The sequence below is a fragment of the Neltuma alba genome, unplaced genomic scaffold (assembly GCF_004799145.2).
Source record: "Neltuma alba isolate B1F8T4 unplaced genomic scaffold, ASM479914v2 tig00010645_pilon, whole genome shotgun sequence".
NCBI classification, from domain to species: Eukaryota; Viridiplantae; Streptophyta; class Magnoliopsida; order Fabales; family Fabaceae; genus Neltuma; species Neltuma alba.
In genome coordinates, this window is record NW_021635495.1 from 190,256 (window position 1) to 261,591 (window position 71,336).

A 71,336-nucleotide genomic window follows, 5' to 3' on the forward strand; every position below is an offset into this window, starting at 1 on the left:
ATTCAAATTGATGATGAAGATTACTTTGTGTTCTATGAGCCACATATATCTTGTAGAATCATCAATATTATGACTTATATTCTATCATCATCAATAATAATAATAATAATAATAATAATAATAATAATATTATTATTAATTCATGTCAAACCAATAATAATGTAATTCTAAAAACATTCTCATTGAGCACATCACTTCCATGTCATCAAGCATTGACATTACATTAATAAATCTCTAAAAATATCTCACACAAAGTATATATGAACAAAGCATCGCTTCAGTTTCATCAACCAATAGTGGAATTGAAATCCAACACAACCATCAAATGTCCCCTTTACATCCCATCTCTTCATAGTTCCAGCACCACAACTGCTCATCAATCAGAGGTAGAACAGTAATTAGAGAAATTTGTGGTCCAAAATCACAAGCTGAAGATATTTATGCATAAAAACCTTAATATGTTCTCAGAGATCAAACCAATACTAAGATTAAGTGTACATATTAGAGAAACAAATTTACTGAAGACATTGCTTACATTCAGAATCAGAGGTTACCCAGTTTCCTTTTCCGCAAGTCACGTGCCCAGTGGCTGCAAATGAGGAAGTGATAGGGCCGCTAATTTCTTCATCATCTTTATCAATTTCTTTCACAATTCCTCGCCTTCTGAACTGCAAAAACTGTTCATAATTTGATCAACATTTTTCTGCTATGTTAATTAATCCCTTTAAACTTAGTCTTTATCCAGTTTGCAGGAAGTGATAAGCCCATGTTCAATAAATGAAGGGGATCAAGAATTTACCTTCCGTCCATTGAATTTTCCTCCTTTCTCTGCCCATCTAACAAGTTCTTTCATTCTCGAAACAGGTTTCATTTTATCATATTTGGTTTCTGAATTCAAGAATGATGCCTCAGTGGCGTGCAGAACCTTGTTTCTTACATGTTCATTCGAATCTGCCTTGTTATTACTGATCCCCACTCCTACGGACACTTCTTCTCTCTTCATCTTCATAGGGTACACAAGATGCAGTCTTCTGTTAAAGCTTGCAAGTCTCTTCAAGTTGAGGGTACTGTAAAAGCAAGCCGTTGGAATATCTTTTCTACATATGAAAGCAAATATCTTCATATTCTTGCACCCAAGTTGCCTCTCCTCGTTTTCCTTTGTTCCGTGAGACAACTCGTGATGATCAACTAGAATTATGTCTTTCCCTTCAGCAACTTGATCTTAAAAGGAAAATCATACCATATAATATGATACATACAGAGGATTCTACTTGTTTGAACTGGCGGATACAATAACGGAACAGTTGGGAAAATAATTTCTTACCATTGAACTCTTCAGTCCTTGCGGTGCTCTTTCTTTCTTGTTCGTATGGTCTTTTACAGAGACCTCGAAGAATCTGCTGTGACACATCAAAACAGATATCTATGGGGTTAAATGTGCAAGATTATGCACTGCAAAATAATTTTCCAATATATGTACATACCTTCTTCATATCTAGTATTGATACTTTGATCACTTTTTTACTTTCGTTTTGGGATTGTGGATCTGCGTGATGATTTTAAGCCTGAGATTTGAATCTATACGTTTCTGTGTGATGTCTTTGGGTGAGATGAAGATAAAGAAAAATGAAGTATCAAATAGGGAAAGAATTGGCCTATGATTTTTGGCGACGTGGGGGGATTATTATACATAAGATGGTCCAGTGGTATGTTAATTGATATTTTCATTAAATGAAATATCTTCAAGCCTCCGTGGCATCGTTTTTGACCATACACGTGCATGCTTGAGATTGTTCAGACCTCATGAATCATATTTAATGGATGAAACAAATAAAGCTCCTATGGGTAAAACTAGTCGATTAAATCATTCTACTTAAGATCTATTGTTTTGTTGGTAATGCGATCCACAGAAGAATGAGAATAAGGAAATGCTTGCTCTAAACTAAATCAGAAAGAATTGAAGTGTCTAAACAAAGGGAGGGACTGAATTTGTTTGCATTTAATGCTTGAGCTGCAAATATGTTAGTGAAAGGGATAGAGGTAAGGGGGTACCCCCAGGCCCCCTCGCATTTTAAACGTCGAATTAAGTAGGCCATAGGAGTTTTGGTCGCCCACCCCCACAATCTCATCCCAATATCCAAGTAGTAATGAAGAATGGTAATAAAGTTGATGTATATATTCAGGTATTAAGATAGAGTCATATAGGTTTGAATCTTATAGCCAATGTCAGGAGTATATAAGCACTTTGGAAGCCTAAAGTCAGTCCAATTCCTGATAAAACCACGTCTCTTTGTTTTACTTTTTTTTTTTTTTAGTATAACTCAAAGTATTATCAAATCATGTTGGACTTGAAACGAATCTCTGTTAGGTTGAAAGCGTTAAAGTTAAAGTCCTCCCAATAAGTGTGCTTCTCAAGATTTGAACTTGTTTTCTCTTTCTTACGGAGATGAGACCCCTTACCATCTCAACCAATAGTGTATTGGTTTCTTTATTTTGCTTTATTAGCCTACCAGTATTGCTTTATATATTCTAAAAGAAATAATCTCTATTGGATCTTTCCCTTAGGGGGTTGCACGGTTGAACATGTCGATGGGGTGGGAAGTATATATGAGAATTAATGGCAGAAGATATTTGGGAAGTGTGGAAGAAAGTGGGTGAAAATAAGGGAACTATCAATGTCATCACATGCCGCTGCTGAAATGGACACAAGAATGTTCCTGGAAAATGTTTGTAGTGATTCGGGCATACCTAGAGTGTATAATAAATTCAAATAGCCAGGCGCAGAAGTCCGGTCATTGTGATGGAGTCAGACTGTGCTTCACAACAAATGTACAAGGGAGAGAGGGAAAAGCCAAAAAGAAAAAGACTTTTTTTTTTTTTGCGAACTGAGGGAGGAAAGCTAGAAAATATTTAACATCTTAAGTTTATACCAATTAACTTGCCTTGCGGAAGCATTTGGAATCACTTTTTGAGACTATAAGCTATGAAAAATCAAGTTTGAAAATTTTCTTTTGCGGATTACTATTCATTGTAATCCAAAAATGTGGCAAATTTCGAAAATTCATAACTAATTATAGAAAAATCAAAATCAAGTGATTCCAAGTTCTATAGAAAGCTCTTTGGATAAAATTTTGAGGAAAAATAGTTTCTGGACTGATTGCCTTAAAATTCGAGCCCAGTTTTTCTTGAAAAAGTTATTGTTCATATGGTCACTTTTCTATTTTTCACTTATTTTAGCCCAATTTTAGAAGGGTATAACTTCTTGTGTGATTATCAGATTCATGTGAACCAACTCTCATCTTAAAGAGAAAAATCCCATCTATTTGCTCACCTAATCTCATAACCTAATTCACTCGATTGCTTAATTTGACTTTGGTCAAAGTTTAAGTCCATAATGTTAACTTTTATCCCCCTTGGAAGGATGAATTGTCTTACTTGACCAATTACTTGCATACTAATTCTCCTACCATATAATCATGCATATTGGACAACACTAGCATGCTTTCACATATTAACACATAAGCTAGGATATATCCATAACTTAAAACCTTAAAGCATATTCTTAATTACATTCATCCAACATAAAGTTTTTCTTCATTCTTCTTCTTCTTCTTGAGGCAAACTTAACTCTCCACTATAGCCACTTCTTTTCCTTTGCTCTTGGAGGTTAAAGGCCCTAGGGTTTGTTTAAATATTGGGATAAGATTCTTAGGGAATCTTAGTAGCAACTGCATAAATTATCAAGGTCACACAATACATTGTAAATCAAGCTACATGCATGCATACTTTAACGTTATGTTCATGCAATAGCAAGGATAAATCATCATAAACATTCATAGCACTCAACATAACATAAGCCAAGGCATAAATTGCATGGAGGCAACATCATATAACATAACATTCTCATCTACCTCATAGCATAACAATTTAGCAAAACAGATAGCCATAATCATACAAAGTAAAGTGACACTCTAATATAATGGATTGCAAAGCTACCTTGAATACTTTTCTTCCTCTTGAACTCTTTCCTCTTGACTAGATTTTTGCCCCTTTGTTGTGTATAGCCTATTAGGCAAGCAATGACACAACTTTAAGTATTATGACAATTCCATAACTTAACCCCTTAAACCCCTTTTTTCTTGATTTTTAGGGTTTATTTTTCTGGCTTTGATTCTTTAACTTTCTTGGGCCTTTCCTACATAGTTTTCATGTAGAAATCAAATATCATATTAGTTTTATGAAAATCAAATCCCTTCCAATTGAACCTGACTTGGCCGAACACTATATATAATCATGGGGAAAGGGATTTTCAACAAAACTAACATGTAATCACTTAATCCTTAACCTTTAACCATGCCTAAACTTAATCATACATAATCTAAACCCTTCTTATCTATTTTGATGAAATTTGGGCAGTACTTCCCCCTAGGGAAATGACTTTCCATCATCATCAAAATAGCATAAAACCAACATATAACCATTATAACTTGAAATAGAAGAGTTGTAGAAGCTTAACTTGCTTCCAAGTGACTTCCTCTCACTAGAACTCTTCTCTTTCTCTCTCTAAATGAAATTTTGCAAGAGTTTTCCTATTTGAATGGCCTTGCATGAAATGAACATGTGGGGGCATATCTATAGGCTTTCTATTTTCATTAATTCCACACATGCCCTTCTTGCATAAGACTTGATCTTGGCTTTCCAATTTTTACCTCTTTCCAAATGTACAAATCTTAAGCTATGTGGCCTAATATGTTGACACTTGGATGGTGAGTCATTAGGGCTTATGTCATCTCTTCTTATCTATTAAGATTAATTAGGCTTTGATCAAGGTTAACTCTCTTAATTCCTTGATTAACTTGACTAATTACCCTTCTAGAAGCTTTTGACTTTTCAAAGATAGATGATTGAATCCTAGCCATCTAATGAACCATGTTTGCCATGTGTCACGATCTTATGAAAGAAGACTTAATCATAATCATCTTACTTAACCTTAATTAGATTTTAATCTAACTTGATTTATTATTTTCTTTTTCTTTTTCTTTTTCTTTTTATTTTCTTTTTTCCCTTTCTTAGCCAATTTAGCCATGACATGTGTCGTTGACATTTTGTCAGAAATTTTTACCACCCCGGTTGTCCTGACAGTCCACTGAGTCTTAATATAATATTGGTTTATTTTATCTGATAGCTAAAAAATTCTAGTATCTCAAAATTCTTATATCAGATCACCATTAATTATATCTCAATAAAGGAAACTTTCCTTATTAATTTTATAATTTTTCTCCCCATATAACCTTTTAAATTGCCATATCTGTAAAAACAGACAATCTACCGATATTAATTTAGTTTTAAATTCAATTAAAGCTAACCTCCTCATCATTTAGGTTTGCAAATAATTTTATAAATCTCCATAATTCTTGAATGAATTTCTTTTAATTTTTCATAATTTTTTGAGATCTCTAGGTATTTTTAATAATGGATATTGTTCAATAAAAGCACATAGATAGCGCCACCTTAGAGGAGCAGAGGGGAAAAAAATAGTCAACACTATTGCCCAATTAGTCAACCTTATTGAGTCACATAATAGAGATTTTGCTCTACTGGGTAGATAGGAAACTATCTGACACCTACCCGTATTGCATTCTAATTTTTCTACTGCCCATAAAATATCTTTTGGTGACTTATATGATGACTCATCACCCTCATAAATAAAGAACATGGGAAAGAAGAAGAGAATTCAAGTTGAACTTGTCTTCCTCAAAATATCCGAGATATTTTCTAGCTTTGTCTCCTAATTAAAGGGCATTAATTTTGACTAGAGCATTTTATCCAATCCTGAACTCCAAAAATTCATCTATTTATACCATAAAATTCGTTTAATTCTGTAGAAAATATATGAATTTTCTCAGATCATAACTCAGACCATAAGTATTTCTTTTTAAATTTCCCATAACAAACCCATAAACTGCAATTCTGGACTTAAAAAAATGTTCAAGCCATTCTGCTGGCCTTCTAGGGTTAAAACTAATTTTATAAATTCTCTAGCCTCTTAGATCATACATCTCTATTTTACCATAATTTTTTGAGGTTTTCTTATGACTCAAACAATTAAGTCTACCTTTACATCTCAAATTGAGTCATAAACTTATAAATTCCTTTTAAGTCAACTCAAAGGCATTTTCGTCAGGCCTTAAAATGTCATTTTTTATTTTTTGGAATTTTCTAGAATTTTTGGATATTAATTTCATTTTTACCCATTCCTAGCCCGAAACCTTCCAAAATTTTGGTTTTGCCACTAGTCAAGTAAACCTCATAAATCACCCTATTATGGCCTCTATCACAACCTTTGGTTTAAACTAACCTCTTTTCTCATTTTTGGGCCTTAAAACTTCACTGGAGCCTCTAACTTTTTTTACATTTTAGTCCCTAGAACTTTCTCTATTTATAGTTTAGTCCCTGAAACCCTTCAACCTTCCTTTTACATTTCTGGAACTCCTGCTCATAGGGATTTGGTGGCCTACCTATCTTAGGCTAATCCATGTATTCTTAGGCCCAAAATTTGGGGTGACAAAATGTGCAGCGATTTTTGTAACATCCCAAATTTTAGTTCAAATACAAGTAATAGTACAAGGAAAGGATGATTACTAAGTCCAATGCAATGAAAGTCCCAGAGATCCCTCAGAAGGAAAAAGAGATTTTCCAAGGGCAAATATGTAAAACAATAGTGTTCAGGGACTAAAGAATGACGAACTGGAAACAACTAAGGGCCAGAGGTTATGCCAGAAACTTGGAAGAGATGGTTCCGAAGGTTAGGCCTAAGGAGGGACCAAATTGCAAAGAAAAGATTTCTAGGCCAAGTAGGGACCTAATTGTAAATAATAAAAGTTCTGGTTGGCTAATGCTCAGAATTAGCAAAAAAGGCCCAAATGACTTAGAAAAATTCTAGAAAAATGGGAATAAGATCCCAGAGCCGATATAAGGCTAGAAATGACGGAAATGCCCTGAAGTCATTCCAGGGTTTTGAGCAATTTGAGATAGTAACTTAAATTGAATTATTTAAGCTATGAGACGGCCTCAAATAATCAGAAAAAAATGGGGAACAGTAATTGAGGAATTTATACAGATTGTAAAATTAATTCCGTCCCAAGAAAATGACAAGGTTAGCTTTAATTAGATTTAAAGCCTATTTATACCCTATCAGAGAAAAGTCAAAATAGCTGTCTACAGTTTGACTTTTGACCCAAGAAAAAGTAGAGGAATTTCCCGTGATGAAAGGGAAAAAATGAAACCCAGAGACAGATCAAAGGGGTTGCAAGCTTATAGAAAGAATTCGGAGAAGATAACCCTGATTAAGTATTATTTAATAATATTTCTGGGAAAAAGAGAAAGAAAAGATCTAAAGACCATCATGACAGTGCTGAGTCAGCATGCTGAGTCACCAAATGCAATCATGACACCTACGAGTTATCATGTTGAGTCACCAAATGTAATCATGACCCCTACGAGTCATCATGCTAAGTCAGCAGAAGATATTTATGGACAGCATAAAAATTAGAACGCAGTACGGGAATATTTTAGACAGTCCTTTGTCTACCCGTTATAATGAAATTTCTACTGCGTGATTCAGTAAGGTTAAATAGCCTGTCAATAGAGCTAATTATTTTTATTTATACTCCTCTAAGATGGTGCCATATATGTACTTAATTAAGATGAGAAAATGGTGCCAGAACATGTCTCAGTGGTACCAAGTTAGTCAGGACTCAAAAAAGTACCCGATATGGTGTAGAATGACAAAATAGGTAGAGGAATACCTAAGGGCTATATTTTGCACGAATTTTATATTAATTTCCTCCCTATTTTAATGCCAAAATGATGAAGAAATATGGAAGAGACAAGTGTACGGTTAGATGGGAAAAGAAGGTATTACGTGTACGGTCGGATGCAAGACACGTGTACAGTTGGATGCAAGACACGTGTGCGGTTGGATTAAAGACATATGGCTTGATGATGTAAGCATGATGTCATCAATATGAGGTAAGCATAATGTCATAGGACACGTGTCATCACAAGATAAAAAGAGAAAATGGACAGTCTAGATCAAGCCATGTATTTTTAAGATCAACGGCCGAGATTCGGTCTTGTTTTCTATAAATACCCTTCCCCTCCCTCTCATTTCGCCCTAAGCCATGGAAACCTTGGGAAAGCTCTTGCAAAATGGTTTCTAGATAGAGAAAGAAGAGGGAGAAAGAAAGGCCAAGTGGTTCTAAGCCAGATCAAGTTCTAAAACAAGGTATGTGTGTTATTTTTGATGTAGTTTCTACCTCCCTTGTTATTTTTGAGCGGGTGGATGGTTTGATTGGATTTTTTATGATTAAAATCCTATAGGGAGGTGCTGCACGAAATTTATTAGAATAGGAGAAGATGAAATAGATGTTAGAAACATGTTTAAAGGCTTGGAAACAATAAGAATCAAGTAGTTCTGTGTTGATTTTGCAAGAAATCCAACTTTCCCTTAGTTTGTGATTCTGTTCGACCTTGACTGTTCTGAATGGTTAGGATTGGATTTTGATTGTTTTGAGCTTGGAAATGGATTCTACATGCAAAATTATGTGGGAATTGCATGTGGAAATAATTTTAGAAAGGTTGGAGTTGAAACTCAAAAATTAGAGTTCAAGTATGTTCAAGAAAGAATCAAGTAGAGATAAGTTGATGACTTGATTCTAATAATTATTTTGCATCATGTATTGATGTGTTTAGGACCTTGGAACATCCAAGAGGATATTTAATGGTGTTGACTGAAAATCATAGTGTTGGAAAGACAAGGGAATCAAAGAAAAAGCAAGAGGAAAGCTATGTTACAAGGTAGTGAACTTACCTATATTGTGTGCTTGATATGTATGCTTGCATGATGTGGTTGTGTTGCCATGATGTGACTAAGCTATGATAAAATGTTTGCAATTTTATGTTTGCAAGTTTATGTTATGTTTTGCCTTGGCAATATGTTATGAAAGCATGAAATGTTTTAGCTTACTTTCCATGGCATTCATGTGTTAATGTTATAACATATCATGCATGTGCATTATGTCTTGCATGCTTATGGGTAGTGTTTGCTACTGAGATTCTCCTAAATCTCACCCCTCCTTAACAAACCATTTAGGTCAATCAATGGTGGGCAATAATGGCATGAGAGACAAGGAGAAGAAAGTGGAGAATTATTGACGTTAATGAATGATGTTATTATTCAATATGTAATTCTCCTATTATGTAATTTATATTATGGATGTCATTGATGCCATGTATTTAATTACAATGTTTATGGGATGGATAGAAATATATGAGTATGATTGAGAAAGTGTAAACCCAATTTATGTATGTCAAAGAAATAGAAGGAATTAAAGTAAAAAGGAGGTTAAGGGATAAAACGTAGGTCCTAAAGTACTGAGTTTATAGCTCCAGTTTGACCTATCAAATGAATGAGTTAAGCCATGAAATTTGGTAGAGTTATAGTACACATCCCAGGCTTTAAAATGAGTGCTAGATCACATTAATTGGATATGTACACAAGGAGATATGATTTTTATGGAATTACGTATGATTTTTCAAAATTAGACCTGAAATCTGAATTTAAACAGTAAAAGTAATCCGAGTAGTTATGCTAGAATTTTAATTCACAAGCTTGTACTTTGACCTGCTTGAACCATAACGCTTACTAATGCGCACTCTGAGGGATTAAAGGTAGGATGTTTCAGTTTTCTCATTTAACTACCTCCACTTATCCCATTCTTGTAACCGTTCCCGCCTCAGTTTAAATCAAGAAAAGGAGTATATCGTAGTTCCGACCCACATGTTATGTTTATTTACACTAGAACCCCAAAGTAAATGGGTTTGGGTCCAATCCACCAAGGGTAGACTGGTCCATTTTTTTACATCTCCCACTCACATTCGGTGGATTAGATGTCATGGGTCTAGTCTCTTTCTCTCCCTTTAATTTCATACTTTGTGCTTTACCGTAACCACGTGGGCATGACGTTTTCACTCAGGTGCCTATACTAAAAATCCCTTTTAAAGGACCAGCACAAGTCAACCTCTCTTTTGTGTAGTTTGAATTTTAAAATTATGCGTCATATGTCCTAGATTTACCCATATACACTTTTTCATGGCAAATATAATCGCTCTTGAGTCAATATTTGACTTAGATTACCTTCCTTGTATGTCTAGTATCCACACTTACAACAACAAAATGTCATAAGGGACATGTCACAGACACTAGCATAGGTGTATATATTGTAGTTAATCTTGCTTTTGCCTAAATATCACTTTGATATGAATCAGTCGCTTTCCTAGCATAATACCTTAGATCGCATCTTTCATGACCGTAGAAAATATATTAAAGTAGCAGTCACTGAAACTGTAACATCCCAAAATTTGAAACCCTAGTAATGGGAATCTAAGAAATGAGATATGATTGATAAGCATAAGGTATGAGTAAAGCATGGAAACCCAAAATGGACAAAACTGACTTTATCGGGTCCCTAGGGGCAAAACAGTAGTTTGAGAAAAGTTCTCAAAATTCCCTAAAAATAGAAAATGGTGGAATTAGGGGTTTTTAAATCACCTATGATGTTTTGGGAGTGAGAATGGCCCAAAATAAAGTTTGGTGAAAATTCCCAGAAAAATGATAATTTTTGGGAAAATAGGGAAAAATAAAAGGGGATTTAAAGTGATATAATTATTTTAATTACCTAAGGACTCCAAAAATTCAAGGAAAAATATGGATACACTCCATAGGAATATTTATGAATTTATAAAATTGTTTCCAAGCATTGGAAATTCAAGAAATAATTTATGGGAAATTTACTCCCGAATTCTTATTGGTTAAGACCCGATTTCGAAGGAAATGTGAAAAAAATACCTAGAGGTCTTGAAAAATTCCTGAAACTTCCAGATCACACTTTTGGAATAAATAGGGATTTATCATGAAAATAAATGGAATTTTGGAAGCCCTTAGCTATTTTTCTCTAATAGGGGGCAAGAAATGGCGTATTATGTGACGAAATAATTTTTAAAATTACCCTAACCAATTCCATTGCTTCCTAATTAGTTTTTACCATTTAGTTAGCATCCAACAAGGCCCAAATTAGTGCTCATCATGATCAGAACAGCTGGCTTGTGTTCTGGGCAAATTTTTAACCATTGGATCAACTCTCTTGAAACTTGAGTCAAAGGATGTGTGGCTAAGATTACTCCCTCATTTTGGCTGACTTACACACTTAATTTTGGGGCAGAAATAGCTGCCCAAGGGCAGGTTTTGGGGTAGCAAATGAGGTCTATAAATACCCCCATAATTCAGCCAAAATTCGTGCAAAAATCTGGAAAAATAGGGGAGGTTCTGCACAAATTTTTCTAGACTTCCAAACACCCTTCAAATCACTTCCAATCCAAGGCTAATCATCAAGCTTTAATCCAAGACTCCTTAAGATATGTTTAGGCTTTAATTTGATGCATTTTAAATGGCCAAATAGTGACTTAATTTGAGGGTGAAGTGCTGTTCCATTTCTGTTATGCTGGAAGTGCTAGGAAAGGATAGCAAATTGAGTATGAGCTTATGTTGTTGATGTTTGGTGCGGTTTTGAATGGGTTATGGAAATTACCCTAGGACCTATGACTTTTTAGTTTGGCCAACTCAAGAACTCAAGGGTAGGAATTGTTTCAATAAGTTTTAATGGTTCCAATGGATTTAAAATGTGATTTTGTGTAGGATTATGCTGTGGAAGTATGTTTAAATTCATTGGAATCAAATGTGGAAATTTATGAACCTAAGGGGAGGTGTTCGGCAATCTAGAATTCATGGACTTATGATGGTTTTTATGCTTCCATTGAATTCCTTGGGCATTTTTGTGTAGGGTTATGCGGAGGAATTGAATTTGGAAGCATTAAAAATCAAAGTTGGAAATTTTGACATCTTCCCTTGTAAAAATTCATTTCTGTTTTGACCAGAACTTAAGGAAGGGATTTGATTTTGTAAAATTTGATTTGATATTTGAATTCTACATTAAAAACCATGTAGGAATGGCCAAAGAGGTTTCTTGAATCAAAGGGAAAACAATTAGGCCAAAACTCCCAAGAAAAAGGGTTTAATGTTTAAGTAATGGAGAATGTGTTTGAATAATTGTTGAATGATTGGCATTGGTGTTGGTTTGATAGGTACCTTGCCAAATCCTCAAGAAAACATCTTGAACTTAAAGGAAATCAAGGACCAAGTACCAAAAGGTAGGATTGAATTACATTTGATTGCTTTCTTGCTTACATTGATGTGTTAATGTGTATGTGTGCAATGTGTGCCATGATGTGACTAAGCTTTATTGCAAATGTTGATTGCAATATTTGAATTATGTTGCCTTGGCATTATGTCCATTGAATATGTGTATTATAGCTTACTTCCCATGGCATAAAAGCATGAACACATAAACAAGATAAATGCACAAAAGCATTGCACATAGTGTTTGCAGGAATGCATGATAATTGTGATTTTGTGCTACTGGGATTTCTCTAAAATCTCACTCTTATGTTTAACACCACCTAGGAGGGAGTTCAAGCAAGGGCAAACGCAAAGAAATTATCCTGGAGGCTTAATAAACAATTAATGTACCCTAGTGTAAATTTCGGAACTTGTTATGTAATATTATGACTTTGGAAATGTTTGTTGGATAATAGCTCCTAAGGGGAGCCAAGCATGTATGTCTATATTTAAACATGTGAAAATATAGTAGAATGTATGTTCAAGCTTGTGTTAGGCCCCAAATGATTAAGGATGGGTAAAAGGTTAAGAAAGAGCCAAAACAAAGGTAATTAGGGGATAACCTTTGACTAAAAAGGACCAAACTTGGTACATATGAAATAAATAGCAAATGTTCGAATCTGAATTTGAAATTTGGCAAATTTGTAGATCATATTTTTAGCTTTAAGTCAAGTGGTAGATAATTAAATTTGGAAATTTGTGGAAAGAGTTATGCCCTTCCAAAGTTGGGCAAAAATACTGGAAATTCCAGAATTTACCAAATGAACAGTACATAATTTCGTGGAAACTGGCATTGATTTGTGATAAATTGATACCTATGAGTATTTTTCTATATAGATCATTTCATAATCTTCGTGTGAGACTTGGAACCACTTTGTTTCAATTTTTCTATATTTAGTTATGATTTTTCAAAGTTGACCCGATTTTTAGGAGTAACATGAATAGTAACTGAAATCAAAATTTTAAATCTTGGTTTTTACCTACTTTGAGCATTGTTTAATGATTCCGAATGGTTCCAAATGACATATAATAGGTTTAAAATGAAGGTGTGACAGAAACATATCTTCGTGATATCGTCAAAGTCAAAGGACACCAATGGGAGGATTGTTCCTTCCCTAGAACTCACATAGCAAAAAAGCAGGGATCTTTCACTTGCTCCCCTTTTGCAGTTCTTCCAGCACATGTGGTATGAAACATATGTTACGGTGTTACTCTTTTGCTATAAGAGTGTATGTCGTCTTGAGCTTATCATTAATACTGTACAGACTTAAGTCCAGACACATTCAATATCTAAACTCAAATTCTTCAACTTTATTCATCTCTATGACGTCGATGTTGAAGAGTTTGTTATCTGGCTACAGGTATTATGGAAGTGGGATTCCAAGCTTTGATCCAACTTTATTTATACAGATCTCATCTTGACTTGCTACACTTTAGTCAAGGCGACATATAGTTTGTGTTTCTTCCCTACCATATCAGCATTCTTTGCTGCTTTATTCGTAAACACAAATGTCTCATCTTTGCTCACTCCATTTAAGTGTCAAAGGCGGTTGGCCGTGTGAGAGAGCCAACCTTTTTAACCTGTATGACATACTAGACATTGTATACTTCCACACAGACACATAACGTAATGATAGAAAGATATAATTTCATTGATCATAAAAGCATATTATATTATGTTTGCATATTACATTTTATGCATGCTAAGGGCTTACACATGTTCCTTAAAAACTTTTTCACCTATTGGCTTTTCAAGGGATCTACTACCATACATTTGGTTGCAATGTATTCTACAGTAACAATCTTTTGTGCTATATAATCTCTGACAAAATTATATTTGATGTCAATATGCTTGGTCTTGCTGTGATACTTGGGATCTTTGGTGTAGGCGATGCCTACAGTATTGTCACAGTGCACTAACACCGAATTGGTACTCTTGTTTTCAAATCCAAGGTGTTCTATAAACCTCTTCAGCCATAAAGCCTCTTGTACCGCAGCGGTGCATGCCACAAACTCAGCTTCTATTGAATGTAGGGCAATGCATGTTTGCTTCTTGCTACTCCAACATATGGCATCGTTGTTTAGCAAGAAGGCATAACCTGAAGTTGACCTTTGTTCTTCTTCATCTCTGCCTACATCAGCATCGGAGTGCCCAACAAGACACAGGTCGCTTCTTTTGTAGCACAGTGCATAATTGGAAGTGCCCTTTAAGTATCTCAAGATCCTCTTCACTGCTTTCCAATACTTTTCACCGAGGTTAGACTAGAATCTGCTTACCAGTCCCACTGCATAATAGATATCTAGTCTTGTACACATCATTGTGTACATCAGACTGCCAACTGCACTGGCATACGGAACTCTTTCCATCTTCTTTTTGTCAGATTCGGTTTTGGGACACATGTCAGGACTCAAGGCTACTCCAGTAGCAACAGTAGTACTCATGGGATTGTAGTCTTTCATGTTAAACCGCTCAAGAATCTTGTTGATATAACTCTCTTGTGAAAGAAAGAGGATTCATTTCGAACGATTTCTTTGGATCTTAACTCCAAGTATATATTCTGCTTCACCCATATCTTTCATCTCAAAATTCGATGAAAGCTATTCTTTAATAGCCACCACCGAATATAAACTATTTCCTGCCAATAGTATATCATCTACATATAAGGATAATATGATAAAATTACCCTTAAACCGCTTAATGTAGATGCCAATAGTATATCATCTACATATAAACTATTTCCTGCCAATAGTATATCATCTACATATAAGGATATTTGGAAGTCATATAAGGTTATTGCTTTGTGAAACCTCAAATACCACTGTCTGGATGATTGTTTCAAACCATAAATGGACCTTTTAAGTTTACAAACTTTGTTCTCCTTTCCTTTTTCAATGAAACCTAATGGTTGTTCCATATAGATTTCTTCATCCAGATCACCATTCAGGAATGCGGTTTTTACATCCATCTGATGTAATTCTAGATCTAAACTTTTTACTATTGCAAGAATAAGTCTAATTGAGTCGAAATGCACAACAGGTGAGAAAGTATCTTCATATCTATGCCTTCCTGTTGTGTGTATCCCTTTGCCACTAATTGAGCCTTATATTTATCAATTGATCCATTCACTTTTCTTTTAATCTTGAGAAACCACTTGTTCCCAATGGCTTTACGCCCTTTTAGAAGATCAACTAACACCTAAACTTGGTTTTTTTTCATTGAGTCCATTTCTTCTTCCATCACTTTCATCTATTCCTCCTTGGCAAGACTTAACAAGGCTTCTCGTACAGAACGGGGCTCATCATCCCCTCCCAGAGTAACTAGGAAAGATTCTCCTTCTATTTGAAAGCGTCTTTTGGGAACACATTCCCTGTTACTCCTTCTGACGAGAGCTATTTGCTTTTCTTTCTTTCTTTGTTCAGGTCTCGGTGTTGACCTTTCTTGGCTCCCACTCAGACTAACGCACCTAGACGATTCTAGTTTGTCAATTTGCTCTGTATTGTCTTATTCATGTGTCTCATAAAGAGAAACAGTGCGGTCAACATCTCCTCTATTAGGAAATTCAGTCTCAATAAATGTGGTATCTCTTGATTCTATTTCAGTACTGTTCCATCTTCGTTTTCACCTATGAAAATGTATCCTTTTGATTGTTCAAAGTACGTTATAAAGATACATTTCTTTCCTCTGGACCCAACTTCCCATGCTTATAGAAACCGTTATGGATATACGCCGCTAACCCCCAAGGTCTCAAGATGCTTAGATCTGGTTTGCATTTCGTCTATAACTCGTAGGGTGTGGAAGCAACTGATTTTGAGGGTACACGGTTAAGTATGAAGGTTTTCGTTAACAAAGCATCACCCCAATATGAAATTGGCAAGTTTGCTTGAGCCATCATAGACCTAACCATGTCTAAAAGAATTCTGTTTCTTCTTTCAGCAACTCCATTTTGTTGTGGAGTGCTAAGGATAGTCAGTTGTCTAATTATCCCCTTTTCTTCAAAGAGTTGTTTGAATTGTTTAGATAAATATTCACGACCTTGATCAGTGCGTAATGCTTTAATTTTATTATCCATTTGATTCTCTACCTCGTTTATGTATCGTTTGAAGCACTTAAGAGCTTTAGACTTATGTGAGATCAAATAGACATGACCATATCGTGAGAAATCATCAATAAAGGTAATAAAATACCAAGCTCCATGTCTCACCTCATACTCATTGGACTGCATATGTCAGAATGGATTAATTGCAATGGATTTTCAGCTCTTGTTCCCTTACCGAAAGGCTTTCTTGTTGCCTTACCAATTAGACAATTTTCACACAGTGATATTTTCATATTCAGAATTGCACCTAACAACTCTTCTTTAGCTAATTTAATCATTCTATTTTGATTAATATGTCCTAGTCTAGCATGCCAGGTGTTTATATCAACATTACTTGAAGAAATAACAAAGCATTCATTACTATTAAAATCACCAACAATATCCAAAACAAAGAACTTTTTAAACAAGAAAGCTGAACCATAAAGGACTGAGTTGCTTAAAATGTCTACAACTTTACCATGAAAGTTTACATCAAACCCAAACTCTAAAAAGCATAAGATAGAAACCAAGTTCCACAGGATGTCGAGAGCGTAAAGTACATCATGGAATATTAAGGTATTCCCACCATGCAAAGTAAACTTGCAAGTGCCCAAACCTTTAACCTCGATCTTTGCATTGTTCCCAATGTAAAGCCACTTGCTTTGATACGACAACTAATGGTACTCAAAAAAGGATCCTCGATCCCTGATTACGTGGTCTGTGGAGCTTGAGTCTATAATCCAAGAAGAAGAAACGGGTTCTGTTAGAAAAACAGTACTAGAAATATATGAAACATGTGAATTCACATAATTCACTAATACCTTTTCATTCTCAGTCTGTTTTTAACAGTCTCGTGCGAAATGGCCTATTCTCTGACAGGCAAAGCATTTGACCTTCTTCAGTCTAGCTTCTTCTTCCCACCTTTCTTTTCCTTCTTCTTGAATTGCTTCTTTCTCTTTTTGGGTTGAGGACCACCCTTCTTCCCTTTCTTTTGGAACTTCTTGCCCTTCGTAGAATCAGGCCTTGATTGGGAATTACTAGCATCCTTAGTTTAATAAGCTTGTCCAGAGGTCTTGTAAGCCTCTAAACATTCATCCTCCAGCTCCAAGTGCTTAGCTACATCGTTAAAAGTAATGATGCTTTCATTATGGGTCAGATTACCCTTCATATGCTCCCAACTAGTAGGGAGCAATCTGATAATAGCCTGTACTTGCTGTTCATCAGAAAGAACATATCCAACTTCCTTAAGTTCTCTGATCATGTTGGCCACCTCTCTTAAATGTTGCTTCATAGGATTGTTTGGCTTAAGTTTGTAGATATCAAACCTAATCGTTAACCTCCTAAGTTTAGTAGTGGAAGTACCACCAAACTTATCCTTCAATGCTATCCACATAGCTCGTACAATTTTGTGCCTCTCAAACTCGCACATTATGTCATCAGCCATGGCACTTAGAAGTGTAATTCTTGCTATACTGTTTTTCTTCTTCCAAGCTTGGTAAGCTTCGTGGTCTCTCCCATGTTGGGCCGTGTTCCAAGCTTATGTATTCTATAATGACAACCAATAACATAATTGCTAAGCTTAATAAAAGGGAAAAGCTTAACGGGGACAACTGGGACATTTAAGGTAGAATTCGGTATTCTTCTTATCAATCATGTATTGGATGTAACTAGCGAGCATGCCATTGATGCCTTTTATGTTTGTCAGTTTGGCCACATCTCTTTCAACTATACTCATAGCTAAAGCAAGGGTACAGGGTTGATTCACCTCTTCTCCTTCCTTAACTTCGGTTTGATCGGGAAGACCAAGTGAATCATTAAAGACCAAATAATGCTCGGCACGGAGGGGTTCAATGGGGAACAAAGTTTCCAACTCAAGTCCAGAATCCATTAACTCCTCCAGATCGTCTTGAAGAAGCTCTTTAGGGTCCTCCTCAGGATCCTCATCCTCAGGTTTATATTCTGGAACTCCATCATCCATGTATGAGTATTCCAATGAACCATGTTCGATATTTTCAGTGCTACCAAAAGCCTCTTGCTTCATTTTCACCTAAAACAAAATAATATAAATTATTTTGAAAATTCTAGAATTTTTATCCATATAAAAATACCAGAAAATACACTGAAATACTAAAAAATAGATCCTTAATTGTCTCAAAAATTAACAAATTATATATCAAATAAAGACCTTGATTTTACGGATTTTTAGAGACAAATCACACCTCAAACAGAGCTCCCATGGGCTTACACGCGTCCCAAGAAGCATAAAATCTGAGAAAATAAAAAATTTTAAGCCCCACTCACGCTGTCGGCGCGTGAACTCCACCCGCCACATGAAGCCTGCAACCGGCAACACGTATTGTGCCGGCAGCCTCCACGCGCCACCACCTCTTAGGTGGTAGTGTCCACGTGTCGAAGCAGTGTACCACGTGGCGACACGAGCCGCGTGGCAGTTCTAGCCAAAAAAAATTTTAAATTAAATTTAATTAATTATAATAATTTTAAAAAATTTTGGAAATAGGTTAGGCCTGGTTCGGTCCTATCCGGATTCAGACCAAGCCAGCCCAACCAGGTAACCCCCTTTTTTTTTTTTAGGCAATACTAAAATGGCGTCATTTGGGGGTTGGAGGTTGTCTTCAACCTCCAGCCAGGTCTGACTGACCCGGATTCCTTCGCGGGTCAAGTCCGTCAAACCCAGAACCTTCTCTCCCCCATATCTCCTCCGTCGGATGTCCGTTCTTTGCTTTCTTAGTGTCATTTTCTTCGTTTTTTCGAGCTCTACGCAATGGAATAATTTTTGAAGCCTAAAAACTTCATTTTTGAGACACCAAAAAATGAACACTTTAACTGTTAAAAAATGAACCATACAGATTATGAGTTTTATGGGGGCAGAGAAGCAGTCTATCATATCTACTTATAAATATAAATCAGAAAACAATCATACTGGAGTATAAATGAAAGGATTTGCATAGTATATATGTGAAGCAAATCTATGGATACTCAGAATCGAAAGGAGGAAAAAAACAAGAAACACTAGAACAGAAAGGCATATGAAACGCAAGCCACAAAATGACAGCAATAGAAAAATAAACCCTCGCTCTGATACCATTGTAGTGATTCGGGCATACCTGGAGTGTATAATAAATTCAGATAGCCATGCGCGGAAGTCTGATCACTGTGATGGAGTCAGACTATGCTTCACAATAAATGCACAAGGGAGCGAAGAGCCAGAAAGAAAAAGACTTTTTTTTTTTTGCGAACTAAGGGAGGGAAGCCAGAAAATACATGTGGCGGTTTTCTTATTTAACTACCTCCACTTATCCCATTCCTGTAACCATTTCCTCCTTAGTTTAAACCAAGAAAAGGAGTATATCGCAGTTTTCGACCCACATGTTATGTTTATTTACACAAGAACCTCAAAGTAAATGGGTTTGGATCCAATCCACCAAGGGTGGACTGACCCATTTTCTTACAATATTTGTTGGGGGAGGCACACTTTTCTTTCATATTCTCATTGTAGGATATATATGTCGTAAGCCCCACTTTGATCCATTATTCTTCTTCGAACCTGAGGTTTTGAGGCTTTCGACTTTTTCTTTCATCCTTGTTGCATCTTATCAAGACAAGGGCTCTCCATTTATAACCGTGATTGTGATACATTATACACATTTTTCCCTTTTATTTATATTTATGAACGTGGAAAATGGTTGTAATCATTGTTTTAAGTTTACTATTGGAGTTTCTCTGAATTGACATTTGTGTAACAGAATAATTCGACATAAAATTGGTAAAAACCAAACCTGTTGCTATTTTGTTAAAATATAGTTGCAGTTAAAGTTGAAAAATATGCATTGGCCCTTCATTCAAAAATAATAATTAATAAAAAAGTAAAATAAATAGAAACAATTTTGAAGTCTAGCCAACGAGATTAGCTTGCATATATAAGGATAGAGTGAGGTATATGAATAGCATCTAAGTACCATTGAGATGATGATAGACACAGCTTTCTGTTGATATGAAATAAGACCTAAAGTCTTGTTTTAGAACGTAACAAATTTTTGGTCCAAAGAACACAACAAATTTATAATGATTATTATAACTAGTACTCCCTCTTGTTTTAAATCTAAAAATTAGTAGAAGAATTCGCTTTATTCCTAAATATAAAACTTCAATCCACTTCATTTCGTAAATTTATAAGTTTTCTCTAAACTCTCATCATTGATTAAACATATATATATATATATATATATTAACAAATTTTGTTATCATGAGAGTAGTTCCAAATATACAAATTATTAAAAGGGATATTTTAGAAAACTAATAAACATTTTTATGGATAACAAACTAAAATATTTTCTTAATTTTTATAAACTAATTATCTAACTCATACATTTAGGATAAGATAAAAGGGAGTAGTATTAATCATATATGGTCATTTGAAAAAAGGCATTTATCAGCTACGAGTACTTTTTTCTACAAACTATGGGTACTTTTTTTCCTATGCAACTATGGGTATCCTTTTTTCGGCTATGCATAAGTTTCTTTTTTATTTATTATTGAAGACAATGTTGTTTAAAATATTGATGGGTGCTAAACGTTTGGGACCCTGAATGCCTTTTATTTTGAGCTTTTGTGACATATCCTAAATGGATCGGTGGTTGAAATTTTGAAACATGGAAGAATATTTGGGCATGATCATATGGCTAAACTCGTTCAGCCCAGTTGTGTGGACTAGGCCCAATTCTAGAATTTCCACTAATCACTATTTTTTATCTTTCTTTTTTTTTTTTTGGGCTTTGCCGGCCTGACACGCATCGCTTATGATCCGCGAGACTTCAACATTAGACAGTGGACAGAATTGTTTTTAAAATTAATTATCATGCATTTGCATGCGATGTGCTATATGATTAAAATATTCTCACATTTTCCAGTGAAAAAGGAAATTATGACAGTATTTGGATGAAAATCAAACTATACCTTTAAAAGTGATTTTATGGTGTATAAAACGTATTTTGTTTATCCAAAAATCACTTTTAAAAAGTATTTTTATATAAGTTAAGACAAAATTTCTCTGACATATTTACTTTGTATATTATGAAATCATTTATAAAATCATAATTTGGTGTCCATATAATGAAAGGATTTTAATCTCGACTTGTATAAAAGTACTTTTTAAAAATGCTTTTGGGGTAGACAAAAAACCCTTGCATTAAGAAATAGTTACGACTTATTCGAGGTACCTGGGTTGCAAGCATTGGTATATTAATTATTACCATACACATTGATTTATTATCATACTCCACCCAAATGAAAAATATTTATGAATCTATCATATTCACGATCTCTTGCGTAAGAAAATATTTTATATCAGTTGAGTCAAACGATTTTTACATATCCATTACAACTTTTCCCAATCCCCGGCAGTAATATTATTACATCTATCTACTTAATTAATATGAAAATTATATATTACATTGTTTATTTTTAAAAAAATGGAAATATTAGCGATAAGAGTTTATTGTAAAATAAATTATATGTCCTATAATTTAATGGGCAAAAGGTATTTAGAATTTATAGGCTTAAATATATAATATTTTCATAATCATTTTTAAGTTCTTGTTTAAAATTTATTTCTTGGTTAGTTGATATAAAAATAGCACAATAGAGTTAAATCGTCATTTATAGAGATAAGCATACAAATAGTAATAAATATTTAAAGAAAGCAAAGAAAAGAAAGGCACCACGTGACGTTGCAGTTGACTTATATATAATATATATAGACGCACACACTTTATCATTGTATGAAATAAGATGCATGCGGAGCATTAAAATATTGTTTTCTGTTATTCCCGAGTTGCACGGGTCTATCGTTTCCGCCAAAAGCCTATAATATTTATATCCTTGATTTCCAGCAAACATATACCTGAGCTACATTTGATTCGTCTTATTCATTTATGTACGTACAAGTTACCATCGTCTTTCCACATAGAGGAAGGAACGGGACACTAAAATCCGAAGACAAGAAGGTTCATATTGCAGAGTGATGAATGAGATTCTTGTTCTTGCTCTTGTTTTGCTCCAGATTTGTGCTCAGTTTGCAACTTCTGGTTCACCTGTTCACCGCCTTCCTGGTTTTGAAGGCCCTCTTCCTTTTCATCTCGAAACTGGGTTAGTGCTCAATTCCCCAATTTTCAAACTTTAAAGCCTTGCTTCTTCATTTGGACTTTGGTAAGCTAGAATATTATTTAGGACTTTTGCTTAATTAAATAAACATTAAATCAAAATTTAATTTATTGAGATTGATCGTGGTAAATATGCAGCAATTAATTTATCGCATTCTAGGAATATTTTTGTTTCCTAAAATGTGGGTATTTTAGCTTCATGACACTATGAATAAAGGATGCCTCTGTCAGTTATTAGTTGCAACCATTGAGTTTTCTAAGTATCTTTCTCCTTCTCTTTCTTTTTCTCTCTTGCGGAGTGCATTTGCTGTGCCATTTTAGTATAGACTCTATTATATTGGTCTACACTTTGCGTTTGGTATAGGCTCTAATTAATAATCTAAATTCTGTGTGAGAGCTCCAGTGATCCAATTCGAATCTACATATTATGTTCTTCTCCTCTTTTATTTTTTTTGACATGTGGTATATGATATGTGTCTACGTAGGTATGTGGGAGTGGGAGACTCAGAAAAAGGAGGACAAGTGTTCTATTATTTCATTGAGTCAGAGAACAATCCACAGGAGGACCCTCTTATGCTTTGGCTCACTGGTGGCCCTGGTTGCTCTTCATTTTCAGGCCTCATTTTTGAAATAGGTCACTCCAAATCTGTACTCCTCATCTTTATTATATGCTTATTATGTTTCTCTAAACAAAAAATATATATAATCTAAATATTGGGCCCCTGTTTTACACAAGCTTCAGATTGGAAACTGTATTATTCACCACTATTTAAATAGTGTTATTTTCAATACTTATATTATACTGCCTCTTATTTTTAACATAAAGTAAGTTGAGGGTTAGGTTTAGTCGAAATTATAATTCATCAATTTATTTTGCCCTATCGGACGGGATACTTGAAAAATATATTGTACTCCAATCCTATTTATAAGGCAAATAGAAAAGATTTTTTTATCCTATTTATAAGTCAGATCATTGAACTTTTTAGATTAATGTACTATTTTATATTTCATTTATTATAGTTTGCATTATTATTTTCATACAAAGTGTATATATTAAATAAGAATGAAATTGAAAAATTGTTATATTTTAATGTAGTTTAAGATTTTCCTAACTCATATAAAAAATGATCCAAATACCCTATAAATAGAACTAGAGGAGTATATATTAAATTTGATTTTTCTACCAAAATAGCTTAGGTCAATTTAATAAGACTTTTCCTCAAGGTTATGTATCTTCAATTTATTCCCATTAGTCAATTGTTCGGCTTTAATACAGAGACTTATTTTAAGTTTCAACATGCTTTATCAAAAAAAAAAAATTTTAAAAAAAAGAGAAATATTTTAAACTCTATTAACTCTATTTGAAAATTTAATAACTTTTTATAACTTTACTGTATTTAATATATGAAATTTGAAGAACATAACAATCTGTTCAATAATAAATGAAAGCTAAAATAGTCATATTAAAAATTTAATGAAATGATTTATAAATAGAAAATCTCCCTTGGCATTATAACTATAAATATACATAAAACAAAGTAGTATTCTGATAATTTATAAGTGCTCTATATATACATACTCTCCGGTGTATATTACCTGTTGCCGTCAATTAAATTGCTTTTCAAAAACGTTTCATTGCTTTTTTTGTTTTAATTATAATATAGGTCCGATCGCATTCAAAGTTGAGAAATACAATGGTACCCTCCCAAAATTGGTTCGGAGGCCTCAAGCGTGGACAAAGGTGAAAAACCTTTTTCAAGTTTACTTATAGGAAAAATGACAGAAAAGTACCTATTTAATTTTAAAATAACAAATAGATGATTTTGACATATTTTAACTTGTTAAAACTATTATAACGGTAGTCAAAACTATTACAATAGTAGTTAACATAATCTATTTGTCTTTTTAAAATTTAACAGATTTTTTTTTAGGGGTTATTTTCCCTTACTTATAACTAATCTAGTTTTAGATTGAATTCATCTTCATAAAAAAAATTCTTTGAAAAGGATTTTTTGGTTTACCGGTATCATAACAGGAGGATCAAAACAACCAAAAAGAAATATTAATATAGAATGATACAAGAAAAAACAGTAAGAACCAATAAATTTATATAAACTTTTCTACTAGGAATATGATTTTGATTTTTGTTCATTTTGTTGATCTAGGCATGCAGCATAATTTTTGTAGATTTGCCTATTGGCAGTGGCTTCTCCTATGCAAATACCCCTTATCTTCAACGAGGTGACTGGACTTTAGTTAACCATGCCCATCAATTTATTAGAAAGGTACGTACAATATCAATCCCCAATAACTCCAAACTTTATTTCTCACCAATTTAATTATGAAATCACTACCAGCAGTTTTTTCACTCAGCCATAGAAATAGAGAAAATTGTAAAAAAAGATATTGGAATTACAAAAACACAGATAGGGACCCTTGACAACTTCACTATGGCTTTTAACAATTTCATGACATATTATTATTATCAAAACCCAAAGTGAAGTTGTCAAGGGTCCCTATCTGCGTTTTTACAATTCCAAAGTCTTTTTTTGCGATTTTCCCACAGAACTACATATAGCTAATTAGTCAACCCCAATATATATATTTATGAAATCCATGAAAAATTCATTTCATTCATAAACTGAAAAAAAAAATGCCGGTTGCCTCACAAGACATTTTGATGATGCTCAACTCCTTTTCAAATTATGATATCTGTTCTTCTAATAGTGATTTAGTTAGGATTTTTTTTATTTTCCATTTTTAGTAATTCTGTTATAGTACTATAAACTCTGCTTTTTATTATTTATATATATTGTCTTTTTATCAAAAAAAATTACGGGCTGCCTCAAATATTGTACAATATGCAGGGCGATCCATAGACCTTGTTATAAAATTTACCGTATTATATTTGCAGTGGCTCATTGATCATCCCAGATTTTTGTCACATCAAGTTTATATTGGCGGTGACTCGTATTCTGGCATTCCCGTTCCTGCTATGGTTCAAAAAATTTCAAATGGTAAGATACTCTTTAAAGAACTAAAACAACAGCGAATTCAACAAGTGATTGAATTTGCTAATTCCATTGCAAATTAAAAAAAGACTTAGCGATGGAATTAGACTGATTAATTAGCAATGAAAATTTTATCGCTAATTTGCTGCTTTTCTGGGTTGAATAAGTATTGGATGTTAAAATATCCCATGAGAAACTTGGCATATCCGCTTTAAAATTTTATTGGTTCGCAGGAAATGAGAAGGGTATCCAGCCATGGATAAATCTCCAGGTTCGTAATTTATTTTCTCAAAATTTGTCTTTTATGTAATGTTTAGCATTTAGGAAAGTCTTTTCTATATATAAAGAAAATGGATACACTTATCCCATTTCTTTTCTAGGTACAATTCTCAATTTCTTCCCAAGAAAACACTTTTCTGTGCATCAAATATTGCCTTCACTGTTTTTGCTTTATAAAATACTTAGAAACTTTATTAAGGTTAATTAACAAGGAGCTCATCGTTTGAGCAGGTCGTTCCACCAAAATATGTCTTTTTTATTGTTATGTTATGTTTAAAGTAGATTGAAACTAATGTTTCATAATAAATTATTCTTTCAGGGATATGTGCTAGGAAATCCCCTCACAACAATGGAAGAAGAAAATTATTTGCCCTCATTTGCTCATGGAATGGCGCTTATTTCTGATGAACTTTATATGGTATATTATCATCATATATTAATTACATTTTGAAAAATTGATATGATTATATTATGATTATGAATCTAACAATTTATTTTATGAACAGTCGTTGAAGAAAAATTGTAAAGGAAATTATATAAATATAGATCCAGAAAATAAATCATGTCTGAGAGACTTCAACATTTTACACGAGGCAAGCAACTGTCACATTATTTAAACACATATACTCTTTTAATATTTCAATTATAAATTATATAATAATCAATAATTACCTTGTTATTAAACTGTTTTATTTTGTTTGATCTCTCAGCTCATTTCAGGACTTAGTGAATATGACACTTTAAATCCCAAATGTGAAATGGCTTTGAATACGCCTCATGGATTTTTCAGTAGAAGATCTCTGATCAACAAATTTCGAACGACCCTAATTAGTTCTCGCCTTGCAAGGCCACCTTTAAGTTGCCAAGTAATTTTTTTTTTTTTGTATATACTTAGTAATAATTTCTTTTTAAATCCATTATAAACTTATTTGATATTTCATTTTTGTTTGTTTCTATTGTTTAGAGTTATGTATATTTTCTCGGCTACGATTGGATTCAGGATAACAAAGTTCAGGAGGCACTACATATTCGAAAGGTTTGATTATAATTATTTTCTCCTTCTTTTTAGAAAAAAATAATTAAGGCATAAGATCTCTCATGAGTTTTGTAAGTTTTACTAATTAAATTAAAAACTTTACAAAAATGTGAAATTTAATCAAATCTAAGGTTTTAAAGGTTGGTTAATTTGTGGTGCAGGGCAGCAAAAGGAATTGGCAACGTTGTAATCCCTTCGATTATAGTTACGACATCACCAGTGCCTTTCCATATCATGCAAATCTAAGCCCAAAAGGCTTTAGATCTTTGATTTACAAGTATGTCTCTTTTCTTTAAAACTAATCTAGCGGCTTCCATTTACAAGTTACTCGAAGCATATTCATATATTATAGAATTTGTCAGAATTTTTATATATTATATATAAAGCATTGATAATAATTACAAATTAATTGCTCATTATTATACATACAGTTGAAAAATTTTAAGAAAAAGGTTTAAAAAAAAAATCATCACCAGGTTATTATCATTTTATGTCAATTTTTGAATAATGAAGACCTAATTACAAGATATTTAAATACTTTGTTGATGCAGTGGAGATCATGACCCAATAGTTCCATTTATGTCGACTCAAGCATGGATCAGAGATTTAAACTACTCCATTGTTGAAGACTGGAGACCTTGGCTTGTTAATGGCCAGGTTGCAGGGTGCGTATATTATATTCACACACTATACCTAATTAGCTTATGAATATAGTGTGATTTGTCTTCCATGTAGCATAACTTTGGAAAAATTATATACTAATTTTGTCTCTTAATATAAAATCTAGTTAATTAATTGGAATAGATTAAGAAAACTAATTAAATTAGTTTTTTTTTTCAAAATATGCATGCTACCTTTTCTAAAATACATTCTTAAATTATTTGTATTGAAACTATCACTTAATGTAAACTCCCTTAATATATATAATCAATAGGGATAGTTTAAAAAAATTATAAGTATGGGGACAAAATGAACTAAGGTTTTTATATCTAAAACCAAATTCAACTACAAATTAGCTTTTATATTAGGGACTAAAGATATTATGTGCGTGCGTGAATTTGACCATTGAAAGCCAAATTGTAGTATTCAAAATTTGATTCAATTTACCTTTGATATATGTATTTTTCTTCTCTACCTCACATATTTGTTTCCTTTGGACCAGATATACGAGAAGGTATTCTAATAAGATGACATTTGCCACTGTAAAGGTAAGAACAAAGAACGGGAAGTTCACTAAGTAACATGAAATATAAGCTGTGTATATATAGTATTATTGATTTCTTGGAAGACAAGAAAAACGAAGAAGGGTTGAAAATAATTGAAGTGCGCATTAAATAATTAATTTTGAAGTTTAATCTGTTGGTTTTATTTATGTAAATTGCAGGGTGCTGGACATATAACTCCGGAGTACAAGCCTGAAGAATCTTTTGCGATGTTCATTAGGTGGATATCTAATACGCCTTTGTGGGTAGATATATAGTCTCTTTCATTCACGATTACTCTGCTCAAAAGCAAGGATTCGATGAAACGACCTCGCATTGCTTCCCGCTTCCTTTTCTGTGCCAATTTGTTCTCTTATTAGATATGCACACACAAATCACAGGGCCCATTTGGTGTACTAAAAATCTGGCTCGGGAAAGGGAAAATCAAGGTTTTCAATAAGCCTTGGTATGTTTGGTTGGACAATTTTATCAGTAGCAATTCTCTGGCAGTGTGAAATTTTCATCTATATAAAGGAAAATGGGTCCCCACCCCCTTTTTATTGCAACTAATTTTCTAGCGCAAGCAAGCAAATACGAAAGACAAGTCTGCCCCACAAAACATATGCTATTGCTCTCTCCCTTTTCTCCTTCTCCTATTGCTTCTTCCTCTCTTCTCATCAATAGATAAACAAAATATTTCATTAATTAAAAAACAAAAAGAATCTTTGAACGGACAAGGAGGAAAAGCATTCTGCAAATGCTTTAAAAGGCAAACATATGCACCTGGAAGAATATCAACACAAGGGTAAAAATATCACCCAAGCTTGAGCTATAAGCGCTCAATCATCAGATTTAGAACTTGAGTAACATTCAAGGCCAATATGTCAATATTTTTGAAGTGAAACTTGTTATATATAAAAATAGACTCTTTTCGCTCAAAAGAAAAAAAAAAGATTCTAAGCTGTTCAACAACATCTACCTCAAGAAAAATGTTTTCATATGAAATAGATATGATTTTTTAAATTTGGTTTAAAATCTGATGAGAAATATGATTCTGACCCTTACTCATTATTTCGATCATAGTTTTAAAATTACAAAGCCAATACTAGGGGGAAAAAAAACCTTTTTACAATGCCTACTCTACATTGTTTATTGTGGCAATGGTGTAAAAAATGTGACTAGTGGTATTTTTGTAAATATAGATAGATTTTTAAACCTGTTTCACATAGAACTGGTATAAATATATACTCCTCCGGTCCTTATTATAAGACCCAATTTGACTTTTTATTTGGTCCTAATTATAAGACCCAATCCATTTTGTCTCTTATATTTATGTATTTTTTTCCAAGATAATCCTTCTAATAATGATAGTTTTAGCCAATATACTTAATTAGCAAGGATATTTTAGGAATGACAACACTTATTTATTATAAATAACCAACTTAACTTACTCCTTAATCTCCTCAAATAAGTCAATTGGGTCTTATAATTAGGACCGGAGGAGTACTTTTTACATTGGTTGTTTGTGCAACAAGTGTAAAAAGTATTAAAATTAAAAAAAAAAATTCCAAGCTTTTAAATTGGCTTCAAATGCAACTGGTCTAAAATATACTTTCTTATCTGGATGTTTATTTCAACTGGTGAAAAAAAATTTTAAAAATATTTTTTCAAAACATAATATTTTATATGCTCTTAAAAGGTGATTTAAAATTTTTGATCTAACCCACTTCATTTTGTAGCCGTCTCTTCTAAAGTAAACTTCATTCTCTCATAATCTCTTTGAGTTCACTTGTAATCTCCTTTCTATACTCCATTCACTAGTTACCTCAATGCAAGTCCTTTTCTTCATGATCGTCTCCTTTGTGTTGTGATGTCTTCTTCATGCTCGTCTATTTTATAGCACATCATCTTCTCTGTATTTGTCATCTTTTTTAGGTCCATGGACTTCCATTATTGTCACTTAGAGATCAGTGCTTGAAGCATCTAGATCTATGCCTGTCCATCTAGATTCATGCTATGGCATCAAGATCTATGCTTGTTGCATACAGATCCGTGCTATCTCAAGCTCTCATTGTGTTATCATCTAGATGCTAATATTTTTCTAGATTTGTACTCATCTTCATCATCGCCATATTTGTTCTAAGTTTATACATCAATTTTCTTTTTCTATTTGTCTATTTAATGAATAATTTTCAACTTTATTTATCAAATATACTTTTATTGTATGAATCAATATGAATCGAGGCTGTTTCTGGCAAACTTGGCTAGCTTTTTGTACTATCTCATTAGATCTAATTGCTTCTACTCTTATGCTATTTCTTATTTCTTTGATTGTTGGATACTTTGTTGCAATGTTATAATATTTGGATTTTATGAGATATGATAAAATCTCAAAAGAAGCTACCATTTAAATTCACAACTTCTTTTGGTATTTTATCAGGTTTGATAAAATTGCATATCTTTTTTATTTTTAGGTTAGTGGTACAATCAATGTAAAAAGTACCAGACTTTTTCCACACCCATCCCAACTCCAGTTTAAAAAGTCAATTTTAACTAGTTTAAAAAAATCTTTTTTCTAATAGTAAGATTTTTTGAATAATTTTGTTGATTTGACCGTGTCATTATGCCTTGGGGCCAAATGCAATAAATTTATAATCGGATCCAAGGGATGCAGTATAGCAGTGCAATCCGGGTCATGTTCACTTCTGGGAGCCTTATTGATGATCTAAGCTAGCTAAATGCAATGAAAACATGTAATTGAAAAGGGGTTTGGATTTTTAAAGATTTAAATGAATGGTGACTAAACTAAATGCAATGAAAATAAACCTAAGCTATAGTATTTTTGGTATTTTTGCATAAAGTGTTGATGGAATGGAAATGGATGATAGGAAATCTCTTGAAAATGGTTTTAATGGCAATCATGGCTTACTTAAGATATTGGCAGTTTCATAAAGTCATTAGGTTTTCTTGAATAACAACTTCAATTACCCATTGAGTCCAATGTTTAAATCAATAAACTTCATTAATGAAAACACTGTTAAGCTTTCCTAATGTGGAATTTGAGAATGATCAATACAATTGGTTCAACGTAACTCAACATTAACTCAATATCAGAACAGAACCATCTAAGATAGAAGAGAATCAATAGGATTACATGAAACATATATGCAACCACATATATTGAAGCACAGAATTCAACATTAACTAATCCAAACTATAATTATAAATCATCAAATAATGACTACAACAGCAATCCAAGTGTTTAACTAAGAATTACAACTTCTAAACCTGGGAATTAATAAGAACATAGCTAAAAATTATAGATTGAAACTAAAACTCCCCTTTGAAGGTTGGAAACTCATGCTACTCCACCATCTTCAATAGTTGGAAAATCCTAGCCCACTATAACCTTGGAAACAGCCCCAACCAGAGTGGAATTTTTAGTCATAGCAGTTAGGAGATGAACGAGATGATATGGGATGACGAAAAAGTGAAGGAAATGGATGGGAAGGAAGGTGGAGATGGAAAGGCCAGAGGATGAGAGAATAGAAGTGTTGGAGATGAGAGAATGGAGTCATGGGATGAAAATAGGGTTTTTAAGGGTTTAGGGGGCCAATCTGGGTCTGATCATATGAGTTTGGGCTTCAATTTCACGTTCTAATCTGAATCAGGAATTACTGATATGAGCGTTTTCGTCATGATTAAGGGATACTTTTGCCGCGACAAATTTATTTTCTGAGAGGTCACTGGTGAGATTTTGAAGTTGCACTGCGGCGAAGCATTCTCTATCTTAGCTCTAATTCTTGAATGTCCTACAATGACAAGTAATAATTTAAAGCATTAATTGTCCTAAAAATCAATTAAATACAATTAATACTAATTATGATAATTTTACCCTAAAAAAGACACTACTCAAAGCAAGGACTCTTCATCTAAATTAAGCATACTTATCATCGAAAAGAGCCCAAATCTATAATAAAAACCCCGAAAATGATATGAAATAACATAGAACAAATGAGTTTTATCACTTGTTGTACTAAAATGTAAACTCAGAGTGCTTTTCAATAATAGATCATTTATCTAATTCGAATTCAAATTGAGAAAGTTATATCCAATTGAAAGTTGCTATATTTAGTGCGTCAAAAACAAATTATAATAGATAAAATTCAAATTTTGTACGAAAGTTGGAATATATCATCCATAAATTAAAATTTCTTAATACAAATTCCAATTTACATTAATAAACCCATGGTTAAGCATTGCTTAGGTATACATACAACAACAAATTATAGAAACAATTAATTGACTAAAATAATAGAAACTTGTATATCTACACAATATGCTATTTACAAATATTTTCCTAATGTGTGCGTGTACCTATACACATTTATAAGAGAGTTTGAAACATCCTTCTTTTTATCCCTCAGAGTACGTATTTGTAAGCGTTATGGTTCAAGCGGATCACGATACAAACCCGTGGATTTAAAATTCCAACATAATTACTCAAGTTACTATTCACTGTTCAATTTTTAGATTAAAGGTCCAACTTCGAAAAATCATAACTAAATCTATAAATATCGTATTGAGGTGTTCTAAAATTCTACAGAAAGCTCTTTGTTTGCTCTTTAAGAGAAAAATATCCAATTGGACTTATCCTTACCCAATTTGTATAGTTTAATCAATAAAGATTACTGTTCATTTGGTAAAATCTGGAACTACCAGATTCCATGCCTCAACTTTGGAAATTCATATCTTCTTGTGTACACATCCAATTAAAGTGATTTACCTATCATTTTAAAGCTTGGGATGTTGAATGCCAAATTTCATTACTTAACTCATTCATTTGATAGGTCAAATTGGAGTTAGAAGTTGACTACTCCAGGACCTACGTTTTATTCATTAGACAATTCTTGCTTTAATTCTTTTTATTGTTTTGGCATGCATAACTTGGCCCTATCCTTTTCCATTCATTCTCATACATTTTCATTCATGCCATAAGCATTCTAAATAAATACATTGCATCATTGGCATTCATATACATAATTTACATCAATAATTCTCCGCTTTTTTCTCCTTCCTTTTCTTGCTCTCCTTCATGCAATTATTGTCCATCATACTTGACCTAAATGGTTGGTTAGGGAGGGGTGAGATTCAGGAGAATCTCAGTAGCAAACAATAACCACCCAAACATATATGGCAAGCTTAGTATTTATAACATACTTGCAACTTAACATCTCTATACCATAATGACATGTTTGAAAATCATCATGCATTTATCATAAAACACATAGGCCTATAACATATTTCAAACATATTCACAATCACAACACATGAGTTCATAAAATCATATAACATAGAAACATGTCATACATGTAAGCAAATACTAAGAACATAAGAGTAAGGTTAAGTTTACTACCTTGTGTCTTTAAGCTTTCTTCTTACTCTCTTTTACTTCCAACTATTAAGGTTGCTTGGTCAACCACATCCAAACCTTCTTTTGGATGCATCAGGGTCCTAATCACAGCTATAAGGGTCACATTACTCATTAGGACCAAGAATTACACAATATGGAAGACCTATATCCTTAAACTTAATCTCTTTTTTCTTAATTTATAATGTAGTGTTCTAGCTTTGTAAAAATTGTTTCCTTAGGCTAGTCCTACACAATTTTGCCCAAGGAATCCAATTATGAGTTTAGATCCATCAAAATCCAGCTCCTTCCCCCGGTTCTAGGCTAAAACCGAAATCTGCCACTTAATTTTCAGTTTTGATTCCAATGCTTCCAACTTCATTTTTTCCTCTTATCCCTACACAATTTTTCATTTTAAACACATTGGAAGCATCAAAATCATCAAAATCACATCCTAGGCATAAGAACCAAGTCTGGCCAAAACATTTCCTCAGGTTACATAATCATAAAATTCAACCAATTTCAGTATAAAACCACTTGATTCGTGTTCCCTTTAAGCCTTTGAACATTAATCTAACATCAATTTCATCTTCCCCTACTCTTAAGAATTTCGTGCAGCACCTCCCCTAAGAGTTCCAAGCTCCCAAAAATCATTAAAATCCATAACCAAGCTCAACAACAAGGGTAGTGAAAACATCAAAAACCATGAACATACCTTGTTTTAGAGCTTGATCTTGTATAGGGTCACTTGGTCTTTCTCTCTCCCTCTTATTTCTCTCTCTAGAATCCATTTTGTAAGATTTTCCCCATAAGTCCATGGCTTGCACGAAAATGACAGGTGGGAAGGGGCTATTTATAGAAAACAAGACTGATTTTGGGCTGTTGATCTTAAAAATTTGTGGCTTGATCTGGACCGTCTATTTTCTCTTTTAATCTTATGGTGACAAGTGTCCTATGACATCATGCTTATCTCATCATGATGACATCATGCTTACATCATCAATCCACATGCTTTTAATCCAACCATACACGTGTCTTGCATCTGACCGTACACATAATACATTTTTTTCCCATTTGACTGTACACTTATCTCTTCCATGTCCCTTCATTATTATGGCATTAAAGTAGGGAGAAAATTAATATAAAATTCGTGCAAAATACAACCCTTAGGCATTCCTCCATATATTTTGCCATTCTGCATCGTATAGGATACTTTTTAGGGTCCTGACTTTTTTGGGACCACTAGGACATGTTCTGGTACCATTTTCTCACCTCAAATAAATTCACATGACATTATATATCATGCCTAAAGAGGGAGTGCTGCTCTTCCCTTGTTCGTCCATTAAAATAATTAAAACAATTAATCATATTTATTTCGGAGTGAACTTAACCGAATTCTTTCTACCGGTTTACGACTCTGAGAATCTGTCTCCAGGTACTAATACTATTTATTCAACATAGGGAATTCCTCTAATTTTTCTTAAGTCAAAAATCAACCTCTAGACATTTGACTTTGACTTTCCCCGGATAGTACGTAAATAGGCTTTAAATTCCATCAAAGCCAACCTCTTCGCTTTCTGGAGACGGAATTATTTTTAAAACTTGTGATAATTCCTAAAGTATTTTCTCCCATTTTCTTCCAATTATCTGAGGCCTCCTTATACTTTAAATAATTTATTTTTAATAATATTCAAAATCAGTCAAAACCCTGAGAATTCCACAAATTCCTTCTAGGGACATTTTCATTATTTTTAGCCTCATACAGGCCTCTGAACCTTATTCTTATTTTTTTGGAATTTTTCTAAGCTATTCAGGCGTTAACCCAATATTTTCTATTTTCTGGGATTTTGGGGCATAATTTCCACTTTTTCCCTTCTAGCCTGAAACTTTACAAAATTATAATTTTGCCCCTAGTTTGACTTAACCTTAAAATTCACCTCATTGAGGCCTCCAACATAACTATTGGCCTACATTCATCTCTATTTCTCATTCTTGGGTCTTGGGACTTTACTAGAGTCTCTAACTTTCTTTTTTCTCAATCCCAGAAAACTTTCCCTTTGTAATTTAGTCCATGAGGATCCCTCTATCCTTACAGGGAACCTTTAGGACCTCTGCCAAAAGGGATCTAGTAGTCTATCCATTTTCAGGCTAATTCTGGTATTTTTAGGCTCAAAATTCAGGATGTTATGGAGTTAAATTTATGCATCTATATATATATATATAGTAAATGAATAGAACAACCAAAATCAAAGTTGATCAAGTCCCCATAACCTATGTGTAAGCGAATACCAAAGCCAAATTATTTAAGTTAACCTATATATATATGTACCATACAACTATCTTCACGTAAGTGTTTGCTATCCAGCATAAACCTTAAGTTCATAGGTCGCAAGTAGTATAACAATATCATCTCACAAGGACTAAGGTAAAATTTAGCTAATTATAACACTTATGCTCTTAATTAGGTTGAGTGGAATTATTTAAAAGATTGTAATTCAAAATGCAGTTTCTTAAAATAAGAAAATAACTAATACTGCAAATTTAACTTCTAGATAAATGGAGCCTAGGATTATTTCTCCCTTTTGCATTTCATGAAATTTGATTAAATCCCTCTCAATTGGCATTTAAATAAAACCATGTGTTTGTTTAAGGTTTTAAATTACTTGACTAAGCTTTCTAAACTCAACCAAATTTCAATTATCAATAAAATGCCCAATCTCTTGTAATATTTAATGAAAATCCTTTGAAGCATCAATCTTAATTTGACAATGCTCAGTTAGTAAACATATCTCTATTTTACTAACAAAACACACATCCAACAATTGAATTTCAAGTCAAGTATGAATTTATCTAAGTTCTATATCTAAATCATCTTTCTCAAGTCAAATTAAGATAAACAAAATGGTCTAAGTAGTGGCCAAACATTAAGAAGCATTAAGCATGGGATAAATTCAACACAGAAATATCATTAAATACTAAAAGAGAGGAATAAATGAGTCTCAATCCATACAAAGGTTTGAAATAATCCTAGAATAAATGGTTTAGCTACTCATAATAGAAAAAGAACAAGAAATATATAAAATACCCATGTCCATATCAAAGAATAAAAAAGGAAGGGAAAGAAGTTTAGAAAAGCCAACAAAGGAAGCTTAAACTCTTCAATCTTTCAATCTCAAGCTCTAAGATCTTTAATCCTGAACCCTAGCTCGACTTTGCTCCTAAAATATGTTTTTAGTTGCTCTCTCAATTTCTAACTTGAAGACGACATCTAGAATGCCCAAAATTGGGTCCTCTGGGTTAGTTTTATATCAGAAAATGAAATTCTCTGCATTTTAAGTTTTGTAAGGGTTCCATGGCACTCCTACCGTAGTGTCGTGGCGCTAGAAGCATTGCTTTTTTTCTTTACACAAGGTGCCATGGCACTTCCACTTTTGTGCCATAGTGCCAATGACGTTGCTTTCTTTTTTTAATTGGGATGTCATAGCATCTCACACATATGCCTTAACATTAGTAGATCTTCTCAATTGGACTTTCTTATTCATCAACTCTGTCACATCCTGAAAAAGTTTACCCTGACATAGGGAGTTAAAAATTAGAATGAGGGCCAATATGGAAAGTAGATAAATGGGTGAAACAGCTTTTGGTATGAAACCCTGATAGGTTTCGAACTGATATTTTTGAAATTGTTGGTCTAGGAAGGGCAAATGGGAAAATTTAAAAAAATTTCAAAAAATTCCTGAGAAAATAGTAAAAAGATAAGTTAGAGGTTTTGAAACCTCAATTGAGACCCGAAGGTGAAAATGGTATGGAAATAGTTATTTACAGAATTTCCTGAAAACGGAATTTTTTTGAAGGAGAATAGTGAAAATTGAGTGGAAATAATTATTTTAAATATTTAGAGGCTTTAATAATTGAAACGTCCTACCTTTAACCCCTCAGAGCACACATTCATAAGCGTTATGGTTCAAGCAGATCATGACACAAGCCCGTGGATTTAAAATTTCAACATAATTACTCGGGTTACTATTCACTGTTAAATTTCCAGATTACAAGCCCAACTTCAAAAATTCATAACTAAATCCATAAAAATCATATTAAGGTATTCTAAAATTCTACAGAAAGCTATTTCGATACTCTTTAAGGAAAAAATATCCAATTAGACTTATCCTTGCCCAATTCGTACAGTTTAATTAATAAATAATACTGTTCATTTCATAAAATCTAGAACTTCCAGATTCTATGCTTCAACTTTGAAAATTCGTATCTCCTTGTGTACACATCCAATTGAGATGATCTACCTCTCATTTTAAAACTTGGGATGTTTAATATGAGTCTGCCAAATCTCATCACTTAAGGCATTTGTTTGATAGGTCAAATTGGAGCTACAAACTCACTGCTCTAGGACATACGTTTTGTCCCTTAACATCTCTTTACTTTAATTCTTTTTATTTCTTTGGCATACATAACATGGGCTTACTCTTTCCCATTCATACTCATACATTTCTATACATGCCATAAGTATTATAATTAAATACATGGCATCATATGCATCCATAACATAAATTACATAATAAGAGAATTACACAATGAGTAATAATATCATTCATTGACATCAATAATTCTCCACTTTCTTCTCCTTGCTTCTCATGCCATTATTTCCCATTGATGATTGACCTAAATGGCTAATTAGGCAGGGGTGAGATTCGCGGGAATCTTAGTAGCAAACAATACCACATAATCATGCTAGATGGATGCTAATGCACTACACGTAACTTGTTTATTCTCTTGTTAATTAGTGACATATTAGCATGCTCAAAGCTAACTTCTTGATGCATGGCCGTGGAGACATAATCTACTCATCATGAATAGAAATTACAATAGCTAAAACATGTCACAATAACATTCAATAACATGTACACAGCAACACACAAGCATACAACATCAAGCAATGACAATAGGTAGGTTCACTACCTTGCACCTCAAGCTTTCCTCTTACTTTTCCTTTGACTCCCTTGACTTTCCAACCATGTGGGCATTGGATGAACATCATCAAACATCCTCTTGGATGTTCCAAGGTCCTAAACATAATCACATTGATCATACAATCCATTAAGACCACTAGATTACATAAAGTTCAAGACTAGCTCTCTTGTACCTCAACCCTTTCTCTTAGTCTTAGAGTTTTCTTTCTAGCTTTTCTAACCTAAATCTCATCATTTTCCATCCTTAAGATCTATTTCTTGTCAATTAGGACCACTTTGGATGGCTTTAGATTCAAGAATATCAAATCTGGAAAATTTGCTTCGCGGGTACTGTTCACACAGAAATTCCAGAATTTTTGCTCAACTTTGAAAATTCATAATTAATTCTAGAAAAATAAAAATTGAGTGGTTCCAAGTCTCACTGAAATATCCTTAAGTTAAATTTACAGGAAAAATAGTTTCAGGAACCAATTCTATGCTGAACAGTATCGGAATTGTACAGAACTCGAAACTCTTCCAAAAGTTCAACACTGTTTCCAGATTTCAAACCCTAACTTTGAAAAATCACCATAAATCGTACACATATCCAAATGAAGTGTTCTATCCATGGATTTAAATCTCACAGAGTGTAATTTGACCATGCAAAATTTCAGAATCAGATACGCACAGCAACTAATCCGAAATAGGCATAAAATCAGGTGCTATAACCATCACATACCTTGATCTTGAAGCTTGAACTTAGGTGGACTTTCTCTCACTAGAAATAGCTCTTTCTCTCTCTAAATGCAAGAGCGGCAGAATTTCTCCTATAGTTCCTTGCTTGGCTGAAATATGAAGGGGAGGAGTGCCTATTTATAGCCAAAAATTTGACTTGAATGAACCAAAATACCCTTGGTGGCTAATAGAAAGGGTAAGGGCAATTTTAAAGCTTCAAGTTGACTTTTACATCATCATTGCATTATCTTCTTGCATCATGCTTACCTCATCCTTCTAGAAGATGCCAAGTGTTATGAAAGTGGTGGAGGAGAAGGGAGATTAAATCCTAGCCGTTAGATCAAGCTTGTTTCCTAAGTTTCCTCCGAATTTACTTGGCCCACATTTCTCCGGCTTTCTTTAAGGCCTTCCAGAGCTCAGAAAATTCTTCTATCTACTCCATAAATTCCCTTTAATTCTAGAGAGTATCTATGAATTTTCTTAGGCCATAACAGTCTCTTTAAGCCTTGCGTAAAATTCATTTACTAAAATTCCCTTTTATCGGCATAATCGGCTCTTTAATTTATTAAAGCCGTTCCACTGGCCTTTTAGTTGTGGGACTAATTTTATAAATTAGTACAAAATTCCAAACATTTAATCTCATTTTTGTATACATTTTTTAGGTCTCTTGCTATTTTAAATAATTACCTCAAACGGTAAACTTTTTACCGGCCATAACCTCATAAATTCCATTTAAGCTGCCTCAGGGGCATTTTCGTCTTTTCTCTTCACAGAAAAGCCTTAGAATATTATTTCCCATTTTCTTGGAATTCTTTGTATACTCTTCCATTTTTACCCCTGTTGGTCATAACTTTCTGAATTTACGGTTTAGTCCCTGCTTGGACTTAGCTTCATATAATCCTCTCTTTGAGGCTTCTAGCTTAACCTTTGGCCTATATCTAGTCTCTTTTCTCTCTCTGGGCCTTTGAGACTTTACTGGAGCCTCTAACTTGATTATACTTGAGCCCCTGAAAACTTTCACTTTGCAATTTAGTCCCTGAAACTGCTTTGACTTTCTTTTTTATCTTTAGGATTTTTGCTCAAAAGGGGTCTAGTAGCCTATCCAATTCAAGATATTTCTGGTACTTCTAGGCCCAAAAGTTTGGATGTTACAATAATTCTGAAAAAAATATGGAATAATTATCTAAATGTTTATTGGAATTTATAAAATTGGTTTTACGCCCTAAAAGCACAGGAAATTATTTTAGGGAATTTATTTCCTGTAGTTTTACCGATTAAGGGCCTATTTGGGGAAATTCAAAATAAATAGTTAGAGGTGGAGAAAAATCCTAAAATTTTTCATATCATATTCTTATATTAAAAGAGGATTTTTCATGGAGAGAAATGTAATTTTGGAGGCCTAGAAAAATTATGCAAAGCTATAAGTCAATAGTAATTGATAAACTGCATTTTTGTTTGGAATTAATATTTATGAGTACACCCTACTTTTTCTTTCTTTTTGGGCCAGATTTGGGTTTCATTTTGGGCCAGGAAAAGCCCAAAATTTTGTGCAAAATGGTGGCCTAACAATTAAATAGATTTAAGCCTAATTTTAGTCAAAATATCAATAGGAATGTTCTAGAGACTGGATACTTGGCATGATCTAAAAATTTAAGGGTTGGATGGCAGCCACATGGCCATTTTGTTGGCAAAATTTCATGCCACAAGTGAAGGGGGAGAGGACAGCAATTTTTTCTATAAATACCCCCCTAAAATACACAAAAATAGGTGAAAACTGACAAAAGAGGGGAGGTGATGTTCAAGTGTTCTTTTGAGCTTTGAAACTTATTTTAGTTACTACTTTTGGATAAGGACTCATCAAACTTTAGTCAAGGATTTATCAAGTTATATTTAAGCTTTATTATAGTTAAGATTAAAGCTTGTTTTGGTTGAATATTTGAATTATAATTCAAGGTGATGTTGCTGTCATATTTGGTCAAGACATGTGTGGATTAAGGAAGGATAGAAGCCTTGAAAAGGAGTTGGAATTATCGTGTTTGAGTGGTGTTTGGATTAATTTTTGGAAGAAACCAAAGTTAGAGTTTCATAGCACCCTATTCGGCTATGACTTGTTCTTAGAGTAGGAGTTTGTTTTGATGTGTTTTAATGACTCTAATGAGTTCAAAAGGTGTTTTTGTGTAAGAAAATACCAAAGAAAAGTGTTTGAAATCATTGGAATCAAAATGGAATTTTTGGAACATATACTACCCCTATTCGGCCAAGTCCAGTTGAAGGGGAAGGAATGTGATTTTGTTAATCTGAATTGATATTTAGATTCTACATGAAAAATTATATAGGAATGAGTCAAGAGATTAATGAAAACGAAGAGGAATTACTTATGTAAAAAATCAAGGAAAAAGAGGTTTAATTGAGCTTAATGTCAAGCAATTGTATTTATGCTTGAATTATTGATAATTTGACATGTGTTTATGCATGGATTGATAGGCACATTGCAATGAATCAAAAAGGAACCTAATTTTCCCAAAGAGGTCAAGTTGGTTCACCAACCAAGAGGTAGTATTGAACTCATAATTTGATTGCTTTCTTGCTTGTTTAAATGTGTATGTGTTACGTGATCTATGCTACCATGATGTGATTGAGCAATTTATGTGATTATGCATGAGATTACATGTTGAATGTGCCTTGACAATAAGTATGAGGAATGGCTTATGGTTTGATTCATTGCTTTTTCTCCATGGCAAATGGTATGCACATTGATTTGACCAAGTTTTACTGTATTAATTCATGTCTAATTGCATGTTTTTAGAGGAATTGATTGGTTTAAAATACATGTCTTGATATTGTCACACCTTACTATTATATCCACTTAGGTTTCATTTAAAACCACTTTAGACCACATTTGATGGTCTTGGGCTCACTTTTTATTTTAAAAACGCTAAATTTCGGATTTTTCCTGTTCATCGGGTAAAAATCCAGTTTTTCTGGTCTAACTTCAAAAATTCATAACTTAATCCACAAAAATCCAATTCGGGTGGTTCAAAATTATACTGAAAGCTCCTTAGATTATATTGGGGGGATGAGATTTTAAGAAATCCCAATAGCAAGATCAATCAACCAAACATTAACATGCATCATTATAAAGCATTTCAACATTAGCTATCATAAGAGAACTAATCTTTTATAAATAGGCAACCTCAACATGCAAGGCCATGGCAACAAATGCAAGGAGCAACCATATCACAACATCATAGTTCAACCATATAATAGCAAGCATACATGCCATAAATAACAATGCAAAGTTAACATTAATGGCTAATTAGATCCCACTACCTTGATCCAATGCTTTTTGTTTTTCTTCTTGTTCCTTCTTGCTTCCACAAGTGCCAAACCCTAACATGACAATCCACAAAAAGGGTAGCAAGAATCATCAACCATTCCTCATAAAATTAATAGCATAACTCAAGTAACTCCTAAGCCCCTTAAAGCTTCCATCTTTGTTCTTGAATTTTTAGAGTTGGTTTCCATAAACCCTAAAAATTCCCTCTTGACTCAATCCTACATGATTTTTCATGTAGATTCCAAATATATACTTAGATTTAGCAAAATAAAGTTCCCTCTTTCAGTTTCAACTTGGGTGAACCACTATGGTTCACTTTCCAAAAATTACAATTTTGATTCTATGGCTTCCAACTTTTGTTCTTTAGGTTTACCCTACACCATTTTTCATTTTGAACACAATGGAAGCCTCAAAACTTTGAAAAACATATCCTAGGGTTCAGATCTTGCTTTGACCGAAAATAACACTCAAGGAAATAACCATGAAAAATGCTTCAAAACTAACTATAATCACTTGCAAACACTAGGATCTAACTTGTGTTGTTGTGTCTTAGCAGGATCTAACAACCAAACTCCCTTCCCTTTTTATTATTCAGCTCGGCCAACCACTAAAGATAGAGGAGACATATTTTTCAACCATAAAAGAGAAGGAAAACAAGGCAAGAATACATCTAGAGCTAGGAACTCACCTTGAATCCTTGATTGAATGACCAAAGTTGATAGCTTTTCCTTGGTTCTCCTTCAAGCTCTCTCTTTTTTCCCTCTCTTCATGCCTTGCACGAAATATGGATTAGATATAGGGGGAGGACAAGCTCATTCAATGCACCAAAATATCCCACCAACCATCATTAATGAGGAGCCAAGTATCAAGAGCCTACTTAGTCTTAATCTTCTCTCTTAATTAACTTAAATCATAATGTAATTAAATTCCAAAGTCAAGATCCTCTCCATTGATAGCTTGACACTTGGAAAGCTTTAATTACCATCCATTAGAGGCTTGACACATGGCTAAGTGTGAACCATTTGAATTGCAAGACTCTCGTCTTGCTTTATCGGTGCACTTTTACTCTGGGTTTAACGTCTTTTCTATAATTACAGTACTCTGGCCCCTGTAATTATTTTCTGTCAGATCCATAAATTATTCCCCTCATTTTTATCTTCCCAAATTTCCCTCTTCGTCTCAAATTAAATTTTCCAATAATTAAATAAAATGGAAAACTAATTTCCTTCTCTTTATTGATTTTTCCACTTTTCAAAAGAATTGGGAAAAATCTTGGACACTTGAGGGTCTTCTTTTAATTCCAAAATCTCTTATAATTTCTTGGGATATCATAGGAATTTTTGTGGGATTTTATTCTTCTTAAATATACTTATTTGGAATTTTCCAAATAAAGACCTTAAATTAGCTTAAATTACCCTCAAATTCCTTTGTAGTTTCTCTAAGGGCAAATTGGTCATAAAATCAATTTTATAATCTCATATAATTCTCAAGGAATATTGTCCTTATTTTTTCTTAATTTTCTGAGACTCAGAATTATTTTTCCATAATTATTCTTGACCAATTTTCCTTAATTAGTCAAACTTTTCATAATTGGCTTGGAAAATTATAATAATTATTTTCCACCAAAATTCTTCTATTTGTCCTTGTCATTTTTGGCCTTTAAATATTTAGGAATATTCTTATTCCTAATTGCCATATTACTGGATGTGACAGATATGAATTATGGTAATTTATAACTGTAGATTTGATTTCTTATTGAGCACTTTGTAGGGGCAAAACTATCAAATTGTGCATCATTTTAATTAATCATCATTTACAAAATTGATTTGGATATTACAAGTGCTTAATTTGATTTTCAGGTCAAGGGTCAAGTGAAAAATATCTCCAAAGGACCTAAGTTCAAGAAAATCGTAGTTAAGGCCTAACAGATTACAAGAATTCTGGAAAAGAGCAAACCAAATACAGCTATTTGTTTTGATCAGTTAGTCGTGACAAAATGGAAGTTTAGTCGCGACGAAAAGGATGCTAACACAGAATCAAGTTTTAAACCTCAGATTGTGATTTTGGGAAACAAATCACATAAGCTGTAACATCCAAAGTTTTAGGCCTAGAAGTACCAGTAATAGCCTGAATTAGATAGGCTATCAAACCCCTTTTTTAGCAGAAGTCCCAAAGATGAGAAAGGAAGTCGAAGTAATTTCAGGGAGCAAACTGCAAAGTAAAAGTTTTAAGGGGCTAAAGTGTAATAAAGTTAGAGTCTCCAGTAAAGTCTCGAAGGCCCAGAGAGAGAAAAGAGACTAGATATAGGCCAAAGGTTGAGTTAGAAGCCTCAAAGAGAGGATTATATGAAGTTAAGTTCAACCAGGGACTAAACTGTAAATTCTGAAAGTTATGACCCACAGGGGTAAAAGTGGAAGAGGGTACAGAAAATTCTAAGAAAAATCCCAGAAAATGGAAAATAATATTCTAAGACTCTTCTGTGAAGAGAAATGACAAAAATACCCCTGAGGCAGCTTAAATGGAATTTATGAGGTTATGGCCAGTAAAAAGTATACCATTTGAGGTAATTATTTAAAATAGCAAGAGACCTCAAAAATGTATACAAAAATGAGGTTAATGGTTGAAAGGTTGTACTAATTTATAAAATTAGTCCCGCAACCAAAAGGCCAGTGGAGTGGCTTTAATAAATTAAAGAGCCGGTTTTGCCGATAAAAGGGTATTTTGGTAAATGAATTTTTATGCAAGGTTTAAAGGAAGTGTTATGGCCTAAGAAAATTCATAGATATTATCTAGAATTAAAGGGAATTTATAAAGCAGGCAGAGAACAATTTTCTGAGCTCCGAAAGGCCATAAAGAAAGTCGGAGAAACGTGGGCCAAGTAAATTCGGAGGAAGCTTATGAAAGAAGTTTGATCCAACGGCTAGGATCTAATCTCCCATCTCCTCCACCACTTTCATGACACTTGGCATCTTCTAGAAGGTTGAGGTAAGCATGATGTAATAAGATGATGCAATGATGATGCAAAAGTCCACTTGAACTTCCAAATTTGCCCTTACCCTTTCTATTAGCCACCAAGGGCATTTTGGTCCATTCAAGCCAACTTTTTTGGCTATAAATAGAGCCTCTTCCCCTTCATATTTTCAGCCAACATGAGTTTAAGAGGGGAAACTCTGCCAAAATTTAGAGAGAAAAACGTAGGGGTGAAGGCCAAGAAGAAGGAACAAAGTTCAAGCTTCAAGATCAAGGTATGTGGTGGCTGTAGCATCTGATTTGATACCTATTTCGAATTAGTTACTGTGCGTATTTGATTCTGAAATTTTTCATGCTTAAAGTACACTCTGTGAGCTTTAAATCCATGGGTAGAACACTCTATTTGGATATGTGTACGATTTATGGTGATTTTTCAAAGTTAGGGTTTGAAATCTGGAAACAGTGTTGAACTTTTAGGAGATTGTCGAGTTCCGTACAATTATGGTACTGTTCAGCGTAGAATTGGTTCCTGAAACTATTTTTCATTTTAAGTTAACTTAATTATCTTTCAGTGAGACTTGGAAGCACTCAATTTTGATTTTTATAGATTTAATTATGAATTTTCAAAGTTGAGCAAAAATTCTGGAGATTCTGCGTGAACAGTACCCGCGAACCAAAACTTCCAGATTTGATCTTCTTGAATCTAAAGCCATCTAAAGTGGTCCTAATTGACAAGAAATGGATCATAAGGATGGGAAATGATGAGATTTATGTTAGAAAAGCTAGAAAGAAAACCCTAAGACTAAGAGAAAGGGTTGAGGTTCAAGAGAGCTAGCTTTGAACTTTATGTAATCTAGTGGTCCTAATAGATTGTATGATCATTATGACTATGTTTAGGACCTTTGGAACATCCAAGAGGATGTTTGATGATGTTGACCAAAAGCTAACATGGTTGGAAAGTCAAGGGAGTCAAAGGAAAAGTAAGAGGAAGGCTTGAGGTGCAAGGTAGTGAACTTACCTATTGTCATTGCTTGATGTTGTATGCTTGTGTGTTGCCGTGTACATGTTATTGAATGTTATTGTGACATGTTTTAGCTGCTGTAATTGCTATTCATGATGAGTAGATTATGTCTCCATGGCCATGCATCAAGAAGTTAGCTTTGAGCATGCTAGTATGTCACTAATTAACAAGAGAATAAACAAGTTGCGTGTAGTGCATGAGCATCCATTTAGCATGATTAATATGGTATTGTTTGCTACTGAGATTCCCCCGAATCTCACCCCCTCCTTAACCAACCATTTAGGTCAATCAATGATGGGCACTAATGGCATGAGAAGCAAGGAGAAGAAGTGGAGAATTGTTAATGCAAATGATTGATATGAATATTCAATGTATAATTCTCCTATGCTGTAAATTATGTTATGAATGCCATCAATTCAATGTATATGCTTAGGATGTTTATGGCATGAATGAAAGTATATGAGTATGAACGAGAAAGATTAAGGCCATGTTATGTATGTCAAAGAAATAAAAAGAATTAAAGTAAGGAGATATTAAGGGATAAAACGTAGGTCATGGAGCAGTTAGTTTCAAGCTTCAGTTTGACCTATCAAATGAATGAGTTAAATCACGAGATTTGGCATACTTATAGTGCACATCCCAAGCTTCAAAATGAGTGGTAAATCACCTCATTTGGATGTGTATACAATGAGATATGAATTTTCGAAGTTAAGGCGCAGAATCTGGAAAGTCCAGATTTTACCAAATGAATAGTAATTTTAATCCAATAAATGTACGTTTGCAGTGAGGATGAGTTCAGTTGAATATTTTTCCCTTAAAGAGCATTGAAAGAGCTTTCCTTAGAATTTTGGAACACCTCCATACGATTTTTCTAGAATTAGTTATGATTTTCCAAAGTTGGACCTGTAATCTGAAAACTGGACAGTGAACAATAATTTTCCGAAAATTAACGTCCAAATTGAAATTTTTAAGCTTAAGACCATCTAAAGTGGTCTGGAATGGTTCTAAATGAATGCTAAGGTATTATATAAGTAAGGTGTGACATTTTTGGTATCAGAGCAGAGGTTCTGGCATAGGAAGAAGAGAACTATCTGCAAGAATTTAGAAAAGCCCAGTTCAGGTTAGAGCTAGTAGTAGAATACTAGCTAAGGTCCAACTAAGGTTATGGATTGGAGGTGAATGCTCTAGGAAAAATAAGTAATAAGGATCTTTAAATAAAGTTGGGGTCCTCTGTTAGAAAGGTACAGATAAAATAATGATAAGAAGTTATACGCAGAGGAAGGTAGCCACTGTGTAAAGATAAAGAGACTTCCCTCTAAAGAGAAAGGGATAATGGCTCATAAGCTAGATAGAGGTATGAGTCTCAACCCTAGAAGAAAGAGGGTCAAGTGGCAACCTAAGTTAGATACAGTTACTGTAGCCTTGATACGAGGTTAAGGCAGCATAATCAAAGTAGCTATCTTTGATTCCTAAATGGATATAAAAGCTAAGAAGAGCTAAAGATCACTTTCTGCCGCCGGTAATCCCTAAGGATAAGGGAAAGCAAAAGTGCTAATCACCTAGAGTTGTGAGCCAGACCCTTCCTTCATTGCTTGAAAGGAAGTAGTTGACTTAGTTGGGGATTACAGTGAAGCTAGGACATGGAAGTCCTTCAGGCAGCAGTTGAGGTTACGATGAACAAAGCTAAGTAAAACTAGTAGAAGTAAGAGAAAGTATGTTTCGTCATGATGAACCAAAGAAAGTGGTGGCAATAAGAATTCTGGTCATGATGAATAGAGATAGTGACTCTCAGATGCTAAGGTGATATCTTGGCACGACTTGATGGACTATGAGGTCCCTGAGAGTAAGACTGATAGAGCTCAGAGAGAGGGTTGTAGCCACTATTTAAAAGCTATCAGATTCCCCCTCAAGAGGAAGAGTAATGATGAGTTGAACAAGATAGTGAGGGGTTGAGTCTGTACATCGCTAAGAGGGTGTAGTGGCCACCTAAGCTGGGCAAACTCTTGAAGCCACATTAGAGATGAGAATGAGATAGATAGCTATGTGGGGAACTAGCATTATGAGGTTGGCATGTTCCTGATGATGTTAAGAGATACTCAGTCACTTAGGGTTAGGTTGAGAGGCACCCTTTTCAAGGGATAAGTTCTTGGCCAGGAATCTTCCTAGAGAAAATAGGAATTGGTCCTCCAAGTTAGAATTGATGTTACTCAAGATGGAGCAAAATGCCCTATTCGAGCAGGAAAGGGAAGCAGCCGAGGCAAGGCAAGTGGAGTTGACCTTACCTAATGGAAGCACGACTAGCCAAGAATTAAGCTAGGGTTCAATGTCCTTGAGCTTAGCAGAGAAGGGCAAATAGAAAGAAAAAGAATCTCAAAAGTCCTCTCCCTATAACTTCCAGAAGCAGCTGCGAACAGAGAAAGAGGCTCCCTCTTGTAGGGATAAGATGTCCAGTTGGCATGCTACGGACATAGCAACCAGTAAGAGCTTACACTCCTTGCATTAAAATGTCAGACATTATGCATGTTAGAGTATGCTCGTACTGAAAAGTAAAGTAGAGAAAAGAGAAGTTACATAAGTCCTCTCTCTGTACCGTTCTAAATACTCCTAAGACAGATTGGCTTAGGCACCTAAAGAGACAAATAGGTGGCCTGGGGAATTGACAGGAGGTTTAAGAAATGGTATTGGTTCTTGGAACAGTTTTTGGGGAATTATTAGTATGGTGACCAATTGAGTGGAGATGACTTCACTTAGTCCTATGGTCTAAGTCTCCCAGAGATTGGTACCTATTTGGGAAGATGAAGACCAGGGATAAGTTGACGATGTGGAAACCTCCTTCAGTTGTAAACCAGCACTGAGAGAGTACCCATGATTTCCTTCCAGATAACCTTATCATTAATTAAGCTGGATTCAATTTCCTTCCGATTAATAGAGGAAAGCCAAAGTTATAGGAGTTGGAGCCATAAGACCTGAAAAAGAGACACTCAGGCTAGCTCTAAATGCAGGAAGAACCCATGTGACATAGACACAGATTGAGTATTGACAGGTAAATCCTTAAGATAAGGTGAGAGATAAGAATGTAAGCTGAACAGATATGACTAAAGGTAGAATAAGAAGGGCCTAAGACAGTAAGAGACTAGGGTTCGAGCCTATCAGCACTATTCAGTTAAGTGTGCTTAGGCAAAAGTAACCTAATGATAGGTAGCCGTTGGGAAGTTCTTGTAGAGGTCCTGACTAAGGTATAAGCAGAGAGTGGGTTCAAGCGAAGCCCGGTATGAGAGAAAACCTAATTAGAAAAGTAACGGGTGACTAGGATTGGTGCAATTGAGATTATGATGGTGAGGTGTTCTCTTCAAGGGAAATAGATATAGAAGAGAAGTAAGGAATGACAAAAAGTAACCTGAGAGATAGGTAGTCACTACTAAGAGACTCCCCCTCAGGACAGGAATGGTTGGGCTAAGAGAGCTTGACTAGGGAATGAGTCAAAGTTGTTAGATGCCTCCTGAGGGTAATGGCTAAGAATATGGTAAGCCAATAAGGAATTGGAGTCTAGACCCTAATAGGGAAGCAAGGTGACAACCTAAGCCTCGGGTAATTAGTTAAAGGTGCCTGACTGGAAGGTCACACAGCAGAGATGTTTTAATGATTAATGCCTGCTATGTAGTATGGTCACTTTATGATTAGCATTTGACCATAGAAACAAATGGTTAAGGATACAATAAGCCAGTCAGAGGTATAAGTCAATGCCCTAGTAAGGGAACTGAATATCAACCTGTACCTTAAGTAATCAATATGACCTCGATAGAGGCATGGTAACAAAATGAGATGTTTTGAGATTTGTTCAAATCCCTGAATAGAGGTGGAAATTCCTAAGGGATAGTGAACCAAGAGGGACAGAGATTATATGACAACGAATGAAAGGTCAATGATGACCTAACTGCCAGACCTAGATACCGCACAGCAAGGTGATTAACCATTTACTCTGTGATGTGATGTGATGAGGGTATGGTGATCAATATCTGACCATAAGAATAATTGGTCAAGAGGTAAAGAAAGTTAGAAAGAGTAAAGTGAGGCAAGATCTCTCTTGAGGATAGAGATGAAAGGAAAGGAATAAGAACATGATAGTGGATGGTTGCGTTGGGGACTAATGAATAAAGAGAGATAAGCAAGTTCCTTGTGATACCTAGAGCTTAATGATACTTAGATATGTGATTATGTCAGGGACTGAAATAATATTCTTTTATATCCCTAAGGTATCCCAGAGCATGCAACCATGGCAATTAGGCCATTAAAGAATCTAAGAAATGAGATTCCTATAGATAGATGCCACTGCTTATAAGATTGAGTAATCCAGTAGAGAGGCTCTCTTTGATAGAGATATGGTATTCGAGGAATGTACCCTGGCCAAGATTGCATGAGGAAAGTCTTGACCATGAAGTACCTCTCTAAGATTGGGAAGTGGTTCTCTGGATCAGAGTGATGCTGCTCTAGTAAGAGTAAGCTATCCTCTGAAGGAATGAAACAGAAAGCAAGTGGTTGAGTTGACGATGCTCCAGTTAAAGCAATCTGTCCTCCCACAGGAAAAGCAGAAGTAGCCGAGATAAGGCACAGGAGGACCTTACCCCAGAGAGAGAGAGTGAAACTGGTTAAGACAACAGAAGTGTGATATGCAAACAGATGCTCCTCGAGCTTAGTAGGGTACTACGGAATACTGAAGGATAATGATAATGTGATGATATAAGTCCTCTCCTGATGCTGTCCAAACTATTAAGAGACAGCGAAGACTATAGAGTCCTAAGACAAGGTAGACTGGCATTGATATAATAGCAAGTTAATGGGCTCTAGAGATGAGCCAGTGCCTAGGGATTCGAAAGGCACAAAGAAAGGAAAGTGACTTAAGGAAGTTAAAACGAAGGGCTAAAGAAATAGGGAAAGGCTAAGAATTCCAAGAGTTGACAGAAAGGATTGAGCAATGCCTAAGAAGACAATACTGATATCTGTGAGCAGTCTTGGGGAATAATCAGTCAAGTTACTAGCTGAGTGGAGGTGACTTATTTTATTACTCAACTCTATGGTCCAGAGTCTCCTAGAGATCCTAAGATAGCTCAGATGGATGATAGTATTCCAGGGTCATAGTGGATCCTAAAGAGGCTTACGGTAGAGCGCAGTAGCTCTCGAGGTCATAGTAGACCAAGCCTAAGAGAAAGTAGCTGAGCCATAAGGGTAAGAGTACAGTACCTCTTTGGGAAGATGATGACTAGAGATGAGTTTAAAATATTGAAATCTCCCTCAGCGGTGGACTAATATAGAGAGAGTAACCTTGACTTGTTCCAGACATGTCTATTGTCGATTAGACTAGGCTCAATTCTGTTCTAGTCAACGAAGGAAAGAAAGGAGATATGCCCTTAAAGTAAAGAGGAATAGCAGGGTATACAGCAAAGAATGGATAAAGGATGTATTAAGAGAACCCGAAATGCCATGGTATTGTAAAATACCATGAGGACAGGCACACTATCATGGTATTATTCTGAAAGAATGAGCCTAAAGTATCAGAAGAATGTGAGTAGTGGTGACAAAATACTTAAAAGCAAAGACCATGCTCATCTGAATGACAGAAAAGTTTAGAACGACGAGTTATGTAAGTATGAAGCCCAAGGTGAAATCTCGGAAATGAGGTATAATGAAAAGTTGAAAAGGCCAAAGTTAAGTATAAGTAGGGACACTCCCCTCAGGTAACCTCTCATTAAGGGTAAGAAAAGAGATTTGACCCGAAATTTCGAGGACGAAATTTTTTTTGAGAGGGGGAGAATTGTAACATCCAAAGTTTTAGGCCTAGAAGTACCAGTAATAGCCTGAATTAGATAGGCTATCAAACCCCTTTTTTAGCAGAAGTCCCAAAGATGAGAAAGGAAGTCGAAGTAATTTCAGGGAGTAAACTGCAAAGTAAAAGTTTTAAGGGGCTAAAGTGTAATAAAGTTAGAGTCTCCAGTAAAGTCTCGAAGGCCCAGAGAGAGAAAAGAGACTAGATATAGGCCAAAGGTTGAGTTAGAAGCCTCAAAGAGAGGATTATATGAAGTTAAGTTCAACCAGGGACTAAACTGTAAATTCTGAAAGTTATGACCCACAGGGGTAAAAGTGGAAGAGGGTACAGAAAATTCTAAGAAAAATCCCAGAAAATGGAAATAATATTCTAAGACTCTTCTGTGAAGAGAAATGACAAAAATACCCCTGAGGCAGCTTAAATGGAATTTATGAGGTTATGGCCAGTAAAAAGTATACCATTTGAGGTAATTATTTAAAATAGCAAGAGACCTCAAAAATGTATACAAAAATGAGGTTAGATGGTTGAAAGGTTGTACTAATTTATAAAATTAGTCCCGCAACCAAAAGGCCAGTGGAGTGGCTTTAATAAATTAAAGAGCCGGTTTTGCCGATAAAAGGGTATTTTGGTAAATGAATTTTTATGCAAGGTTTAAAGGAAGTGTTATGGCCTAAGAAAATTCATAGATATTATCTAGAATTAAAGGGAATTTATAAAGCAGGCAGAACAATTTTCTGAGCTCCGAAAGGCCATAAAGAAAGTCGGAGAAACGTGGGCCAAGTAAATTCGGAGGAAGCTTATGAAAGAAGTTTGATCCAACGGCTAGGATCTAATCTCCCATCTCCTCCACCACTTTCATGACACTTGGCATCTTCTAGAAGGTTGAGGTAAGCATGATGTAATAAGATGATGCAATGATGATGCAAAAGTCCACTTGAACTTCCAAATTTGCCCTTACCCTTTCTATTAGCCACCAAGGGCATTTTGGTCCATTCAAGCCAACTTTTTTGGCTATAAATAGAGCCTCTTCCCCTTCATATTTTCAGCCAACATGAGTTTAAGAGGGGAAACTCTGCCAAAATTTAGAGAGAAAAACGTAGGGGTGAAGGCCAAGAAGAAGGAACAAAGTTCAAGCTTCAAGATCAAGGTATGTGGTGGCTGTAGCATCTGATTTGATACCTATTTCGAACTAGTTAGTGTGCGTATTTGATTCTGAAATTTTTCATGCTTAAAGTACACTCTGTGAGCTTTAAATCCATGGGTAGAACACTCTATTTGGATATGTGTACGATTTATGGTGATTTTTCAAAGTTAGGGTTTGAAATCTGGAAACAGTGTTGAACTTTTAGGAGATTGTCGAGTTCCGTACAATTATGGTACTGTTCAGCGTAGAATTGGTTCCTGAAACTATTTTTCATTTTAAGTTAACTTAATTATCTTTCAGTGAGACTTGGAAGCACTCAATTTTGATTTTTATAGATTTAATTATGAATTTTCAAAGTTGAGCAAAAATTCTGGAGATTCTGCGTGTACAGTACCCGCGAACCAAAACTTCCAGATTTGATCTTCTTGAATCTAAAGCCATCTAAAGTGGTCCTAATTGACAAGAAATGGATCATAAGGATGGGAAATGATGAGATTTATGTTAGAAAAGCTAGAAAGAAAACCCTAAGACTAAGAGAAAGGGTTGAGGTTCAAGAGAGCTAGCTTTGAACTTTATGTAATCTAGTGGTCCTAATAGATTGTATGATCATTATGACTATGTTTAGGACCTTTGGAACATCCAAGAGGATGTTTGATGATGTTGACCAAAAGCTAACATGGTTGGAAAGTCAAGGGAGTCAAAGGAAAAGTAAGAGGAAGGCTTGAGGTGCAAGGTAGTGAACTTACCTATTGTCATTGCTTGATGTTGTATGCTTGTGTGTTGCCGTGTACATGTTATTGAATGTTATTGTGACATGTTTTAGCTGCTGTAATTGCTATTCATGATGAGTAGATTATGTCTCCATGGCCATGCATCAAGAAGTTAGCTTTGAGCATGCTAGTATGTCACTAATTAACAAGAGAATAAACAAGTTGCGTGTAGTGCATGAGCATCCATTTAGCATGATTAATATGGTATTGTTTGCTACTGAGATTCCCCCGAATCTCACCCCCTCCTTAACCAACCATTTAGGTCAATCAATGATGGGCACTAATGGCATGAGAAGCAAGGAGAAGAAGTGGAGAATTGTTAATGCAAATGATTGATATGAATATTCAATGTATAATTCTCCTATGCTGTAAATTATGTTATGAATGCCATCAATTCAATGTATATGCTTAGGATGTTTATGGCATGAATGAAAGTATATGAGTATGAACGAGAAAGATTAAGGCCATGTTATGTATGTCAAAGAAATAAAAAGAATTAAAGTAAGGAGATATTAAGGGATAAAACGTAGGTCATGGAGCAGTTAGTTTCAAGCTTCAGTTTGACCTATCAAATGAATGAGTTAAATCACGAGATTTGGCAGACTTATAGTGCACATCCCAAGCTTCAAAATGAGTGGTAAATCACCTCATTTGGATGTGTATACAATGAGATATGAATTTTCGAAGTTAAGGCGCAGAATCTGGAAAGTCCAGATTTTACCAAATGAATAGTAATTTTAATCCAATAAATTGTACGTTTGCAGTGAGGATGAGTTCAGTTGAATATTTTTCCCTTAAAGAGCATTGAAAGAGCTTTCCTTAGAATTTTGGAACACCTCCATACGATTTTTCTAGAATTAGTTATGATTTTCCAAAGTTGGACCTGTAATCTGAAAACTGGACAGTGAACAATAATTTTCCGAAAATTAACGTCCAAATTGAAATTTTTAAGCTTAAGACCATCTAAAGTGGTCTGGAATGGTTCTAAATGAATGCTAAGGTATTATATAAGTAAGGTGTGACACAAGCCAGCCGCCATTTACTATCCAGACACTCCCATTTTCGTCTCCTAGGGTTCTTCAAGGGTTCTTGAGGTTCTCCTATTGATTTCCATCGATTTGCACTCCTTTTCCACCTCATTCCACCACTTTTCTGCATCATCCATCATCCATCTTCATCTGTATGGCTGGTGTTGAGATTTCAGAGCTTGGAGGAGCTATTTCCGAGGTCATGAGAGGCTAGACCGCTTTACCCTAAGGAGTTTTGATAAAGGTTTGAGCTTAGGACTTAATTTAAGGAGTTTTACTTTATCTTTTCCATTACTTTAATAGCATTTCAGTTGTTCTTGGTTAGAATTTTTGTGTTGTTATTAAAGATGAACTTCAATGATATGATCTTGTTATTTTGGATTGGATGTTGAGAATTTATGCTTTGGTATTTCTTTTGTAATGAGAATTCTGTGTTTAAGTCTTGTGAATTTGATTGGTGTTCAATCCAAGTTTGGTTTTGATTAAATGTGGTGCCTTGCTAGCATAATTGGTTATTATGTTCAAGTTGTTATTACCACTGCATCAATCTCGCCAAGTGTGCATTCATGAGGGTGGTTAGATTTGTTATGAGTCTTTGGGTCAAAGGTTTCATTAACAAATTAATTTACATAAGTTTGGAAGGTTTTCTAAACTAGCTAAGATTGGTTTTCAAGTAAACTCCCAACATATTTTGAAGTGATGAAGGCTTAATCAATTCTCCAAGGGGCATTTTTATCAATTGAGTTTTTAAACTATCCATTTAATTGCTTTCTTTCATTCCTATTTTAATTCATTTTAAAAATACCAAAAACACTTTGCTTCTTCTATATTTTGAATTCATTGCAACTTAATTCAGTTTTACAATCCCCCTGATTTTATCTTTTCGCACGATTTTGTCACTTAGATTACATAGGATCAATTCAGGCTCCTCGAAGTGAACACAACCTGGATTGTTGAAACACCCTACCTTTAACCCCTCAGTGTACACATTTGCAAGCGTTATAGTTCAAGCAGATCATGACACAAGCCCGTGGATTTAAATTTTCAACATAATTACTCGGGTTATTATTTACTCTTTAACTTCCAAATAACAGGTCTAACTTCAAAAATTCATAACTAATTCCATAAAAATTGTATTGAGGTGTTCTAAAATTCTATAGAAATTCATGTTGATACTCTTTGAGGGAAAAATATCCAATTGGACTTATCTTTGCCCAATCCATACAATTTAATCAATAAATATTACTGTTCATTTCGTAAAATCTAGAACTTCCAGATTATATGCCTCAACTTTGGAAATTCGTATCTCCTTGTGTACATATCTAATTGAGGTGATATACTTCTCATATTAAAGCTTGGGATATGTACTATGAGTCTGCCAAATCTTGTGACTTAACGCATTCATTTGATAGGTCAAACTGGAGCTACAAACTCACTGCTCTAGGACATACGTTTTATCCCTTAACATCTCTTTACTTTAATTCTTTTTATTTCTTTGGCATACATAACATGGGCTTACTCTTTTCTGTTCATACTCATACATTTCTATATATTCCATAAGTGTTATAATTAAATACATGGCATCATTGGCATCTACAACATAAATTACATAATAGGAGAATTACACATTGAATAATAATATCATTCATTAACATTAATAATTCACCATTTTCTCCTCCTTGCTTCTCATACTATTATTGCCCATCATTGATTGACCTAAATGGTTAGTTAAGAAGGGGTGACATTCAGGAGAATCTCAGAAGCAAACAATACTATATTAATCATACTAGATGGACGCTAATACACTACATGCAACTTGCTTGTTCTCTTGTTAGCTAGTGACATATTAGCATGCTTAAAGCTACCTTCTTGATGCATGGCCATGGAGACATAATCTACTCATCATAAATAGCATTTACAGCAGCCAATACATGTAACAACAACATTCAAACATCATGTACAGCAACACACAAGCATACAACATCAAGCAATGATAATAGGTAAGTTCACTACCTTGCACCTCAAGCTTTCCTCTTACTTTTCCTTTGACTCCTTTGACTTTCCAACCATGTGGGCATTCAGTTAACATCACCAAACATCCTCTTGGATATCCTAAGATCCTAAACATAATCACATTGATCACACAATCTATTAGGACCACTAGATTACATAATATTCAAGACTAGCTCTCTTGAACCTCAACCCTTTCTCTTCATTTTAGGGTTTTCTTTCTAGCTTTTCTAACATAAATCTCATCATTTTTCACCATTATGATCCATTTCTTGTCAATTAGGACCACTTTAGATGGCCTTAGATTTAAGAAGATCAAATCTGAAAATTTTGCTTCGCGGGTACTGTTCACGCAGAAATTCCAGAATTTTTGCTCAACTTTGAAAATTCATAATTAATTCTAGAAAAATCAAAACTGAGTGGTTTAAAGTCTTAATAAAATCTCCTTAAGTTCTCTTTAAAGAAAAAATAGTTTCAAGAACCAATTCTATTCTGAACAGTACCAAAATTGTATGGAATTTGTCTCTCTTCCAAAGGTTAAACACTGTTTCCAGATTTCAGACCCTAACTTTGAAAAATCACCATAAATCGTACACATATCCAAATAAAGTGTTCTACCCATGGATTTAAATATTACAAAGTTAATTTAATCATGCAAGATTTTAGAATTAGATACAAAGAGTACTCATTCAAAATAGGTATCAAATTAGATGCTACAACCATCACATACCTTGACTTTGAAGCTTGAATCTTGTTCCTTCTTGGCCTTCACCCCTACGTTTTTCTCTCTAAATTTTGGCAGAGTTTTCCCTCTACAAATGGCTGCCAAAATTCTCTTCTAAGTTGGGTATTTATAGCCAAAAGTTTGGCTTGAATGGACTAAAATGTCCTTGGTGGCTAATAGAAAGGGTAAGGACAATCTTGGAACTTCAAGTTGACTTTTACATCATCATTGCATCATCTTGTTGCATCATCCTTATCTCATTCTTCTAGAAGATGTCAAGTGTCACAAACGTGTGGTGGAGGAGAAGGGAGATTAGATCCTGGCCATTGGATCAAAACTTAATCCTTAAGTTTCCTCCAAATTTACTTGGCTCACGTTTCTCCGCCGTTCTTTATGACCTTCTGGAGCTCAGAAAATTCTTCTATCTACTCCATAAATTATTTTTAATTCTAGAGGGTATCTATGAATTTTCTTAGGCCATAATATTTCCTTTAAGCTTTGCATAAAAATTCATTTACTAAAATGCCCTTTTATCGGCATAACCGGCTTTTTATTTATTAAAGCCACTCCACTAGCCTTTTGGTTGCGGGACTAATTTTATAAATTAGTACAACCTTTCAATCATTTAATCTCATTTTTGTATACATTTTTAAGGTCTCTTGCTATTTCAAATAATTACCTCGGACAATATACTTTTTACTAGCCATAAGCTTATAAATTCCATTTAAGCTGTCTCAGAGGTACTTTCATCTTTTCTCTTCATAGAAGAGCCTTAGAATATTATTTCTCATTTTTTGAGATTTTCTTGGAATTCTTTGTATACTCTTCCATTTTTACCCCTGTTGGTCATAACTTTATAAATTTACGGTTTAGTCCCTGCTTGGACTTAACTTCATACAATCCTCTCTTTGAGGTTTCTAACTTAACCCTTGGTCTGTATCTAGCCTCTTTTCTCTCTCTGGGCCCTTAAGACTTTACTGGAGCCTCTAGCTTTGATTATACTTGAGCCCCTGAAAACTTTTACTTTGCAGTTTAGTTCCTAAGACTGCTTTGACTTCCTTTCTTATATTTGGGACTTCTGCTAAAAAAGGGTCTAGTAGCCTATCTAATTCAGGCTATTTCTGGTACTTCTAGGCCTAAAAGTTTGAATGTTACAATCGTACTAGTATAGTACGTTCCTATTTGGAATTAAATCATTTTTAAGAGCCCATAACGATAAAGGTTTCATCAAACTGGTGCCATTATCAAGGAGCCATTGATTTGGTTCCTTGTGTAATTTGGGTGTCAACTTAAGTGTTCAGCTTGCGTTCAAACTGTGTGATCGAGGTTGTCTAGTAGTTGCATTTGCATTTTAGTTGTCTTCGAGTCTTTAGTGTTGACCATAGTTTTTGTTTCTTTACATAGAAAATTTTCTGAAAAACTCATAAATATCTTGATTTCCTTTAAGTTTTGCATTTACATTTCTTCTGGTGCTGTTAGTTGCTCTGTTTTTACTGTTGCCCTATTCTAAAGTCGATTATGTCAAGATTTTTAATCGCGACTAATACTTGTCTTGCCATGACGAACTGCCATTCCTTTTTCTGGGTTTGCTTCGGTGAACTTTTTAGTCATGACCAACTCAAGTCTTACCGCGACAAAAAACCTTTTTGAGCTAAAAATTTGTTTCTAAGTCTTGGCTAATACATACTCACTCCACATTTCATTTGAGTGTATAGTTATACTCATTCATCATTACCCATTCATCATTCATTCATACCCTATACTCTTGCACTCCATTCATTCATCTATTTTATTTGAATTGCCTTGTGTGCAAGGAATTTTTACATCTCTTGACTATGTATCTGAAGAAAGATTGAACCTTTAGTGCCTTACCAACCTGAGTTGGAGAGAAATTTAAGGAGGTTGAGGAGAGAGTGTAGGTTAGCCACCATTAGTTCCTACAATTCTGACCCACCCACTAGTGGAGAAGAGGAAAACACAATAGATACACTCGTAGAGATCCCGATCATCGAAGGTACAGATGGTAATAAGATGAACCTGAATGACCTTAGGCAAAATGAACCAACTGGGGGCAATGGGTTGACTGGTAATGGACATGAGGGAGCCAACGAGAATATAGGATTCAATGGTACTAATGGGCCACAAAGAGGGAGAACCATTAAAGACCTTACTCAATTTGATGCTAGTTTTGAGCCTTTGCCTATTTTTGAAAATCATTTTCAACTTAAAGATCAATTAATACACTCATTGCCTAAGTTCAACGGTTTGTCAAGTGAAAATCCATATATTCATTTGAAGTTCTTCATATGCAATGCTTGTCTATGAAGCCAACTGGAGCGAGAATTAAAGATGTGCTTTGGAAAGTTTTTCACCTATCTCTAGAAGGAAAAGCCAAAGAGTGGTATATGAATCTGCCCTTGTATGTGGACAACCCATATGAATCTTGGACTACACTGAGGAGAGCTTTTCTTGACAAATATTTCCCATCTACTAAGATCTCTACTGCTAGAAAGGAGATATCTGCTGCTAAGCAAGAGGAAAGAAAAACTTTCTTCCAATTCTGGAGCCAATTCCATGATATGCTAACTAAGTGCTCGAACCACCAGATTATTGAGGAGCACCTTGTTCACTATTTCTATAATGGGTTGTTTCCACATGATGCTAAAGTGTTAGATGCTACAGCTAATGGATCAGTTGAGTTAATGAAGCCACAAGCTGCTTAGGCCTTAATTCGCACCTTTGCCCTGAACCGCCAATATATGAGCCTTAGAGATGCTAGAGGGTACAAGGGAGATAGGGATCCACTTCTTGTCAAACTAGCCCAAGACATGGCTAAACTAACTTCTACAGTTCAGAATCTAAGGAGCAACCAACCTCACACTAAGCCTCTAGCCTTGGTCACTACTTCTTGTAGCATATGTGATTCCCCAATGCATAGAACTAAAGATTGTATCGGTCCCGCTGAAAATGCATCTACAATGTATCAACAGAGGCCGAACCAATACCAAAAACAAGATCCATATTCTAATACTTACAACCCGAGTAGAAGGATCACCCTAATTTCAAGTGGGGGGCAACAATCAGGGTCAAGCTAGGAATTATCAAGGAAATAACTACCAAGGTGGTGCCTCAAGCAACTATCAGAGACCTAATCCCTCTTCTGCTGTAGTTTTGGTTAATCCTCAACAACAACTGAGTGGTGGAAGTAGTGAATTGCAAATTATCTTAAAGGAGATTGAGAACTTGTCTAGCCAAATGTTCAATAGTGACAGCAAGGTAGCTTCCTAGATAATAAGATGAGCCAAGTGGAAGGGAAGATGGCAGCTATGGGAAGTCAATTTAAGAACAATTTTGCTACTGTCTATTCAAAGATTAAACAGCTTGATACTAGACATGAGAATCTGAATGGGTTTGTTACTCAAATGTCTAATACCATGAATGATCAACAAGCTAAAGTTAGTGGTACAATGCCTTCAAACACTGTCATAAATCCTAAGTCTCTCAACGCCATTAAGCTTAGGAGTAGGAAGCGAGTTCAATTCGCTCAAGAGGAGGGCAACAATAATGAAGTAGAAAGCCTAACTCTCTCACTCATGAAGCTTTCTGAAAGCTCTAAAGAGAGGGCATTGCTCAAGAAATCCAAGGATCTACAAGGAGATGATCAAGAGGGTAGTGACACCAATGAACGCCAAGAGGATCAACCCAAGGGAGTTCAGAAAAATCAAAGAAAAGCTGCTATAAAGAAAAGGAAAACGAGCAAAGATAGAGCCTTAATGCATGATGGTAAAGAGGTAAATTCTAAAGAATTCCCTTTTCCCAATTCATTTCTTATGTCTAAAAGGGTTGTAGCATCTAAAACTTTGAAAGAGGTTGTGGATTTCTTTAGTAAGCTTCAAGTGAATTTACCTTTCATAGATTTGATTGATAATTCCCCACCTTTTGCTCAATACCTAAAAGAGCTTTACACTAATAAGAGAAGATTTAAACCCAATGAATTAGTTCAAGTTAGCCCAAATGTTTCAACCTTATTCAAACCCCAAATCCTAGTCAAATGCCAAGATCCTGGTGCTTTCACTATTCCCTGCACTGTAGGAAAAGTTGCTATAGCAGGAGCCTTACTTGATTTAGGATGACTATAAATGTTATGCCCTTGTCAGTGTATAGAGCTTTAGGAGTTGGTATCTTACAGACCACTACTGTTACACTCTAGTTGGCCAATATAACAACTAGGAAACCCAAGGGGATTCTAGAGGATATCCTAGTTTAGGTCAAGGGTTTGCTTTTTCCTGCTGATTTCTATGTGCTTGATATGGCTAATGAGTTGTCTCATGAATCCATACTCATTCTGGGTAGACCATTCTTGAGGACTTAAAACATGATGATTAGAATAAAAGATGGTGTTATAATCATGGAGGTGGGAGAGCAAGTAGTTTCTTTCAATATGTATGAGGCAATTAGGCATCCGTATGAGGATTATTCTTTTTTGGATTTGAATGTTATTGATTTTGCTGTTGATGATGCTATTTTTGAATTTGAATTGAGTGAGGTTATCTGTGATATTTCTGAATTTTATTTATATGAGTCCTTCCTTAATGGGGATAAAGCCACTACGTCATTCTCTTCCCTTTATTCTTTTCCTTTTGCATGTTAATGTGGTGGCAGCGAGACGTGTCTTAATTGTGTAATAGTTAATTGTATATGACCAGCCCCACATCCACTTTTATTGTCATCTGGTGAATTTGAATCTTGCATTAGCACCATACGTTCAATTATTAGTGATGATTCTCTTGGAGAGGAACTTTCTATTAGTGTTGTAGGAGATTTAGATTTGGAGGAGAGGCAGAGCATTGTAATTTCTAAAGATGAAGCTTACTGTCTTCCTCATTCACCGTGACAAGACGATGGCTTGGTTGTGACAAACAATTCTATCCCGAGAGGTGTCAGCTCTGCTCCTTCAGCTCGTCACAATGAAATACTCGTAATGCTACAAACTCAGAGTACCTATCCACTGTTGCTGTTCCACCTTCACACCTGCTTCATAGAAGAAGCCTCGGTTTAAGGGCCATAGAGATTCCTACTTCACCTTGTGAACTAATTTCTTACACCATTTCTTCTCATACTTTGAAATATCTGTTTGATAGTGCCCTAACTTGTTGTTCAAGTAATACATATATGATATCTAAGGCCGTTGCTAACAATGATTAACAGCTAGTTGATTCAACCCTTGGGGAAATGGAGGGATCAGTGGTGGACTCAATCAACCTTGGATTTATTCCACAGTTGAGAAGGGGAAGGGGAGTAATCTTGTACTTTCTTCTATTGATATTTCTCAATTAATCCCTTCTCTAGTCCAACCCCCCACTTTTGAGCTTAAACCCTTGCCACTTAACCTTAAATATGCTTTCTTGGAGTCTAATGAGCAACTTCTAATCATAATTGCTAACTACCTATCCCTAGAAGAGGAAGACATGTCACTCAATATTTTGAAAAAGTATAAGAAAGCCATAGGATGGACTCTAGCTGATATACTTGGTATTTGCCTAACCGTCTATACTCATAGAATCTTTTTAGAGGAAAAAGCAAAACCAGTAAAACAAAACCAAAGAAGAGTCAATCCTTTGATTAAGGAGGTAGTTAAGAAGGAGATCTCAAAGCTCCTAAGTGCTGGAATTATCTACGCCATCTCAAATAGCAAATGGGTTAGCCCTATTCAGGTAGTACCCAAAAAGACTGGGTTGACTGTAGTGAAAAATGAAAAGAATGAACTTATACCCACTATAGTCTAAGATGCATGGCGGGTCTGTATTGACTATAGGAAACTTAATGATGCTACACGCAAAGACCACTTCTCCATTCCCTTTCTTGACCAAATATTAGAAAGATTAGCAGGCAAATCCCACTATTGTTTCCTTAATGGTTTTTTCGGTTATTTTTAGGTACCCATTGCACTAGAGGACTAGGAGAAGACAACATTCACTTGTGATTTTGGGACTTATGCTTACAAAAGGATGCCATTCGGACTTTCCAACACCCCAGGAACCTTCTAAAGATGCATGATGTCAATCTTCAATAATTTCTTGGGGGATTGCATGGAGGTATTCATGGATGACTTCAGTGTATATGGAAACTTCTTTGCTGCCTATTTATCTAGCTTAGAAAAGGTTTTACAAAGATCTATTGAAAAGAAGCTAGTCTTGAATTTTGAAAAATGCCACTTTATGGTCAATGAGGGCATAGTTTTGGGCTATTTGATTTCTTGTAAGGGCATAAAAGTGGATAAGACAAAAATTAAAATTATCTCCTCTCTCTCATACCCTACCAATCTTAAAGAAATTCTATCCTTTTTGGGACATGCGGGGTTCTATTATAAAGGACTTTAGCGAAATTGCCTTGCTACTTTCAAATCTTTTGAAAAAGGATACATAGTTTGAATTTAATAAAACCTGTAAAATTACCTTTGATACCTTGAATGCTAAACTGATTTCTCTACCCATCCTAGTTGCTCCCAATTGGGACTTACATTTTGAGATTTCTTATGATGCATCTAACTTTGTTGTTGGAGCCATACTAGGGCAGAAAGAGGATAAACTTTCAAGAGTGATCGCTTATGCCTTAAAGACCTTGGATGCTGCGCAAGTCAATTACACAACCATTGAGAAAGAGCATTTTGCTGTAATTTTTGCTCTAGATAAATTTATACCTTATTTGATTAATTCCAAGGTTGTTATATTTACTAACCATGTAGCAGTACGGTATCTTTTTAAGAAACTGTACTTAAAACCTCAGTTGCTTTATTGGGCTCTTCTCTTGCAAGAGTTTGATCTTGAGATCAAGGACCGAGCCAGAGCTGAAAATCATGTGACAGATCACTTAAGCCGATTTCTTGTAGACACAAGGGGAGTTGATAATTTTCACCTTATCTTTGATTCTTTTCCTGATGAGATATTATGTTCCATAGCTCTTAGGGAGCCTTGGTATGCTCATATTGTGAATTATCACATAATCGAACTAACCCCACCTTCTATGTCCACTTATTAGGTGCGAAAGCTCCAAGCTGAGTCCAAGTATTATGTGTGGGATGAACCATTTCTCTGGAGGCTATGTGGTGACCAGATCATAAGATGGTGTGTGCCGTAAGAAGAGCAGCAACGGATTATCACTGTTTGGCATGCATTGTCTTGTGTGGGGCATTTTAGCTTAAAGAGGACAGCAAGAAAAATCTTTGAGAGTGGGTTTTACTGGCCTTCCCTATTTAGAGACTGCTATGAGTTTTGTAAATCTTGTGAGACATGTCAAAAATTTGGGGGGTTGAGTTGGAGGCATGAGATGCCTTAAAAGCCCATGTTGTTCTGTGAAATGTTTGATGTTTGGGGTATTGACTTTATGGACCCTTTTCCTCCTTCTAATGGCTTTAATTATATCCTTCTAGTAATTGACTGCCTTTTAAACGGATAGAGGCCATCCCCACCTGAAAAGATGATGCCAAAACCGTAGTTGAATTTGTCAAGTCTAACATTTTTAGTCGGTTTGGGATTTCTAAGGCCTTAGTGAGTAATCAAGGAACCCATTTCTATAATAGGCTTCTTAGTAGCTTACTTGTTAAATATGGGGTCACACACAAAACATCTACTGCCTACTACCCTCAGACAAATGGCCAAGCAGAGGCATCCAACCAAAAAATTAAGCAGATCTTGGAGAAAATGGTAAAGCCTTCAAGAAAAGACTGGAGTTTGAAGTTTAATGATGCGTTGTGGGCTTATTGAATAGCGTTCAAGAACCCTATAGGGATGTCTTCATACTGCTTCGTCTATGGAAAATCATGCCACTTACTAGTGAAACTGGAGCACAAGGCTTATTAGGATGTTTCAACAAGCAACAAGAAAATGGACAAAGCTGGCGAGAAAGGCTATTTCAGCTTTAAGAGATAGAAGAAATGAGATGTGAGGCCAACGACAACTCCTGGATGTACAAGGAAAAGTGCAAGGCTATTCACGACAATGGTATCTTGAGGAAGAGTTTTCAGCTTGGTGATAAGGTCCTTAAATTCAAGGCTTACACCATCACAAAGGTCCTTGGCTATGGAACATTTGAGCTTAAGGATGACAAGCAGAGCACTACACATCTAGCCAATGGACATCTCCTCAAGCTTTTCTATGGCAAGCTTGCAGAAACATAACCTCAGGTTGTTTCTTTCCTCGCCTTATCCTCTATCATTTTGAGATTGCTCATGATATCAATTGTTGTTTAGCTTGTTGGATTTGTGTGAGGGAGGAAACTCTCTAGTAATGTAGATGTTCCTTGCTTTTGTAGTTTGTTCTATTTGTTCTTTGTTGCTCTTTGCTGGTGTGTTTACTTGTTTTGTTTTGTTCCTCCCTCGTTTTGCTACAAGTTCTGGCCTGAGTGTTGCTTTATGTTGTTTTTCTGGTTGATGATTGTTGCATTGTGTTGTTTTCGGGGTAGTCTTGGTTTCATTTAGAGGTTTTTACTGCTAAGGGCTTGTTTTGCTAAGGGTGTTGGGTCACTGGTTTAGTTAAGGGGCTTGGAATTCAGTGTTCGTTAGATGGAAGGATTGTTAGTGGTTCATCTCAAGGTTGCTCTCGGTCTAACTTTTCATTGTGACTATAACCTGGTTTACCGCGACTAAATATGCCTTTTTTAACTTCCCGAATGCCTCTGGATAATTTTTAGTCATGACTAAATTTATGTTTTGTCACGACAAAAGTGCCTTATTTCTAGAAATTCCAACGCATTTTCTCTGTTTTACCCTTATTTACATTGTGGTTTTCCGCTTTTGCCCCTTGAATCTTCCCCCAAAACCGTCCACATTCAATTGGGCTTTTAAAAACCTAGACTTTTTGGTCTTTTCACCTCCTAAAACCCTATTCTCTGCAATTCCTTACCCCAAAACTGTCCACTTCGCAAACCAGTTCTCCCTGCTTCAGCCTGCTTTGTTTTACTCCATTCTGCCAAGCAACCATTTGTTCACTCCCCCAAGGCCGCCATCATTGATCTAGCCTACCTGCTCTACTCCTTCCCTAATCTGTTGAAGGTAACCTCGGTCTCTTTCTCCTTGTTCTTTCTCTTGTTTAGTTTTTCTCAGTTTTTAGGGGGTGGTAACTGAAATTTTGGTGGTTTGCGTTGGGTAGGTTGTGTAGAATAGTATTTCTGAGTTATAGACTTTTCCTGGGCTGTTTGAGACTGGTAAATTGAACTTATTCTGTGAATAGTATGCTTAGCATTGTTGGATTTCTTGGTTACTCTACTTAAACTCTGGTTTTCAAGAAAATATGCCATGTTTCATAGTGGCAAGAACTTGTATCTCATCACGACCAATTGTTTTACAAAAGCTAGAACAGGGACCATTATGCATGTTCATCGCGACTAAAGTTTATGTTTAGTCACAATGAATTAGCTGAAACCTCTCTGTTCCAGATTTCTCTGCTGGTTTTGAACTTCACTTGCAATCAATTTCTTTTAATTCTTTTGAACCTTTCTTCAAAGCAGTTTAGCTTGCTTAGTTTTGGTTGGGTAGCATGTAGAGAAGTGCAGTGTCTTAGGTTTTGTCTAGCTTAGTTATTTTTCCTTCTTAGGAGGTTAGGAAGTTTGTTTTGGTGTGTTTTTCTTTGTTCATGTGTGTTTGGTTCTTTGTGTGTTGTTTTTGCTCTTTCAAATGCCTCCTTGTACTGGCCAAGCTGAAACAAAAGAGCAAGCCCGAAACATCGTCTATTCTAGATGCATACTTCCAGAAAGAGAATTTCCAGACATTACAGAATGTGAATTTTATTAGCTAGCTATCCAAAGAGGGTTTAGGGAGATGATAAAGAAGAGAGAGCCTAGCAACGAGTATTTGGTTAGGAAGTTTTACAGTACCACACGGGTTGAGGATACACCGATAACTAAGCTGCACCGAATGGGTATACAATTCACAAAGAAAGCTATTCAACAGCATTATAACTTGCCAGTGGTGAAAAAGTGTAAATTCCAATATTACAAAAAGAATCTTAAAGATGTTGATTGGGACGACATGATCAATACTCTGTGTGTAGAGGGCGGAACTTGGGCCGAAAGGGGTAAAGACCAGGTCTAGCTGGAGAGGAAAGTTATGAATGATGAGGCCCGCGTCTGGCTAAATTTTATGTGCTATAATGTTATGCCCAGTGGCCACATCTCTGACACCACCAAGGAAGGCACCTTGCTTTTGTACTTGTTGATGAAAGATGGATAAATCATCTAAATTTTATTGGAATTTATAAAATTAGTTTTAGGCCTTGGAAGTTCAGGAATAAATTTTAGGGAATTTATTTTCCCCTAGTGACACCGATAGAGCCCTAATCAGAGAAAATTCAAAATAAATACCTAGAGGTGGTGAAAATTTCTGAAAATTTCCAAATCATACTCTCATATTAGAAGGTGAATTATCAAGTAGAGAAATGAATTTTTGGAGGTCTGGAAAAATTACAGAATGTTACTAGTGAATAGTAACCGATAAAGTTTCAAATTGGTTTGAGAGAGTGATTTGGTTTGTGGGCCATCTTTTTGAACCAACCTAAACTATTTATGGGCCCATAATGGACCCAAGAAGGTCCCAAATTCGTGCACTTTCTAGATCCTCCAATTTTAATTAAATAAAAAGTGAAAATAAGAGAAAAATGGTTGGAAATATCTGGTATAGGGACACTTGTGCAGATCTGATCATTTCACACACCTGATGGGTGCCACATACACCTTATTAGGTGTCCTAATTCAGCCAAATCAGGGGACAAGAGGGCAGACTTGAAATTTCTATACATACCCCTTGAAAATACCAAGAAAAATGTTAGAAAATTGGGAAACATAGGTGAGACTCTGCCACGGTTCATCCAACCCTTTTGTTCAAAAATCTTGAGGTGTTTTTGGCAAGAGATCATCCAACATACGCCAAGAAAATATTAAGGTATGTCTAAGCATCATTATCCCTAAGTCTTATATTGATTAGATTAGGATTTTTTCTTGGAAAAATGCTGGAAAATATTGAATATTTCGGTTGGGATGTGTGATGCTTAGGAAAGGATAGAAACCTTAATAATCAAGTGAATAAAGAAGATTAAACGGTGTATGGATTGATTTTTGGATGAAATCAAGATTAGGATTAAGGGAGGAATTTTCAGTCTGCCACTGTTCATGCAAAAGCAATTTGATTTTGCTTGATTTGATTATTTCAACAGCTTTAAAACATGTTTTTGTGTAGAGGTATGATGTTGGAAAGTGTTTAAAATCATTAGAATCAAAAATGGAATTTTTAGAATTTATAACCCCATATTTGGCCAGTCACTATTCATGGGGAAGGAGTTTGAATTTCAAAAATATGATTGCACCATTGGATTTCTCATGAAAAATTGTGTAGGATTGAGTCATAGGATGATTGATTCTAAAGAAGGAATCATTTTGTTAAAAATCAAAGAAAAAATAAGGAAATTGCTAAGTTAAAGTGTTGTAATTAAGTTGTTTAGTGGTTAGTGTGGCTATGTTTGTGCTTGGTTTAATAGGCATTGTGAGGAGGAACCAAAAGGAAGCTTTGTTCTTGAAGTAACCTAGTGGACAAGTGTTAAAAAGGTAGCTTTGAATTATAATTTGATTGTTTATCTTGCTTGTTTAATGTGATTTGTTGTTTGCTTAGATTGAGAAACTTGTGTTGTGACATTGGTTAGTTGGATAACCTTGGTTTATGCTTTGGCCAAATGCATTGAATTGTGCTAATATGGAAGTGTTGATGTTCCTCTCCTAGCATGGCATTACACATGATTTAATGTGGTTTGATTATGCCTTGATATTTGATAACATGTCACATGTGAACTTGCTTGATTTACATGACAATTATAATTCATATGCTATTAGGATTTCTCTAAAATCTCATTCCCCCTATGTTAAATTATGTCTCAAATAGGGAATGATTCATCCCATGGCAAGGGCAAGGAAATGATTTTGGGATAGAGGAGCATTATGGAACTGATGCTATTATGTTATGCTATGAAATGTAATAATGAACTTTATGTTGAGAATGTAATGAATTATGAATGATATGTAATGTGAACTATGTTTATATGACATGCCCTAGTGTTGAAAATTTGAATGGTATGATGCCAAAAGGATGTGGGTAAAGGAAAAAGAGAAAAGAATTAAAGGAAATAGAATTAGGGATAAAAACTCCCTAAAAGAGGCCAAATTTGTTGCACATGAAATAATGAGCAATTGTTAGAATTTGGACATGAAATTTTATATACCTATAGATCTCATTTTTAGTTTTAAATCAAGGGGTAAACCATCAAATTTGGAGTTTTTTACTAAGAGTTATGCCCTTCCAAAGTTGGGCAAAAATACTGAAAATTTGAAAATTAACCATATGAACAGTGAATCTTGTCAATTTTTCTAATGTTGTTCTGGATGGAATTGAGCCCAATGAATATTTTTCCTCTATAGAAATCTTAGCAAGCTTCATGTGAAAATTAGAACCACCCTATTTTGATTTTTCTAAAATCAGTTATGAATTTTCAAAGTTGGCCCGTTTTCATCCGGAAACGCTGCGAAACTCGTTATAATAGTTCCAATTGACATATTATGAGTTATAAAGAGAGGTGTGACACTTTTTGGTATCAGAGTAAAGGTTCTAGCTCTATTTTAATTGCACTGTTCTGATTGTTTTATATTGTGAATTGTGCAATGATTGTGAATAGTGTTTGATAGTAGCACTGTTCTGGCTGTTATTGTTAGACATGGATTGTGGTTGTTTAAATGAATGCTTCTAGTTGGGATTATATCTGGGGGGATTGATATATTGTAGATTGAGTTGAGTGTAGGGAGTTATGGCCTGCTGTAGCAGTGACTCCAGGGAAATATTGAACCAGATGATGCCAGGGGAACTGTACCCAGACTGGTACCACCCCGTATGTTTCTGACCCCGATGATTCGACTCCACCACCTGGATATTACAAGCCTCTCTCGGAGATTGAGGATATATATTCAGAAAAGGACTCCAATGACCCAGTCGGGTTAGAGAGGGGCGATGCTCAGAGCACCACAAGACCTCAGCCACATTCTGATGAGGTGGGTCCCAGTGCCATTAGGGCAATGCCTATCCGAATGGTGAAACCAGAGCAGATTAAGGCCAAGGATCTGCCAATCAAGAAGAGACCTCTGTTAGTAAAGAAGGTATTTAAAGATCATAAGAGTCTCTTCTAGGAATTCATTGAACTCGGTAGACACATAGATCCGACCCAGAATCAATATGTTACGATCTACTAGGACTACTTCTATTACTTGAGGTTACTGCATAATGAAGTAGTCGAGGAGG

General features: G+C 34.9%; 2 protein-coding genes across 5 annotated transcripts; one reads left to right on the top strand and one right to left on the bottom strand.

The window, feature by feature from the left end:
• Nucleotides 1–139: 139 nt before the first annotated feature.
• LOC114757804 (uncharacterized) lies at nt 140–1,575 on the bottom strand. Of its 4 annotated transcripts, none has more exons than XM_028946894.1 (5): nt 1,485–1,575; nt 1,325–1,397; nt 800–1,221; nt 536–677; nt 140–369 (listed from the first exon to the last, which is right to left on the bottom strand). In XM_028946894.1, exons 1-5 carry the CDS (start codon nt 1,491–1,493, stop codon nt 350–352), a joined length of 666 nt encoding a protein of 221 aa, XP_028802727.1. In that variant the 5' UTR covers nt 1,494–1,575; the 3' UTR covers nt 140–349. The 4 variants fall into 4 exon arrangements, with proteins under 4 accessions (XP_028802727.1, XP_028802729.1, XP_028802728.1 ...); XM_028946896.1 differs by having other exon boundaries at nt 800–1,188; nt 1,325–1,400; XM_028946895.1 differs by having other exon boundaries at nt 536–668; nt 1,325–1,400.
• Nucleotides 1,576–22,411: 20,836 nt separating this feature from the next.
• On the top strand, nt 22,412–60,732 carry LOC114757809 (serine carboxypeptidase-like 11). Its single transcript, XM_028946910.1, has 15 exons — nt 22,412–22,536; nt 23,036–23,184; nt 24,215–24,291; nt 24,716–24,835; nt 25,465–25,567; nt 25,795–25,832; nt 26,160–26,258; nt 26,347–26,433; nt 26,551–26,706; nt 26,805–26,876; nt 27,038–27,153; nt 27,428–27,541; nt 28,039–28,084; nt 28,261–28,344; nt 60,337–60,732. The coding sequence occupies exons 1-15, from the start codon at nt 22,412–22,414 to the stop codon at nt 60,730–60,732; spliced, it is 1,782 nt and encodes a 593-aa protein (XP_028802743.1).
• The last annotated feature ends 10,604 nt before the right edge of the window (nt 60,733–71,336 follow it).

What these genes read in the sequence shown, in the direction of transcription:
- LOC114757809 (XM_028946910.1), top strand. Translation starts at nt 22,412, where the DNA reads ATGAATGAGATTCTTGTTCTTGCTCTTGTTTTGCTCCAGATTTGTGCT. An exon ending in GGCCTCAAGCGTGGACAAAG is followed by an intron (nt 24,292 to 24,715) that starts GTGAAAAACCTT and finishes TTGTTGATCTAG; the next exon opens with GCATGCAGCATAATTTTTGT. An exon ending in TTTAGATCTTTGATTTACAA is followed by an intron (nt 27,154 to 27,427) that starts GTATGTCTCTTT and finishes TTGTTGATGCAG; the next exon opens with TGGAGATCATGACCCAATAG.
- LOC114757804 (XM_028946892.1), bottom strand. An exon ending in AAGGACTGAAGAGTTCAATG is followed by an intron (nt 1,222 to 1,324) that starts GTAAGAAATTAT and finishes TTTCCTTTTAAG; the next exon opens with ATCAAGTTGCTGAAGGGAAA. An exon ending in GAAAATTCAATGGACGGAAG is followed by an intron (nt 678 to 799) that starts GTAAATTCTTGA and finishes AATTATGAACAG; the next exon opens with TTTTTGCAGTTCAGAAGGCG.